The sequence below is a fragment of the Scyliorhinus canicula genome, chromosome 12, assembly GCF_902713615.1.
Source record: "Scyliorhinus canicula chromosome 12, sScyCan1.1, whole genome shotgun sequence".
NCBI lineage: Eukaryota > Metazoa > Chordata > Chondrichthyes > Carcharhiniformes > Scyliorhinidae > Scyliorhinus > Scyliorhinus canicula.
Window position 1 is genome coordinate 6,874,446 of NC_052157.1, and position 72,089 is coordinate 6,946,534.

Here is a 72,089-nt window from a genome sequence, read left to right on the forward strand (position 1 = left end):
CAAACCTGCCACGTGAGATCAAGATAAAGGCCTTATCCACTTGCACAGTGCCAGTCTCCTGAAGTTAAGTATAGGTTATTGTAGCTGATAGGTGTAGTTTAACTTGTAGTACATTGTGCTTGCATGTCGAAGTAACCCTTGTGTGTAAATAAACTATCTTTGAACTTGAACTGACTAACTGGTTGTGTGGACATTTGACCGATATACGGGAAAGCCTTGTGGGTCAGTGAGAGAAATAGAAACACCCACAGTATTGGCGATGCTGTTGGGACATAACATCATATCACAAAAATAGCCTCAGTAACATATTGACGACTCTAAAGAGCAACATTATTATAGTATTCCATTAAATTGGCAACAGTATCAGAAAGAGAGGCAAAGGAACTTGTGGAGCGATAACCTGCAGGACTATCCATCGTTAGGAGTAGAGCCCTGGGTCCAGGACTCACGGAGGACATCCGGATCCACCAAGAGGGAGTCCGATCACCTCGCCTCTTAACGGGTGGTATTTAGGTGCAGGCCATGAGTTTTGATACCTTTTGTCGAACAGAGTTTTGATACTGTGTGTTACAAAGCTTCTGATTCCTTTGTAGTGATGTTCTGATACTTTTGTGGTAACTTGGTATGGTCAAATAAAGGAAATTGTTGTATGGTAATTTGAGAGTTTAATGGCTGGATTCTCCGTTTTTGAGGCTATACCCGGATGATTCGTCTAGTCTTCCAATGAGAAAGTCGACCCGCACCCGATGCTCCTCCTGGTAGGGGGAGGGGGGGGGGGGGGGGGGGGGGGGGGGAGTATCCGCGCCACATAAAACCCACGGCGTTCCTGACAGAAACGGCCGGAGAATTGCTGGGCCCATGACCGCGCATGCGCACGGCGATGAACAGCAGTGGTCGCGCCGTGTACAGCATGGCACTGGCCACACGTGGTCATGGCCTGCTAGATAGTGCCCCCTGCAACCCTTCTCGCCACCCCCAGACCATCACCACCATTCCCCCCAGCCCCCACCGAAATCCCCCCGGCCAGCAAAATGCCCGCCCCCAGCCCCCAGCCCCCCGACTGTGGCAGTGCTGAACACAGTCCGCAGCCGCCACATGAGGTTGACGGAAACAGAGCACAAGCGATCCACGCCATCGCGAATCGGCCCATCGGGGGCGGAGCATCGGGAGAGGGCCTTCAGATGACGTCCTGAGGCCGTCCCAATGGCGTGCGGTGTATTCGCCGATGATGCTGTTTTGGAGGGGGCGGAGCATCTGCAAACAGGCGGCCCCCCCTATTCGGTGTCAAAAAGGATTCTCCGCCCATTCGCCAAATGCGATTTCGGTGTCGGCAAGCGGAGAATCCCACTCAAAGTGTTTTGTCCATAAAGCTAGTTGACCCACGTTTAAGGCACGGAATTTTATGTTCAGTATGACTTGGGTTTCGGCGATCTTGCCCCATCCCAGAACTGGCCACCTGCCCAGATCAAATTAGACATCATGGTAACCTCCTGCTGCATGCCCCCAGTCGGGAACCTTCAAAGAAGACCCAAAGCATAAGTTGATTCTTCTGGGAAGAATCAAACTAAAGGCAAGGGGAACAATTTAAAAGCTTCTGAATATAACGTTTGGAATGGTTTGCAAAGAAATTGAACATTGGATTGTAATGTAACCAGCAAAGGATTCTGTCTGGTTTTAAAAAATGTCATTCCCAGTCATTTAAAATCGGATAATACACAGATGGTGGATTCTCTCGGTGATTTAAAATTCTTATTTTTGTGATATGTCTATTCTTGGCTGTGAAAATCTAACTGCGTAACCTTACCACTTAATTATAGAACATAGAACAGTACAGCACAGAACAGGCCCTTTGGCCCTCAATGTTGTGCCGAGCCATGATCACCCTACTCAAACCCACGTATCCACCCTATACCCGTAACCCAACAACCCCCCCTTAACCTTACTTTTATTAGGACACTACGGGCAATTTAGCATGGCCAATCCACCTAACCCGCACATCTTTGGACTGTGGGAGGAAACCAGAGCACCCGGAGGAAATCCACGCACACAGGGGGAGGACGTGCAGACTCCACACAGACAGTGACCCAGCCGGGAATCGAACTTGGGACCCTGGAGCTGTGAAGCATTTATGCTAAACCACCATGCTACCCTGCTGCCCCCAAAGCATTTATGCTAACCACCATGCAAGGAATATTTTTAAAGTAGCGTTTTAAAGCAATTCTGTTCTAAAACACTGCTCTGTTGTCCTGACACATGGCAGATCCAGTGCTCAACAACATGCAAATGAGTTTGAGCGGAAACTTGAGGAAAGAAAAACACTTTGCAGATATCGGCGCAATTTGTGCTCAGCTTGCTGATGGCATCCGGAACAGGAACTCTGCCTCATTCATTTTATTAAATTATCACAAATGCTAAGATACCTGCCGTGTTTAATCATTAAGACATGGCAGAGTGACAAAAGCTCATTGACCAAAAGCTAAATGAGATCTGGGCCGGAATTCTTCAGCCGTTGGGATTCCCTATTCCCGCTGGCAGCCCACCCCCGCATGGCGTGGCTTTAATGGGGGATCCCCTTGACAAGCAACAGGAAGAGAGAATCCCGCCACCAGCGAATGGCACGGCACCAAAACACACAGCTGGGAGACCAGCAAATCCAGCTCTTGATGTCAGGAAACTCTTAATGCAAAGAACAGTCAACCTAGAAACATAGTAAAAATAGGAGCAAGAGGAGGCCATTCAGCCTTTCGAGCCTGCTCCGCCATTCATTATGATCATGACTGATCATCCAACTCAATAGCCTAATCCTGCTTTCCCCCATATCATTTAATCCTCTTTACCCTAAGTGTTATATCTAACTGCTTCTTGAGACCATACAATGTTTTGGACTCAACTACTTCCTGTGGTAGTGAATTCCACAGGCCGACCACTCTCTGGGTGAAGAAATTTCTCCTCATCTCTGTTCGAAATGGTTTACCCCGCATCCTCAGACTGTGCCCCCTGGTTCTGGACACACCCATCATCGAGAACATCCTCCCTCCATCTACCCGGTCCAGTCCTGTCAGAATTTTATAGGTTTCTATGATATCCCCCCTCATTCTTCTGAACTCTAGCGAACACAATCCCAACCAACTCAATCTCTCCTCGTACGTCAGTACTGCCATCCCAGGAATCAGTCTGTGTGGAAGGGTAAAAGGGTGATGGAAACCAATAAAACTCAGTTAAGAGATAGGCCACCCCTCCAAACACCCCCCTCCCCCCGGCCAGGGGCTGGTCTAGCTCACTGGGCTAAATCGCTGGCTTTTAAAGCAGACCAAGCAGGCCAGCAGCACGGTTCGATTCCCGTACCAGCCTCCCCGGACAGGCGCCGGAATGTGGCGACTAGGGGCTTTTCACAGTAACTTCATTGAAGCCTACTCGTGACAATAAGCGATTTGCATTTCATTTTTTATTTCATTTCACTGCCCCCAACACTAAATGATCGGGCCACCTCGCCGCAACGCCACGCATCCTTGCTGGCATTGGGTATCTCCCCTTCCTAAGTCTTCATCCCCATCCATAGCCATGCAGGCACAACCCCTCACCCCCGAAACATAATGGAAAGCCCCCTCTCCAATGGGGTTCCCTAGAGGCCCCGACGTTGGCAGTGCCAGCCTCGAAGTGTCAACCCACCAGGTTGGCATTGCCAGTGGGCAATGGCAGGTTGCTGGGGGGTTGTTACAAGGCACTGTTCAGCCATATCCTTCACCACCTTCACCACCTGGGGGCTATACTCACCTCCGAACCTCCGGCATGGTCATCACGACCGGTTTCAATTTTTGGAAGGCAGGCGTGACGCTGTGTCGGCGGACGGGCGTGGGGAGGGGGGGGTACCTGCGGCGAACCTGCGGGTGGATGCTGAGTGGCTGCTAGCCCCTGGCTGGAGGGTCTAGAACTAAGGGTCACAGCCTCAGGATAAGGGGCCGAATGGCCTACTCGCTACTTCTATTTCTCCTATGGTTCTTAATGGCCTTGGTGGTACCAGACACCAGGAAGAGAGAAAATCATCCACGGTAATTTTTCTATGAAGTAAATGTATGGACAAGGCTAGTGGACAGGTACAAACGTGTCTCTGTCTCTGGGGCAGATGTTGCAAACTGGGGTGTGGGTGGGGGGGGCGGGGGCAGAGGCGGGGGAATGAAAATGAATTACAATTGGAAGATCTTGCATAGGATCAGACCCCTTGGCCACAGCAGGATCTGTGCTCCACACCAGACTTCTCTCCCAGCCTATTCCCATTTCCCCGATCAACGTATTCCTTCTGTTCTTCTCTTTGCCGTCTGTTTCACCAACGCCCTCTGAAATTCATCTGTTGCATTTGCCGCAATGTTCGCCCAAGTTCGCATTTTGCCCCCTCACCGGGTTCAGAACTTTATCTTGAATTTCTTATTGGGCTTGTTGCCGGCTATTTATACAGCGATAGCCCCTAATTTTGGACCAAAGAGAGGATGAAAGTATGTGGCAACAGGGCAGGTACGGTGGCACAGTGGTTAGCACTGTTGCTTTACAGCGCCAGGGACCCAGGTTCAATTCCTGCTTGGGTCACTGTCTGTGCGGAGTCTGCACGTTCTCCCCGTGTCTGCGTGGGTTTCCTCCGGGTGCTCCAGTTTCCTCCCACAAATCCTGAAAGACGTGCTTGTTGGGTGAATTGGACATTCAGAATTCTCCCTTGGTGTACCCGAACAGGCGCCGGAATGTGGCGACTAGGGGTTTTTCACAGTAACTTCATTGCAATGTTAATGTCAGCCTACTTGTGACAATAATAAAGATGATTATTAAGTCCTGTTTTAGTCCTCTCGCGAGAGTTAATGGCCATAATAGAATTTGTACCGAAAGGGGCCGGAAGATCGCCCCCTGTAGGTTTTCTGTTGTTATTTCCTGCAGGTGGCGACTATCAATGGTTTTGAATGTGGTCTTGAGGACACTGGTTGCTTTTGCTTCATATCTCGCTGGCATCTGACCAAGGCGCCAACCTGTCAAACACCAAAATCACCAATTTCTGAGCCTGTCTAAATAATTCACTGGTATTGCTGTGACAGAGAATTCTGCTTTTCGAATGAAATGAAAATCGCTTGTTGTCACGAGTAGGCTTCAAATGAAGTCACTGTGAAAAGCCCCTAGTCGCCACATTCCAGCACCTGTTCAGGGAGGCTGTTATGGGAATCGAACCGTGCTACTGGCTTGCCTTGGTCTGCTTTACAAAGCCAGCGATTAGCCCTGTGAGCTAAACAGACTCTGTGCAGTCTGCTGGTTATACAGACCCAATGGAGAAATGAGTTTGGGCATCCCTCCTCCACCTTTCAGTGAACCTGCACTGGCCTTCAAAACAAAACCCTCTGTCCCTCTCCTCCCCCTACCCTGCCTCCCTCCCCTCACTCTCCCTCATTTGTTTTTCCCACCATCTTCCCTTTTCCATTTCTCTCTCGTCCGTCCCCCCCCACTTTCTCAACAACAGCTCGCATTTATATTGCACATAGTTAACCATCGCAAGGACTTTAGTGGAGCGTATTCGGAAAGAAAATTGATACCAAGTCGCTGAGGGAGATATGAAGGCAATTGCGTCAAGGATGTTTTTTTTTCACAGAGCATCTAAAAAACAATGAGAGAGAGGTGGAAATGCTGAGATATTGAAGGAAGGAATTTGAGGGCTTTCGGCCCAGGTCGCTGAACACACAACCACCAATGGACGAGCGATTAAAATTGAAGATGAACGAGAAGACAGAATTAGAGAAGTGTGCAGAGATCTCAGGGGGGCTGCCAAAGGTTGCCGAGATAGGGAGGGGTGAGGGCCACAGAGGACGTTGAACTTAGAACCCAATGACAAATGAAGTTTAATCCGGACAACCGTGAGGTAATGCATTTTGGCAGGTCTAACATAGAGGGGAAATATACCGTAAATGGTAAAACACTTAGGAATATAGAAAGTCAGAGATCTGGGCGTGCTGACCTTTGAAAGTGGCAATACAAGTGGACAAGGTGGTCAAGAAAGCATACGGAATGCTTGCCTTCATCGGACGGGGCATCGAGTATAAAAACTGGCAAGTCATGCTACAGTTGCATGAAACTTTGGTAAGGCTGTACTTGGAATATTGCGCACAATTCTGGTTGCCACACTACCAGAAGGAAATGGAGGCTTTGGAGAGGGTGCAGAGGAGGTTTACCAGGATGTTGCCTGATCTGGAGGGCGTTATTTATGTGGAGAGGCTGAATAAACTCGGACTGTTTTCATTAGAACGACGGAGGTTGAGGGACGACCTCATAGTGGTCTACAAAATTATGAGGGGCATGGATAGAGTGGATGGGCAGACACTCTTTCCCAGGGTGGAGTGGGCTGTCACCAGGGGGCATAGGTTTAAGGTCCGTGGGGCAAAGTTTAGAGACGATGTGGGAGGCAGTTTGTTTACTGCCTCCCTCATCGGCACAAGAAAGTGCTGAGGGTTTTGGCAAAGGTTGATGACCGGTACAGGCTTGGAGGGTTGAAGGGCCTGTTCCTGTGCTGTATTTGTTCTTTGTCCTTTGAACAGTAAGATTCTCCTTTTCTCCGCTGTTGACTATTCAGTCTTGCCAAAGCCACCAGGGAACCTTGAAGTGTTGTTCGAGTCTCACCTGCCAGGGCCTAAGCACAGCGAGGTGTAACGAACAAGTATCTTTGCACCAGAGCTGCTTGGGGTTGAATATTTCCTGAGAGTAGGCTGCACACAAGCTGAAGAAAAAAAACCCACACAAACCAAACCACACCAAGCGAATGCAATACACCTGATGGCCCAATTTCTGAAAACCCTTCCTTCTGAAGGCTGAGCAGAAGAAAATAAATTTTTAAAACTTCATTTCAGCCACTAAGTTCTTTCCCTTGGTTTCTGTTCCTGTTGAGGCTGGACATGAAATTCGACATGACAACATAATGTGAGCAACCTCATTTGGAAACAGTGTGGTAATACTCCTTACACTGCGGTTTCCATCGGTCTTTTGACGAGAATAGATTACCAAGTTATTTTTAATAGGCTGACAATGTAAGTCTGAAGTCAGCTGATTACCCGGAAACTAAAAAAAAAATACTTAAATTTCAGCTGTGTTAGAACAAAGAACAAGGAAAAGTACAGCACAGGAACAGGCCCTTCGGCCCTCCAAGCCTGTGCCGACCATGCTGCCCGTCTAAACTAAAATCTTCTACACTTCCTGGGGTCTGTATCCCTCTATTCGCATCCCTTTCTCGGTAGCACTGCAGCACAGTGGTTAGCACTGTTGCTTCACATCTCCAGGGTCCCAGGTTCGATTCCCGGCTTGGGTCACTGTCTGTGCGGAGTCTGCACGCTCTCCCCGTGCCTGCGTGGGTTTCCTCCGGGTGCTCCGGTTTCCTCCCACTGTCCAAAGATGTGCAGTTTAGGCGGATTGGCCATGCTAATTTGCTCTTAGTGACAAAAGAGGTTAGGTGGGGGTTACGGGGATAGGGTGGAGGCGTGGGCTTAAGTGGAGCAAACTTTCCAAGGGCCGGTGCAGACTCAATGGGCCGAATGGCCTCCTTCTGCACTGTAAATTCTATGATTCTCCGGTTGGGAATCTCACTTCTAGAAAAAAAACTTTTCAAAGTCGTGCCTGCCCCGTGTAGGTTCCGGTGAAGGAACCCTGGGTTGGATCGTTCCCGAGTACTTACCTTTTTCCTGCAACACCGTCCAGCTATTTCTTCAACCGTCTCGAACGCCCCTCTTCAGTAACTCAGCCTCATCGCTGCAATCATAGATTCATAGAATTTAGAGTGCAGAAGGAGGCCATTTGGCCCATCGAGTCTGCACCTGCCCTTGGGAAGAGCACCCCACACTTCCACCATTCTATTCGAGGTGTCTGCCCTAAGCTAGTCCTTTACAACCCCCTTAGGTTTACTTAGAGATCGGGGGAACCCTTTCAAAATGGCGGCCGAGTCTCCGCGACCTGGTCCCCAAAACTCCCCAAGGTCCAAAAAAATCACTAAGGGCGTGACCTAACCGCCGTGCCGCGCCTGACCCGTTATGCCATGCAAGATATAACCAGATCTCGCCATTACCCCACACATCCCCAAGTGAGGGCACGCCGCTATGGGGGTCGCTGAGATCCAGATACAGACGTCTTTTTTCATAGAATTTACAGTGCAGAAGGAGGCCATTCGGCCCACCGAGTCTGCACCGGCTCTTGGAAAGAGCACCCTACCCAAGGTCAACACCTCAACCCTATCCCCATAACCCAGTAACCCCACCCAACACTAAGGGCAATTTTGGACACTAAGGGCAATTTATCATGGCCAATCCACCTACCCTGCACATCTTTGGACTGTGGGAGGAAACCCACGCACACACGGGGAGGATGTGCAGACTCCGCACAGACAGTAACCCAAGCCGGAATCGAACCTGGGACCCTGGAGCTGTGAAGCAATTGTGCTATCCACAATGCTACCGTGCTTCCCTTGTGAGGTTTGATTGAATCTCGTGAGACATCTTGAACGTCACAAATCTCGCAAGTGGCCTCTTATCAAGTCAGAAGCGATGAGGCCGGTGAATCGCGCCCATTGCTTGCCCTGTGAACAGGAAAGATCTCAAGGAATTATTTTGAACGCAAATGGTCTTATTCTGTTTCAGTGTGTGCAGTTAACTCCAAGCCAGGCGATGGCTTCTGCAGTGGCTAAATGGAGCTCTCCGGGGCCTCCGCTGAATTGTATCAGGGAGCGGTCTTCAATGATGTGGGTCACTGATTTAGGGGGGGTCACCCCCGCTGGGGTCCAGGTTCCCCACAAGGCCCCACTTGTCCCAATTTGCTGCACAAAGGCTTTGACCTGTGTGGAAATGGTTGAGGAGTGTCCAATGTTGACGTTGCCAGTTGAAGCCAGGAGAGCGAGCTGTGGGATCTGTGATGAGGAAGTGTTTTTGATGGTAGCGTCTTGTTTCCCTTCCTCTGCTGTTACTCCCTCGGCACGGTGGTTTTAGCTGGGCAGGCTGACGCGAGATGAGGCGAGCAGCAGATGGGTGGGTAAGATCCTGGTGTAGTTTCAGGCTTGGGTTGATGTAAACCTTCTCCAGTAACTTTACAGTTGCAATCTCCCTCCTTATTTGAGGGGGTGAGATGTTGATCAGGGCTTGGAGCCAGAGGAGTTCTCATTGAAACATCTAAGATCCTGAGGGACTTGAGCAACCATCGCGTCCCACTGAGATTCCAGCAAAACAGCCCAAGGCACAAACTCATCCGCAACCAACACATTTGGCTCCTCCAAGAGCTGAAGAAGAATTTGGTCCTGGTAGGATCTCAGGCTCCCCCTAGTGGGGCAGATATGAATTCCACTGGCATTTCTGTGTGGCTTTCCTCACTCCAAGTTGTGTCCAATTAACACTTTTGTCCTTTTATATGTCCTCCAACACAACATGAGAGACACCACAGGAACTCCGCCGGTGTATCCCAATAACCCTGGTGGTTTCGACAATGGACAGAGTGAGGATTTTAAACATTATGGGCAGGGATTACCGGCTGTTCACGCCGGCGGGAAATTCTAGTCCCACGCTGGCGATGAGGGCAGCTGTCACCGGGAAATCCCGTTGACAATGCCGGGACCGAGAGACCCCGCTGCCCCCCCCCCCCCCCCCCCCCCCCCCCCCTCCCCCCCCACCCGCCAAATAACATGCAGCGGGCTGGTGGGGAAACCCCACTCTAGATGTGTTGTAAAATCATTATTTTGTAAATAATGGGTTTGAGTTTCTTGAACAATCAAAGAATTGTGACGTAGGTAACACAGAGATGGCCAGTCATGGACGGTGACATTTTATGGTCTTGAATATAAATTGCAGGACGGAAGGAGGCTGTTCGACCCCAGGGTAACCCATGGTTACGCTGCATGTGAGCAACCATTCTCACGCCATATATGATGTCTAGCACGAGGGGACATAGCTTTAAATTGAGGGGAGATAGATATAGGACAGATGTCAGAGGTAGGTTCTTTACTCAGAGAGTAGTAAGGGTGTGGAATGCCCTGCCTGCAACAGTAGTGGACTCGCCAACATTAAGGGCATTTAAATGGTCATTGGATAAACATATGGATGATAAGGGAATAGTGTAGATGGGCTTTAGAGTGGTATCACAGGTCGGCGCAACATCGAGGGCCGAAGGGCCTGTACTGCGCTGTAATGTTCTATGTTCTATATATACTAATAATCTTTATTATTGTCACAAGTAGGCTTATATTAACACTGAAATGAAGTTACTGTGAAAAGCCCCTAGTCGCCAGACTCCGGCGCCTGTTCGGGTACACTGAGGGAGAATTCAGAATGTCCAATTCACCTAACAAGCACGTCTTTCGGGACTTGTGGGAGGAAACTGGAGCGTCCGGAGCAAACCCACGCAGACATGGGGAGAACGTGCAGACTCCACACAGGCAGTGACCCAAGCAGGAATTGAACCTGGGTCCCTGGCGCTGTAAAGCAACAGTGCTAACCACTGTGCCACCGCACCTGCCCTGTTGCCACATACTTTCATCCTCTCTTTGGTCCAAAACTAGGGGCTATCACTGTATAAATAGCCGGCAACAAGCCCAATAAGAAATTCAAGATAAAGTTCTGAACCCGGTGAGGGGGCAAAATGCGAACTTGGGCGAACATTGCGGCAAATGCAACAGATGAATTTCAGAGGGCGTTGGTGAAACAGACGGCAAAGAGAAGAACAGAAGGAATACGTTGATCGGGGAAATGGGAATAGGCTGGGAGAAGTCTGGTGTGGAGCACAGATCCTGCTGTGGCCAAGGGGTCTGACCCTATGCAAGATCTTCCAATTGTAATTAATTTTCATTCCCCCGCCTCTGCCCCCGCCCCCCCACCCACACCCCAGTTTGCAACATCTGCCCCAGAGACAGAGACGCGTTTGTACCTGTCCACTACCCTTGTCCATACATTTACTTCATAGAAAAATTACTGTGGATGATTTTCTCTCTTCCTGGTGTCTGGTACCACCAAGGCCATTAAGAACCATAGGAGAAATAGAAGTAGCGAGTAGGCCATTCGGCCCCTTATCCTGAGGCTGTGACCCTTAGTTCTAGACTCTCCAGCCAGGGGGTAGCAGCCTCTCAGCATCCACCCCGGTCAGATCTCATATAGACTACCCTGGCTCTGATGGACCAATCAACCTAACCCAGGGGCTGCTCCCAGCCTAGTGCACCATGGGATTGTCCGCCAGAGACTCACTAATCAATTCTATTAGCGTTTGAGGCCTGGTTGACAGGCATTAAGATGCGAAGCAGGATTTCGGATGAGGAAGTGCGATAAATTATGATTAACAATTAAAATTACTGCAGGCTACTAAAACCAATAAGGGAGGCGGACTGTAATAAAGTCACAGCTTACATTAAATAATGTGTCAGTTAGTGACTTTATTTAGCATCTTAAAACAAGAAACTGTCAGCCTGCATTAAGAGTGTGTTGCACACATTGAATTTCTATGAAGGAAACTGGTGAGAAACTGTAATCCAAACGGACAAATCACGTCTGCAGATTCAGGGTGGAAGATCCTGTCAGAATCCTCTACCCTATCTCTGTAGCGTTGTGTTATGTTGCTTAAACAAAGGACACCACAACCTCAACTAATTCATAGCAACAACAACCTTTCACTTGGAAAAAACATCCCAAGGTGCTTTGAAGGAGAATTAGCGAATACATTTTGACACCAAGTCACATAAAGAACAAAGAACAAAGAAAAGTACAGCACAGGAACAGGACCTTCGGCTCTCCAAGCCTGTGCTGACCATGCTGCCCGTCTAAACTAAAATCTTCTACACTTCCGGGGTCCATTTCCCTCTATTCCCATCCTATTCATGTATTTGTCAAGATGCCCCTTAAACATCACTATTGTCCCTGCTTCCACCACCTCCTCCGGCAGCGAGTTCCAGGCACCCACTACCCTCTGTGTAAAAAACTTGCCTCGTACATCTCCTCTAAACCTTGCCCCTCGCACCTTAAACCTATGCCCCCTTGTAATTGACCCCTCTACCCTGGGGAAAACACTCTGATGAACCACCCTGCCTATGACCCTCATAAGTTTGTAGACCAATTTTGAAGACCAAAAGGAGATGTCGGATGAGCCCTGCAATGTTGTTTCAGGGCAGCACAGTAGCACAGTAATTAGCACAGTTGCTTCACAGCTCCAGGGTCCCAGGTTCGATTCCCGGCTTAGGTCACTGTCTGTGCAGAGTCTGCACGTGCTCCCCATGTCTGCCTGAGTTTCCTCGGGTGCTCCGGTTTCCTCCCACAGTCCAAAGATATGCAGGTTAGGTGGATTGGCCATGCTAAATTGCCCCGTAGTGTCCAAAAAGATTACTGGGTTACGAGGGTAGGGTGGAGATATGGGCATAGGTCGGTTGATCTTTCCATGGGCCAGTGCAGACTCGATGGGCCGAATGGCCTCTTTCAGCATTGTAAATTCTATGATTCTATGAGGACAGAGGTCAAGAAAAGGTTAGAACAAATCTTTCAGGATAGCAGTGGCTCAGCCAGAATACACACCCGCCCACTGCAGCAGGCCCAATGTATGGGCGGGTTGGGAAGGCCTGGGGGGTTAGCGGGAGGGGAGGTCGGGGTCCTGGCCAATAGGGTGAAGAAGGGATTGGGAGGGAGGTCACTGGACCCAAAGGGGAGAATGACCCCAGTCGGAAGGGGGTTTCTGATGGAGGCGTCACGCTTCCCCTTCCCGCCCGAGATCAAAATCGTTTCAATTTTGCATTCCCCCCTAAACTACCATCCACCTGCCAGCCAAACAGTTGAGCGGAGTGGGAAAAGGCCTTTAAATGGCCATTAAGTGGGGGCAAATGCAGCCTTCATTGAGGCAAGGGCAGGGAGGGGGTATAGTTCGCCCCAAGGCCTTGCCGCTCTGGAGTAAAATCACAACTAGGTGGGCCGGCTGGGGGCCCAAAGGGAATCTCATCAATGCTATTTCATGCCCGCCCCCAACCTCGGAACCTACTGGTGGGAGTGGGGGGGGGGGGGGGGGGGGGGATGAAATTCTGGATTGATGAAAGATGTAGGCTTTGTGGAGCGTTTTAGAGGAGGGTAGAGAGATTTAGGGAGAGAATCCCAGAACTTAGGAACTTGGCAACTGAAGACATGGCCGCCAATGGCTGGGTGATGAAAATTAGAGGTGCCGCAAGAGGGTGGAGGTTTGGAAAAGGTCACAGAGATAGGGAGAGGTAACCCCGTAGACCAGTGTTTTTCAAAATGTTTTTCCGGGAACCCATTTTTACCAACCGACCAACCATCAGGACCAAGCCCGGCCGACCTTCGCGACCCACGCCGGCCGACCTTCGCGACCCACGCCGGCCGACCTTCGCGACCCACGCCGGCTGACCTTCGCGACCCACGCTGGCCGACCTTCGCAGCCCACGCTGGCCGACCTTCGCGACCCATGCCTGCTGACCTTTGAGACACACGCTGGCCGAACTTTGCTGCCCACGCCGGCCGACCTTTGCGACCCACACTGGCCGACCTTCGTGACCCACACTGGCCGACCTTCGTGACCCACGCCGGCTGACCTTCGCGACCCACGCCGGCTGACCTTCGTGACCCACACTGGCCGACCTTCGTGGCCCACGCCGGCCGACCTTCGTGACCCACGCCGGCTGACCTTCGTGACCCACGCCGGCTGACCTTCGCGACCCACACCGGCTGACCTTCGCGACCCACACCGGCTGACCTTTGCAGCCCACGCTGGCCGACCTGCACAACCCACCATTTTCTCCTACCTTGTTTGTTGCTGACAAAAATGGAGAAAATGGTTTTGGGCCCCTTTGCCCGCAATGGTCCCTTTGGACCCCCGAACTTGAAAAAAAGGCTGCGACCATATTAAGAAAAAGCGGCCACACTGCGCATGCGTGCCCGATCTTCAGTGCGCATGCGCATAACCGATGGTCGGGCACGTTTGCGCACTGCGGCCACATTTTTTAAAATCTGTTCCTGCCCATTTTGAAGGCCGCTCGCAGCCGGCATTAATAACAGCCGGTGGATTTGTGCGATCGGGAGCGCCACGACGGGCGGCTCCGCGACCCTCCCGACATCCGCCCACGACCCACCCGCGGGTCGCGTCCCCGAGTTTGACAATGCCTGCCGTAGGGGACCTGTCCACCCAAACCAACAGATTCCGATGTAGTACATTCACTGAGATTCCTCGATCTGTGTAAATGAGGTTTTAAATGTGGGATGTTCTTGCCTAAACTGTGACACCAAACACAGTCTGTCCGCAGTAACTCACTGGAGGAAGTTGACTCAAAGCAGATATTGAAATTTTCCATATTTCTCTGTTCAAAATAAACTATCTTGCAAATCTTTCAAAATTTTAACATCCTAGAATCTTCATACAGCATTTACAACACAGAAACAGGCAATTAGATCCAACTACTGCGTGCCAATATTTATAATAATATAATAATAATCTTTATTGTCACAAGTAGGCTTACATAGGGCTGGTTTAGCACAGGGCTAAATAGCTGGATTTTAAAGCAGGCCGGCAGCACGGTTCAATTCCCGTACCAGCCTCCCCGAACAGGCGCCGGACTGTGGTGACTAGGGGCTTTTCGCAGTAACTTCAGTTGAAGCCTACTTGTGGCAATTAGCGATTTTCATTTTCATTTTTTCATTTCATTTCACTTTAACACTGCAATGAGGTTACTGTGAAAAGCCCCTACAAGCTCTCCCGGTAGTGGTGGGATATCTCAAGTACCTAATGTAGGGGCAGCATGGTGGCGCGGTGGATTAGCCCTGCTGCCTCATGGCGCCGAGATCCCAGGTTCGATTCCGGCTCTGGGTCACTGTCTGTGTGGAGTTTGCACTTTCTCCACGTGTTTGCGTGCGTCTCGCCCCCACAACCCAAAGATGTGCAGGATAGATGGATTGGCCATGCTAAATTGCCCCTTAATTGGAAAAAATGAATTGGGTACGCTAAATTTATAAAATAAAAAGTACCTAATGTATATCAGGTCGGCCAGTAAGGCACCAACCAGAGAGGAACCTGGTTGGATTCTCCCAGAGAGTGTACATATCATTTGTGTAAAGAAAACTTTGTTCTTATTTTACTCGGTGAGGACTCCCTGTTTCCTTATTAAACTGGCGACGAGGAGTAAACTGGTTTGCTGTTGATACTGCGACCTACTTAGCTGAGCAATCTCGCCAGTTTTCTGGACCCGGGTTTGGATTTCTTTGATTCGCCATCCCACTGTTTGGGTGGTTAGACACATTTGATGCTGGTGTTGAAGACTGAAACCAATACGCTGAATCAACGCGTTATTCTTTTTTTTTTGAATTTAGAGTACCAAATTCTTTTCTTTTCCAATTTAGCGTAGCTGATCCACCTACTCTGCACATCTTTTTGGGTTGTGGGGGGGCGAGACCCAGGCAGACACGGGGAGAATGTGCAAACTCTGCACGGATAGTGACCCGGGGCCGGGATCGAACCCGGGTCCTCGGCGCCGTGAGGCAGCAGTGCTAACCACTGCACCACCGTGTCGCCCCGAATGCGTTACTTCTTCCGGGCCAACAATACCATGGAAAACAAGTGGCAGACGGTCATACTGTTGATGGTCTGTGGACCGCAGACGTTCGGGGTGATCTGGAGTCTCACGTACCTGGCGACGCCGGAACATGAATATTAGACCAGCTCGTGACACTTGTGGTGCAACCCAACCCCATCGATAATCGTTCAAAGGCAGACGCTTCACGAATTTGCGTGTCATCCTTGTGCTGGCCCAGGCTAATCTTCTCTGAATCATTCCAATTTTAGTATATGTGCTGCTGAAGCGAGCATGATAATCGTTCAAAGATATCAGGTTAATTTGGCGGAAAGGTCCACCGGTGAGTCCATCACCGAGTTTGGATCTCGCTTACGGAGGATAACCGTGTTTTGTAATGATGGAACTGTTTTGTCCGATATGTTCTGCGATCGCTTGGCCTGCGGTATCAATAATGTGTAAACTCAGAAAAGAACTTTTGGCCAAAGTCGCCCTGACTTTCCAGCAGTTGCTCCAGATCCCCCTGACCCAAGAAAGCGTGGAATGCGGTACCCAGGAGATACAAGGGATGGAGGTGAACCTTTTGGGGCATCACCTCTCACATGGCATCCCTGTGGCTTGTACTGTACACGGCTGCGACTCCGGCCTCTGGGTCACATGGTGTCTGGCGGTTTGTGTACAGCACTGAGCATATGCCCGGAGGTTTTCCAGCCTGGTTTCGGTGCCATTAAAGGGGCCGTGACTAAAATCCAGGTGGAGCCGGAAGCCCAGCCCCGATATTTTCATGCCAGCCCGGTTCTCTATACTATGGTGGAGAAGGTTGAGACCTAACTGTGGTATTTGGAAGTGTGGGCACCATTAGACCTGTGCACATCGCTGACTGGGCTACACCAGTGGTGAATGAAGCCGGGTAAGACAGTCCGCTTCTGCGGAGACTATAATTTGACGGTGAACGCGGCTTCGAGATTGGACCGTGACCCTTTACCTCGCATCGAGGATTCTTTAGGCCTGTGGCAGCACGTTTGCGAATTTGGACACGCGCAGCGCTTATTTACAGCTGCATCTCGATGAATCCTCAGGCCGTATGTCACGATTCATACGCACAAGGGGCACAATGAGTTCACGCAGCTTCCATTCGGAGAATTCTCAGTGAGCGCAGTCTTTCAGTGCGTCGAGACGAACATCCTGCGTGGATTGCCACGCATTGCAGTTTACTTAAACGACGTGTTAATCACAGGGCCTGCGGAACAAGAACATTTGCAAAACCGATGCGGTCTTAAAGAGGTTTACCGGATATGGGGTCACAATGTGTGTTTCCCGCGAAAGAAGAGGAGCGGGATTCTGCGGTCCACCAGCTGCATTTTCCAGCGCGGTGCGCCCCCACCGGCAACGGGATTCTCCATTCCCACAGCCGGCCAATGGGGCTTCCCATTGTGGCCACCCCATGTTGTCGAGAAACCCACGGACCTTCACAACAGACATCCCGGAGTGTCCAAGGTGAAGATGCTGGGAAGGAGCTGTGTCTGGTGCCTGGGTTTGGACATAGATATCGAGATGTTGGCCCACTAGTGCTCCATATGTCTGGAGCAACAGAAACTCCCCATAGTGGGACCCCTGCACCCTTGGGAGTGGCCGGGGTGTCCTTGGGCTCGTGTGCACGCCGATTCGCCGGTCCATTCTTGGGTTCGATGTCTCTTATCCCGGTGGAAGCCAACTCAAAGTGGCTGGAGGTCGACAAGATGGTGGCGATCATTTCCCAGGTGACCATCGAGCGATTCCGCACTCCTTTTTCCACCCACGGAATCCCGGAGGTACTCGTGACTGATAATGAGGCCTCTTTCACGAGTGTAGAGTTCGCTGCTTTTGTGAAGAACAACGGGGTTCACCACACCCGCACTGCCCATAACATCCGGCATTGAATGGTTTGGCAGAAGGGGCTGTCCAGACGGTTAAACAGAGGCTCAGGAAACAGACGTCGACTTGATGGGCAGAAGACTGGTCAGATTTTCATTCTCGTACAGCCTCAGGCAGTAACTGGGGTAGCCCCAGCTGAGATGTCAACGGGTCGCAGACTGTACACAACTGAGTTTGATTCTACCGAACAGGGCATTGCCCAATTCGATGTCGAACTTATCGACACTTTGCACCAGATGACACGTTATTTGTTTGTAACTTCAACGACACCGCTTGTTAATTCTCTGCGATTGTTATCTGTCAAACGGGACCAGTCTCTTATCAAGTCCGGGACAGCTAATGAAACGACACCTGGATCACATTCGCTTGGAGGTTGCTCCCTTGTGAAGTGGCTCGAAAGAAGCCTGTCCTTGAACGTCTGGCTCCATTGCCCAATCAGCCTGCCGTGACGCCTCCAATCTCTCTCTCGACGCCGACGTGCCCAACGTTGTGGCCTCCGAGTCGGAGACGCAGACCTCGGGGGTCTCAGACACCCACTCTGTAGTTTGCCATGTTGCTCCTGCCGTAGCCGGCGCTCACCAGCGAGGCACACGCTGACAAATACGGCACATCAGCTCCATGAAGACTTACCGAACCTACACATCCTCCGGCATCCTCAATCAGCTCCTCCTTCTCCACCTCATTGCTTGGAAGGGGGGTCTTCAGACCTTGGGGTGAGGGGGGGGGGGGGCATGTAATATCCCACACGGGACCCACGGAGTGGGAATGCTTGTCTTCCCGTGCTCCTTAAGGAGCACAGGCACTCCCGCTAGGGGTGGGGTATTTCAATTAAGCAGTCGGGTGGTCAGTAAAGTGCCCACCAGAGAGAAACCTGGGTGGGGTCTCCGGGTGGTGTATGTATTGCTTGTGCAAAGAAAACTTTGTTCTTATTTTACCCGCTGTGGACTCCCCATGTCCTTTTAAAAGAACCTTATATTCCTCTCTCCCCCGAGATTTGGTCTCCCTATACGTGGAAATATCTTCTCCATGTCTACCTAATGGAAAACCATCTGAATTGTGAAGGCCTCTATCAGGCCTGCCCTCGGTCTCCTCTCTCCAGGAGAAAAGAATTCCAAACCTTTCTATTTGTATTTGTTCACAGGATGTGGGTGTCGCTGGTTAGACCAACATGTATTACCCATTCCGAGTTGCCCTTCAGAAGGTGGTGCTGAGCTGCCTTCTTGAACCGCTGCAGTCCTTGAGGTGTAGGTACACCCACTGTGCTGTTAGGGAGGGAGTTCCTGGATTTTGCCCCAGCCACAGTGAAGGAACGGCCGATATATTTCCAAGTCAGGGTGGTGAACGACTTGCAGGGGAACCTCCAGGTGGTGGTTCAACCTTTCCTGATAACTAGAACCTCCCAGTTCAGCCTTCTCCAGTGCCTCTAGGTTCCTTTTGTGACATGCGGAGCAGAACAGTGCCCAGGATGTTTAAATTTGGCCCAACCAAGATTTTGTACAAAAAGTTTAACATAACTTCCCTGCTTTTAAATCCTATCCTTTTAGGAATGAGCCCGGGAGCATGGAACTCAAAGTGTGACTTTGTACATCCTGTGGCATTTTAACACCACATTAGCTCACATGCATTATCCGTGCATTAACACACTGCATTATTCAAATTCAAACTAATAATATTCTGTAAACTCTCACTGAAGAGCATTGTAATCCTGATTTTGTTATTCTGAACGTTCTGTTGAATTAACTGGATAATTGCAGTTTAGTAGTCTGCATAATGTTTTATTTAAAGTTTTGCTTACTAAATTAGGCATGTAAAAAGTGCTACATTATTGCTAATGTGATTAATAATATATCTCAATGTTTCTTGACAATGCACAGAGTGTAACAATTTGAGAAAAACGTAACAAGTTTGTACATAATAAATATTTCATTCGTTAAAACTACTTGCACAATTTCCCCTCCAGGTTCATAACTGTTAAAAATTATTTTAGGAGTCAGGTTTTGAGCCTGCCAGATCTGGGTGGATTTTGGTAACAGGGATTTACTGTCCTGCAATCTGAATGCAGAGAATTACAGGTCCCACTCCAGAGGACTGTATGCATAATCCAGCTGCTGCTCCCCGTGCAATACTGAGGGAGTGCTGCCCTGTTGTCGTTGTCGGGTTGGGTTCCTCATTGCCCCATGCTGCGATCGGGATTCCTGATTGGGCGGAGAATGGAGCGTCCCCCAAAAAACTGGTTTGGCGCCCAAGCTGTTGTGATGCTTCAATCTCCCGCCGGCGTGCTTCCTGCTGTGAATAAGAGGAAGTGAAAGCACTTAGCTGCTTTTGATGTGGTGAGGAGCTGTTAATTATAGCAAAAGTGTTAATAAACGTTGTGGTTAGCATCAAAGCAGGGTATTTGAGATGCATTCAAATGCAAAGGGAAAGCTAGGTAAATCCACCAAGCACCTGTCTCTGGACTAATAAAACTGTCAATCACTGGCTTGTGAAATGTAGTTGCTGTATGAAATTGAATGTGTTTTGAATTTCAAAGGCTGTCAATGGATTTGAAGCCCTTTCAAGTGCACTTAGCTTTCAGGAAGCCTCTGACATTTGTACCTGCTGCTGCTTTAAACACTTTTGTCTGAGGCAGCAGATGTTAGGGAAGGGTAAGTGAAAATGGAGCAATTTTTCACTCTACTGCCTGGACTGGTCTTTATCTTTCAGGCAAGTGTGACTGATGGTGGTCTCTGATGGTGGTCTCTGATGGGGGTCTCTGATGGGGGTCTCTGATGGAAGTCTCTGATGGAGGACTCTGATGGGGGTCTCTGATGAGCGTCTGATGGTGGTCTCTGATGGGGGTCTCTGATGGGGGTCGCTGATCGGGGTCTCTAATGGGGGTCTCTGATGGAAGTCTCTGATGGGGATCTCTGATCGGGGTCTCTGATGAGGGTCTCTGATGGGGGTCTCTGATGGGGGTCTCCGATGGGGGTCTCTGATGGGGGTCTCTGATGGGGTCTCTGATGGGTGTCTCTGATGGGGATCTGATGGGGGTCTCTGATTGGGGTCTCTGATGGGGGTCTCTGATGGGGGTCTCTGATGGGGGTCTGATGGGGGTCTCTGATGGGGGTCTCTGATGGGGGTCTCTGATGGGAGTCTCTGATGGGGGTCTCTGATGGGGGTCTCTGATCGGGGTCTCTGATGGGGGTCTCTGATCGGGGTCTCTGATGGGGGTCTGATGGTGGTCTCTGATGGGGGTCTCTGATGGGGGTCTCTGATGGAAGTCTCTGATGGGGGTCTCTGATGGGGGTCTCTGATTGGGGTCACTGATGGGCGTCTGATGGTGGTCTCTGATGGGGATCTGATGGGGTCTCTGATCGGGGTCTCTGATGAGGGTCTCTGATGGGGGTCTCTGATGGGGGTCTCTGATGGGGGTCTCTGATGGGGGTCTCTGATGGGGTCTCTGATGGGTGTCTCTGATGGGGATCTGATGGGGGTCTCTGATGGGGTCTCTGATGGGGGTCTCTGATGGGGGTCTCTGATGGGGGTCTCTGATGGGGTCTGATGGGGGTCGCTGATGGGGGTCTCTGATGGGGGTCTCTGATGGGAGTCTCTGATCGTGGTCTCTGATGGGGGTCTCTGATGGGGGTCTCTGATGGGAGTCTCTGATGGGGGTCTCTGATGGGGGTCTGATGGGGGTCTCTGATGGGGGTCTCTGATGGGGTCTCTGATGGGGGTCTCTGATGGGTGTCTGATGGGGGTCTCTGATGGGGGTCTGATGGGAGTCTCTGATGGGGTCTCTGATCGGGGTCTCTGATCGGGGTCTCTGATGGGGGTCTGATGGTGGTCTCTGATGGGGGTCTCTGATGGGGTCTCTGATGGGAGTCTCTGATGGGGGTCTCTGATGGGGGTCTCTGATGGGGGTCTCTGATGGGGTCTCTGATGGGTGTCTCTGATGGGGATCTGATGGGGGTCTCTGATGGGGTCTCTGATGGGGGTCTCTGATGGGGGTCTCTGATGGGGTCTGATGGGGGTCACTGATGGGGGTCTCTGATGGGGGTCTCTGATGGGGGTCTCTGATGGGGGTCTCTGATGGGAGTCTCTGATGGGGGTCTCTGATGGGGGTCTGATGGGGGTCTCTGATGGGGGTCTCTGATGGGGTCTCTGATGGGGGTCTCTGATGGGTGTCTGATGGGGGTCTCTGATGGGGGTCTGATGGGAGTCTCTGATGGGGTCTCTGATCGGGGTCTCTGATGGGGGTCTCTGATGGGGGTCTGATGGTGGTCTCTGATGGGGGTCTCTGATGGGGGTCTCTGATGGGAGTCTCTGATGGGGGTCTCTGATGGGGGTCTCTGATCGGGGTCTCTGATGGGGGTCTCTGATCGGGGTCTCTGATGGGGGTCTGATGGTGGTCTCTGATGGGGTCTCTGATGGGGGTCTCTGATGGAAGTCTCTGATGGGGGTCTCTGATGGGGGTCTCTGATGGGGGTCTCTGATGGGGGTTTGATGGGGGTCTCTGATGGGGGTCTCTGATTGGGGTCTCTGATGGGCGTCTGATGGTGGTCTCTGATGGGGGTCTCTGATGGGGGTCTCTGATCGGGGTCTCTGATGGGGGTCTCTGATGGAAGTCTCTGATGGGGATCTCTGATCGGGGTCTCTGATGAGGGTCTCTGATGGGGGTCTCTGATGGGGGTCTCTGATGGGGGTCTCTGATGGGGGTCTCTGATGGGGATCTGATGGGGGTCTCTGATGGGGGTCTCTGATGGGGGTCTCTGATGGGGGTCTCTGATGGTGGTGTGATGCGGATCTCTGATGGGGGTCTCTGATGGGGTCTCTGATGGGGGTCTCTGATGGGGGTCTCTGATGGGGATCTCTGATGGGGGTCTCTGATGGGGGTCTCTGATGGGGATTCTGAGGGATGATTCTTTGGGGGGGCTGCTGATAGGAGTGACTGATGGTTGAGTCTGATGGGGGTAACTAATGAGAGGGCATGGGGATTGGTGAGGAGGGGATCAGGTCACCCACAGGTGTGCGTACTGCAGTGGGGGGGGGGAGGGGTGACCCATTAATCCCAGGGTGAGAGAGAGGATGTCCCTCCTTGTCAGCGGCAGCAGGATTAGCTTTGTTGAGGGTGAGGGAGGTCTGCTGTTGGACCTTGAGAGGAGGAGACCACATTGGGAGCAGCGAGTGTGCGGTCCATCTCCCGCGTCACTACCCTCGCCCTCCGGTCCCTCCCAGAAAAAGGATAGAGTCCCCTGGTTCTCACATTTCATCCCACCAGCCTCCGTATGCAAAGCATAATCCTCCGCCATTTTGCCAACTCCAGCGTGATGCCACCACCAAACACATCTTCCCTTCACTCCCTCTGTCAGCATTCCAGCAGAGACCGTTCCCTCTGAGACAATCTAGTCCACACCTCCACCATACCCAGTACCTCTCCCATCACCCATGTCGCCTTCCCATGCAACTGCAGAAGGTATAACACCTGCCCCTTTACCTCTTCCATGCTGAACATTCCAGGCCCAAAACACTCATTCCAGGTTAAGCAGCATTTCACTTGCACCTCTTTCAATCTGGTCTACTGCATTCGCTGCTCCCAATGTGGTCTCCTCTATATCGGAGAGACCAAACGCAGACTGGGTGATCGCTTTGCTGAGCATATTCGGTCTGTGCGCATTCAGGACCCTGACCTTCCTGTTGCTTGCCATTTTAACAAAAGACCCTGCTCCCATGCCCACATGTCTGTTCTTGGCCTGCTGCAATGTTCCAGTGAAGTGCAACGCAAACTGGAGGAACAACATCTCATCTTCCGGTTAGGCACGCTACAGCCTTCCGGCCTGAACATCGAATTCAACAACTTCAGATGATCAGCCCCACCTCGACCCATTTGTTTTCATTTCATTTTAACTGTCTTTTACCATTTCTTTCTTTCCTGCACCTTTCCTGCACCTTTCTCCTCTTTGCTTCCCCCTTCCCCTCCCCCCACACCTACAGTTCAGCCTCTGATGTTTGACTTTTCACATCTTTTGTCCTCTCTGGGGACTGCCATTAACACTCTTTCCCCTTGGTATCTGTGGCCATTAGCACCCAGTTTCCCTGGGTTTCTGTAGCTATGGCTCATCTTTCATTCCTACTCCACAGTATAAATATTTCCAACTCTCTCTGTCTGTTAGCTTTGACAAAGAGTCATCGGGCTCGAAACGTTAGCTCTTTTCTCTCCCTACAGATGCTGCAGGACTTGCTGAGATTTTCCAGCATTTTCCCTTTCGTTTCTGGTCACCTCATTATAGGAGGAATGTGGGAGCATTGGAAAGGGTGCAAAGGAGATTTACCAGCATGCTGCCCGGTTTGGAGGGTAGGTCTTATGAGGAAAGGTTGAGGGAGCTAGGACTTTTCGCATTGAAGTGAAGGAGGATGAGAGGAGACTTAATAGACGTTTATAAGATGATGAGGGGGATAGATAGAGTGGACGTTCAGAAACTATTTCCTCGGGTGCTGTTACAAGGGGGCATAACTATAAGGTTCAGGGTGGGAGATATAGGAAGGATGTCTGAGGTAGGTTCTTTACTCAGAGAGTGGTTAGGGTGTGGAATGGACTGCCTGCTGTGATAGGGGAGTTGGACACTTTAGGAACTTTCAAGCGATTATTGGATAGGCACATGGAGCACACCACAATGACAAGGAGTGGGATAGCTTGATCTTGGTTTTGGACAAAGCTCGGCACAACATCGAGGGCCAAAGGGCCTGTTCTGTGCTGTTCTATGTTCTATGTTCTAACACTTTTAGTCTGCACTGAAGGGAGGGGGGATGTGGTAGAACTGTAAGAGATTGCAATAAAAAGTAGCAACTTTAAGAAAACAGGTTATCTGTTGTTACCACATTGGTATTTGTGTGCAAGGTTGGTTGTGATGTAACGAAAACTGCTTTACAAACGCTTATATTTTTACTTTTTTCGCAATGGGCTTAGTTCTAGGCAAAACAAAGGTCATAAATCTTGCATCCTTCAGCCTAAAGATTCTGAATTCTGACGAAAGACCCAAATGTTGGGTTTGGATTTTCAAAGGGCTCAATGTGGACCAGGATTAAGGATCCCCGGATTTCGGAGAGAGTCTCAGGGTCCCAGTGGCCTCTGGGAAAGGCGGTCGCTGTCAATTGATAACAATCTAAGCTCATTAAGGAGCTTGATAGGGGGCTTGCCTGTTCAAGATTGGAGTTTTGAAATATTTTTCTTTGTTTTTAAATTTACTCTAAGGGTTCAACGAGCTCCAGCCTGAGGGCAGGTCCTGTTCTTTTTGTCCGTGGCCACCTTTCCCCTGTGTTACATCTCGAGGAGCTGGCTGCCCGAATCAGCAAGGTAGCAACAGTCCCCAACATGGCCACCACCTGCCTTTTTCCCCCTGGTGCCAGGCAGACAGCTCCTGCCTCCTGGAAGTGGTCACTGTCTCTCAGTGGGCACTTAGCCCGCCTCCTGCCCAATTGGGTCACTTATATTTCGCAATAGCTGCGCGAGAGCAATTCAGCCCTGGCATTGGATCGCAACCTGGGAGGAATTCATCTGTGTGGCAGATTCCTGACCCCCATATTGAAAATGTGGCCAGTTAGCTCCACGGATGCTGCTGGACCTTCCGAATATTGCCTGCTGACCAGTCAGGGCTGCAGCATTGGAATTATCCAGAATCCCCAGGCCGGATGGTCAGTCTCTACGGATAAGTGGGGAAAATGGATAAGAACTGGACGACGGAGAGCTTCAAAGCTCCATGCCAGTCTAATAACCTGCCTGCACTCTGGTGGTGGGTGGAGAGGTGCCATTTCCACCCAGACCACTTCCCCAGGGTCATCGTTCAGACCAGATGCCTGCTTTCATAGAATTATAGAATTCACAGTGCAGAAGGAGGCCATTCGGCCCATCAAGTCTGCACCGGCTCTTGGAAAGAGCACCCTACCCAAGTTCCACACCTCCACCCTGTCTCCATAACCCAGTAACCCCACCCAACACTAAGGGCAATTTTGGACACTAAGGGCAATTTATCATGGCCAATCCACCTAACCTGCACATCTTTGGACTGTGGGAGGAAACCGGAGCACCCGGAGGAAACCCACGCACACACGGGGAGAACGTGCAGACTCCGCACAGACAGTGACCCAAGCCGGAATCGATACCTGGGACCCTGGAGTTGTGAAGCAATTGTGCTATCCACAATGCTACCGTGCCGCCCACTTTTTACCCCACCTAAATCTGATGCCCCTAATGGGCATCAATGCAGGGTAAAATCAGTTTCCTGTCCCCCTCAGCCCCTCATTTTGCTTAGCTGTAATGGTACAGAGGGATGACCAGGGTTGGAGGCAACCGATGCTCTCTCTAAAATATGTGGCATCCCAATTTCCAATCCCCTGGGTTTCTGCCTTGGCACCGATGGGCCGTGTCCTACCCTGAGCCAACCCACCTTCAGAAGTGAGGAGAGAATATTATCTGGGCAAATCCAGCAATGTCCGACGGCAATAACATCACGTTGGCCGAGGGGAGAGTGTTGACCGGGATATTGGTGGAACATTCTGCTGTTCTTTAAAGTGGACGCTAAAGATCCCCAAACACAATTCAAAAAGGAACTTTGGGGGCCATTAGCCTCAATCTGCAGCTCTTTTGGGTTCTATTTTTGTGTGAAGAGATGCTGACTGACATCGCCCACGAACAGCCCAGCTTTAATTTTAAGGTTTGTGCCTCCTCACTCCAGACCCAAACGTTGCCTCACCTCAGCGGAAACCATTTCTCTCCATCTACCTAATGTGGTCCTTTAGTCATCACCAACACCTCAATTAGATTATCCTTTAATCTTTCAGAGTGAATTGAGACACAAGCTTTGAATACTCAGCCCTTTGTGCACATGTGAAAGCGTTACCTGGCGTGTCCTCTTAACAGAGGGAAATTACTGTCACACAAACTATTACAGTGTAGTCCTAAGGTCATTGACTTGAAACGTTGACTCAGTTTCTCTCTCCACAGATTCTGACAGACCCCTGTGGGGCTTTTACGCATTTTCGCGGCGTTATACCGCCGACACGCGTCTCTGAATCTCTGCTCTTTCTCTCTGCCCTCCTTTTTTTTTAAATAAATTTAGATTAGCCAATTATTTTTTCCAATTAAGGGGCAATTTAACGTAGCCAATCCACCTACTCTGCACATCTTTGGGTTGTGGGGGGGCGAAACCCACGCAGACACGGGGAGAACGTGCAAACTCCACACGGACAGTGACCCAGAGCCGGGATCGAACCTGGGACCTCAGCGCCGTGAGGCGGTTGTGCTAGCCACTAGGCCACCGTGCTGCCCTCTCTCTGCCCTCCTCTCCCCTTTTGCACCCATTGCAAACACTCCACCCGGTGCCAGCTATCGAAGCTTGATTCTGCTGAGTTGCAGATACGTTTAGAGATTCTGATAAACAGGAAGCAAGGCTCACTCGCTGTGTCCTAGATCTTGCCATCAAGGCCCATAGACAGGTGTTATTTTTAGCAAGCGCTGTTTCTTTGTAACTTGGCAGAACCACAGTTACAATGAAAACTTGCCGCGAAGAGAAAACTTTAAGCACGCACCATCTTGCTAAATAGTTCTCCCGCAGTGGGTTCAACAATTTTGAAGATTTCCATTTTCTTATTTTATTCTCTCTCGTCGCTCCGTTCTGGTTAGGTGCTGTCAACCACTTGTGTGTCACGTGACCACAAACAATCAGAGATCTCTCAGTTGAACTATGGTTCTCTTCTAGAGTGACTTGTGTGCCTTCTTCGAGTCGACCGCACTGGCGCACGTGGGGTAGATGGTGGAAACCACACATTGCTGAGGTTTCTGTTCACACGCAACTGGAGAGGCTTTTGTTCCTCTTGCCTTCGGAGCCTGTAACAAGAGCAAGAGAGGTCAGGCAGAGGCTGCAAATAAACCATGCGTGTTGACACGTCATGGAAACACTGGCTCTAAGGCGAGAAATGACATCCGGTTTTCTGCCTGCCTCTCTGGTCTGTTTCGGAAAGGCCGGAGCCATCTTTAGTTTTCGTGCGGCGCCGGTCTCTTTGTGTGGGAGAAGGGTGGGTGGGGGGGAGGGGTTGCGAGGCGTTGGTGGTTGGAGCCACCCCAATTTTAGGAAATTATTAAAGAAAGACCTAGCGAGGAAGGAGGCGGAGGTTGAGTTGAAAGTAAAGTGAAAGGCCGAAGAGTGAACTCAGGGGAGGCGGTGGTGGGGTGGGTTTGTCACTGGACTAGCCATCCAGAGACCCAGGGTAATGCTCTGGGGATCCCAGTTCGAATCTCATCACGGCAGATGATGAATTTGAATTCAATCGAAATCTGGAATTAGGGGCGTGATTCTCCCATCCCGCAGCAGAGTGTCCACGCCGTCGTAAAAGCCGTCGCGTTTTACGCCGACGTGAACGGGCCGCTCCCAGGATTAACTCTGGCCCCTACAGGGGACCAGCACGGCACTGGAGCGGTTCGCGCGAACTGGGCGCCGCGGGATCCGCCCATGCGCAGTGGCTCCAGCGCCAACGTGCGCATGCGCAGTGGCTTCCTGCAATGTGCCTGCCCCGACGCAACATGGCGCAGGACTACAGGGACTGGCGCATAGGAAATGAGCCCCCCCAGCCAGAGAGGCCGGCCCACTGGTCAGTGGGCCCCGATCGGGAGTCAGGCCGCATTGGAGGCACACCCCCCCGAGGTCGAGCCCCCCCCCCCCCCCCCCCCCCCCCCCACAGGCCGCCACCCGATCCTTCCACGCTGAGTTCCCGCCGGCTGAGAGCAGGTGAGGACGGCGCCGGCGGGACTCAGCGTTTCCACGATGGCCATTCGGCCCACCCCGGCCTGAGAATCGGCGGGCCGGCGAAGTAGAGCGGCCCGCGACAGGCGCCGCGCCAACCACTCTGCGGAGAATCGCGTGCCGGCGTCGAGGTGGCGTGGCCCGGTCGTGGGGATTCTCCGGCCCGGCCCAGGGCTGAGAGAATCCGCCCTAAATGTCTAATGGTGACCATTAAACCGTTGTCGATCGTTGTAAAAACCTATCTGATTCACTAATTGATGCACTATCAATTACGCAAAGACGAGAGTAGGATGTAATCGAGGCTTTGTTACACTGAGATGTGTGGCCTCCTGCAGCAGCTGACGAAATGGCTGCTGTACGGGGAGCACACACATTTATACTCCGCCTACTGGGCGGAGCCAGTAGGCAGGGATCTACTCCCATACCTGTAGTATAGGGGCCTTCCCGTAAAGCAACTATATCAACATCCTATATATACAATATATACATCAGTGGTGATTACCACACTAACCTCCTTTATAGAAGAAAATCTGCCGTCCTAGTCTGGCCTACATGTGCCTCCAGATCCACAGTGATGTGGTTGACTCTTAACTGCCCGTTCTAGGGTAATTAGGGATGGACAACCAATGCTGGCACAGCCCACATCCCATAAACGATTGATTTAAAAAAAAAACTGCTTTCAATCAGACCCTGATTGGGTTGAGTTCATAAGTTCCTCTTCACTGAGTCAGCGGCAGAGAAAATCTTCTTGGGCCATGATCCCACCTTAGGCCTCGGTCAGCCCTGGGCCCTGTTGGACTTTACAGGGTCAGACTGCAGAATAGGCCTTTGACAGCATACCACAGCACCCAGCACCCCCAGCACCCAATACCCACAGCACCCCCAACAACCCAGCACCCCCAGCATCCACAGCACCCAGCACCCCCCGCACCCAGCACCCCAGCACCCACAGCACCCCCAGTAGCCCCAGGACCCACAGCACCCCAGCACTCCCAGCACCCCAACACCTCCAGCACCACCAACACCTCCAGCACCCCATGCACCCAAAGCACCCCACCAACCCAGCACCCCGTGCACCCACAGCACCCCTGCATCCCCACCACATCCAGCACCTCTAGCACCCCCTGTAGCCCCAGCACCCCGAGTACCCGAGCACCCCCAGCACCCCCAACAACCCCAGCACCCCACCACACCCAGCACCCCCTGCACCACAGCACCCACAGCACCCCAGCACCCACAGCACCCACAGCACCCACTGCACCCCCTGCACCCCCAGCACTCGCAGCACCACAGCACTCACAGCACCCACAGTACCTCTGCACCCCAGCACCCACAGCACCCACAGCATCCACTGCACCCCCTGCACCCCCAGCACTCGCAGCACCACAGCACTCACAGCACCCACAGTACCCCTGCACCCCAGCACCCACAGCACCCACAGCACCCACTGCACCCCCTGCACCCCAGCACTCGCAGCACCACAGCACTCACAGCACCCACAGTACCCCTGCACCCCAGCACCCCCATCACCCACAGCACCCACTGCACCCCCAGCACTCACAGCACTCACAGCACCCACAGTACCCCTGCACCCACTGCACCCCCTGCACCCCAGCACTCCCAGCACCACAGCACCCACAGTACCCCTGCACCCACAGCACCCACTGCACCCCCTGCAATCCCAGCACCACAGCACTCACAGCACCCACAGCACCCCCTGCACCCCAGCACTCCCAGCACCCACAGCACCCCCAGCACTCCCAGCACCCACTGCACCCCTGCACCCCCAGCACCCCACCACCCCCTGCACCTCCCAGCACCCACAGCACCCCCTGCACCCCCAGCACTCCACCACCCCCTGCACCTCCCAGCACCCACAGCACCCCCTGCACCCACAGCACCCCCTGCACCCCAGCACTCCCAGCACCCACAGCACCCCCAGCACTCCCAGCACCCACTGCACCCCTGCACCCCCAGCACCCACCACCCCCTGCACCTCCCAGCACCCACAGCACCCCCTGCACCCCCAGCACCCCACCACCCCCTGCACCTCCCAGCACCCACAGCACCCCCTGCAGCCCCAGCACTCCCAGCACCCACAGCACCCACTGCACCCCACTGCACCCCACAGCACCCCCAGCACCACAGCACTCACGGCACCACAGCACCCCCTGCATCCCCAGCAAATATCCTGGGGGAAGCCAACAGAAGATGTTCAGCTTGAAGAGTTGTTGAGTATCCTCCATTCACTTTCCATCCCTTTCCACCCCACATCTCTCCACCTCAAAAGATTCTCATCACCAATGTTTGAGATAGATAGGCTCTTGATTAATAAGGGGATCAGGGGTTATGGGGAGAAGACAGAATGGGGATGAGAAATATATCAGCCATGATTGAATGGGCGAGCAGATGCGATGGACCGAGTGGCCTAACTCTGCTCCATGTCTTGTGGTCTTGTGGCTCCAGGCCCAGCTAGACCAGTACGACAAAGAATTAAAATCATTTATTTCTTATCTTCTTTCTTTCTTTGTCAGGAAGCAGTTGTAAGAGAACAGAAAGTGTCCAGTCAAATTGTCAGAGACTGAGCCTGTACACAGGTTTGACCTCCTATCTGACCTTGTGACTGTCCATTGGCATAATATTGAGGAAACTCTGCAAAAGCGATACCAGTTGTCTGCTTCACTTCCTCTGTAGACAACAGAACAAGATTGCCTCTGGTTTGACTTAAAACTATAGAATAAGAGAATGGTGTAGGAGAGAAGGGGGCCACGTCTACCCACAGTGCTGAGGGACAATTCCCCAGGCCCAATCCCAGTGAGGAACAATGTGTGGGATGAGAGGCAGCACAGTGACGCAGTGGTTAGCACTTTTTCCTCACAGCGGCAGGGCCCCGGGATCAATTCTGGCCTTGTGTGACTGTCCGTGAGGAGCTTGCACATCCTCCCAGTGTCTGCGTGAGGCTCCTCCGGATGCTCCGGTTTCCTCCCACAGTCCAAAGATATGCAGGTGATGGGGTCCGGATATGCTAAAGTTGCCCCTTAGTGTCCAAAGATATGGGATTACATGGATAGGGTTGGGGATTGGGCTTAGGTGGGGTGCACTTTCTGAGGGCCGGTGATGCCTTCATGGGCCAAATAGCCTCCTTCTGCACTGTACAGATTCTTTGGATTCTTTGGTGATTATTCTATAGATAACTGTTCATCAATGTAGATATTCTCACTGAACTCCGCCAACAGCTAAAACCACAGCTGTAACTCTTGAGCAAGATTCCATTGCCAAACTGGAAAGGTTTGCACCCCCCCCCCCCCCCCTCCACACCCCCCCCCCCCCCCCCCCCCCCCCCCCCCCCCCCCAGGCCCAGCGCAAAACTCTGTGCCGGGTTGCTGCTTTACCCTGTCTATTTGCGACCGGCGGCAAAATGAGGGAATGGGGTCATCGACAATGCTATCAAGCAGCACTTACTCAGCAATAACATGCTCACGGACGCTCAGTTTTGATTTCTGCCAGGGTCACTCAGCTCCTGACCTCGTTACAGCTTTGGTTCAAACATGACTGAGTTACGGGGATAAGGTGGAGGTGTGGGCGTAAGTAGGTGCTCTTTCCAAGGGCCGGTGCCGAGGCAATGGGCCGAATGTGGCATCAAGGAGTCCTAGAAAATCTGGAGTCAGTAAGAATCAGGAGGAAAATCTGCCTCTGATTGGAGTTATACCTGGCACATAGGAAGATTGTTGTGGTGGTTGGAGGTCAATGACCTCAGTCCCGAATCATCACTGCAGCAGTTCCTGAGGCCCAACCATCTTCATCTGCTTCATCAATGACCTTCCTTCCGTTTTTATAAATTTAGTGTACCCATTTGTCTGAGGATTCACAAATGGTGCTGAACATTGTGCAGTCATTAGCGAACATCCCCATTTCTGACCTTATGTTAGGAAGGTCATTGAAGGGCAGCACGGTGGCACAGTGGGTTAGCCCTGCTGCCTCACGGCGCTGAGGTCCCAGGTTCGATCCCAGCTCTGGGTCACTGTCCGTGTGGAGTTTGCACATTCTCCCCATGTCTGCGTGGGTTTCGCCCCCCCAACCCAAAGATGTGCAGGCTAGGTTTATTCGCCACACTAAATCGCTAATGACTGCACAATGTTCAGCACCATTTGTGGATCCTCAGACACTGAAGCAGTCCACGTTCATTCAAACTTAGGCAGATAAGTGGCAAGTAAATTTTGTGCCACAATACCGCAGGCTATGACCACCTCCAACCAGAGAGGATTCCAACCAAATCCCCTTAACATTCAGCAGCATTACCATCACTGAATCTCCCACAACATCCTGGGCATTACCATTGACCGGATTATCGATCCAATGTGCCACTTTGCCTTGGATCCCATGGGCCATTACTGTCTTGACCAGACTGCCATGAGGGACTTGATCAAAAGCCTTGCTAAAGTCCATCCAGTATAATGAATGTAGAAATTGATACTTAGCATGGGCTAACCAAATTGAACACTTTAACCAGATGTTTCCCGGCACTTGCAGCACTGAGAAATGCCATTCTATCCACTGGGACTTAGATGCAATCCCGGACCTCAACGGGCAATGCCCCATCAAGGCTGCACTAGTTAAAAGCAAATTACTGCGGATGCTGGAACCTGAAACCAAAATCGAAAATTATGGAAAACCTCAGCAGGTCTGGCAGCATCTGTAGGGAGAGTAAAGAGCTAAGGTTTCGAGTCCAGATGACCCTTTGTCAAAGCTAAAAGATATAGAAAGTGGAAGATATTTATACTGTAGAAGGGGGAATGAAAGATGAGTCATAGCCACAGAAACACCTCTCCCATCACCAATCGCACCTTCCCATGCAACCGCAGAAGGTGTAACACCTGCCCCTTTACCTCTTCCATGCTTAACAGCCCAGGCCCAAAACACTCATTCTAAGTTTTTTTTTATAAATGTTTTTATTCAGTTTTCATATTTTATATTGAACAAATTACAAATTGTTAGGAGAGAAAAAGAACAAAAAAAAACAAACAAACACGCAAAAATTAACATACATATTTACAGGTAAGCATCTTCGTAGTAGTAACTGCGCCCCCCCCCCCCCCCCCCCCCCCCAACATGTTTATTTAGTTTGGTTTTGGGCCTTAGCTAGCCATCGAACCCCCGTACCGAACCTGTAGCCCCCCCCCCCCCCCCCCTCCCGCTACCTTCCCCCGACTATTCTTCCTCTTGTACATTGGCCACAAATAGGTCCCGGAACAGTTGCATGAATGGCTCCCACGTTCTGTGGAAGCCGTCGTCCGACCCTCGGATGGCAAATTTGATTTTCTCCATTTGGAGAGATTCCGAGAGGTCGGACAGCCAGTCCGCAGCTCTGGGCGGTGCTGCTGACCGCCAGCCAAACAGGATTCTACGGCGGGCGATCAGGGAGGCAAAGGCAAGGGCGTCCGCCCTCCTCCCCAGGAATAGATCTGGCTGTTCTGAAACCCCGAAGACCGCCACTATCGGGCATGGCTCCACCCTCACTCCCACCACTTTGGACATAACCTCGAAGAAGGCTGTCCAGTACTCCACGAGTCTGGGGCAAGACCAGAACATGTGGGCGTGGTTGGCCGGGCCTCTTTGGCACCGTTCACATCTGTCTTCCACCTCCGGGAAGAACCTACTCATACGGGTTCTTGTTAAGTGGGCTCTATGTACCACTTTTAGTTGCGTCAGGCTGAGCCTTGCGCACGTGGAGGTGGAGTTGACCCTATGCAGTGCTTCGCTCCAGAGTCCCCACCCTATCTCCTCACTCATTCTAAGTTTAGCAGCATTTCACTTGCAACTCTGTCAATCTGGTCTATTGCATTCACTGCTCCCAATGTGGTCTCCTCTATATCGGAGAGACCAAACACAGACTGGATGATCGCTTTGCTGAGCACCTTCGGTCTGTGCAGATTCAGGACCCTGACCTTCCTGTTGCTTGCCATTTTAACACAAGACCCTGCCCCCATGCCCACATGTCTGTCCTTGGCCTGCTGTAATGTTCCAGTAAAGCTCAACACAAACTGGAGGAACGACATCTCATCTTCCGGTTAGGCACGCCTTCTGGTCTCAAAACATTGAATTCAACAACTTCAGATGATCAGCTCTACCCCACCTCGACCCATTTGTTTTCATCCCATTTCATTTTCACTTTCTTTAACCATTTATTTCTATTTTGTCTTTCTTTATATATATTTTCGCTGCCTAACTTATCCCCCCTTCCCTTACCTTTTCTCCCCTTCCCCTCTCTCCCACCCATGTCCGCTCTACCCCCATATCTACATCTGTCACTGTTTACCCTCTGATCTTAGTGTCTCTGCTGTTTGGCATTTCACACCTTTTGTTCTTTCATAGAATTTACAGTGCAGAAGGAGGCCATTCGGCCCATCGAGTCTGCACCGGCTCCTGGAAAGAGCACCCTACCCAAGGTCAACACCTCCACCCTATCCCCATAAACCAGTAACCCCACCCAACACTAAGGGCAATTTTGGACACTAAGGGCAATTTATCATGGCCAATCCACCTAACCTGCACATCTTTGGACTGTGGGAGGAAACCGGAGCACCCGGAGGAAACCCACGCACACACGGGGAGGATGTGCAGACTCCGCACAGACAGTGACCCAAGCTGGAATCGAACCTGGGACCCTGGAGCTGTGAAGCAATTGTGCTATCCACAATGCTACCATGCTGCCTGGGGACTGGGGACTGTCATTAACACCCTGTTCCCTTGGTTTCTGTGGGTATGACTCATCATTCGTTCCCCACCCTACAGTATAAATATCTCCCACTTTCTATATCTTTTAGTTTTGACAAAGGTCATCTGGACTCAAGACGTTAGCTCTTTTCAATCCCTACAGACGCTGCCAGACCTCTTATTTGTATTGTGCTTTGCCTTCATTTCAACGCTGAGGTTATTATTGTATCATATGAGGAAAACCGTAACATGGGGATTCATGATTTGCTCATTCTCATTGATCCCCACGGGCAGCTGGATTCGGGATTATACACCGTGCCCCTCACCCTGAGTGACAGAAAGCTGTGGTTTGTATATTGTAAATAGAGAGCCGATAAAGCAGGGGTGGGCAAACTACAGCCCGCGGGCCGCATGCGGCCCGCCAAAGGTCTTTATGCGGCCCACCAAGATCAAGTCATTAAAAAAAAAAATTTTTTATTTTTTTTTTTTTATTTTTTTTTAATGTTAAGGTTAATATGGGGGGGCTGTTGGGTTACTGGTATAGGGTGGATACGTTGACTTGAGTAGGGTGATCATTGCTCAGCACAACATGTGTTTCATGTGAAGTTTCTACTTTAAAATATTAATTAATAAAAATTAATTGCTTTTTTTCTTTAAAAACCTTTTATTTTGGCTATTTTAAATATTAATTATTTTACTTAATATACTATGCGGCCCTTTAAAATTGTGAATTTCTGAATGTGGCCCTTGCACGGAAAAGTTTGCCCACCCCTCCGATAAAGTAACCTTAAACCTACCGACTGTTCCTCCGAGGTACGTTGCTCACTGGGTTTTGCACATGCTTCTCTGAGGAAGGATGTTCTTGCTCTCGAGGGAGTGCAGCAAAGGTTTACCAGACTGATTCCAGGGAAGGCGGGACTGTCATATGAGCAGAGATTGACTAGGTTGGGATTGTTCTCGCTGGAGTTCAGAAGAATGAGGGGTGATCTCATACAGACTTACAAAATTCTAACAGGACTAGACAGGGTAGATGAAAAATGAAATGAAATGAAAATCACTGATTGTCACAAGTAGGCTTCAAATGAAGTTACTGTGAAAAGCCCCTAGTCGCCGCATTCCGGCGCCTGTTCGGGGAGGCTGTTACGGCTTGATGTGATGCAGGGAAGATGTTACCAATGATGGGTGTGTCCAGAACCAGGGGTCACAGTCTGAGGATTCAGGGTAAATCATTTCTGACAGGGATAAGGAGACATTTCTTGACACAGAGTGGTGAGCCTGTGGAATTCATTAACACAGGAAGTAGTTGATGCTAAATCATTGAATATATTCAAGAGGCAGCTGGATATAGCACTTGGGGAGAATGGGATCAAAGGCTTTGGGGAGAAAGCAGGATTAGGCTATTGAGTTGGATGATCAGCCATGATGGTGATGAATGGCGGAGCAGGCTCGAAGGGCCAAAAGGCCTCCTCCTGCTCCTATCTTCTATGTATCATCAGCTCAGTCCTGGTTCCCGTGAATCTGAGGATACAGCCTGGCATGGTACTGAACCATCCAAATCATACAAGCAGGAGAAGACCATTCAGGCCCTTGAGCGTGTTCGGCATTTCATTAGATCTGTATTTTATCGACCTGTTCTGGTTCCATAATCCCTTGTCAACCCTGACCAATCTCAGTTTTGACATTTTCAACTGACTCCCCAGCCTCAGCAACTTTCTGCGCGAGTTTCAGATTTTCACAACCCTTTGTTGGAGAAATGCTTCCAGAGATCATCCCAGGCTGCCCGAGCTCTCATATTAAGGTTCTACCCCCTCGTTCTGAACTTCCCCCACTCCCCCCCCCCACCCCCACCCCACATCTTAGAAAGTAGTTTCTCACTATCTATCCTATCAAATTCTTTAATAATTGAAATCACCTTGATGTGATCAGCCCTGAATCTTCCAGACTCAAGGAAAGACGACCCTAAGCTCTGCAACCTGGCGTTACAATGAAGTGGTTTGTGAAGCGTTTGCAGTAATATGGGGAACAGAAATGGGCACGAGACTTTGTGGGCAATCCAACCAATGCATTTCACATTACCTCTCTGCTTTTGTGTCTGAGCCCCAGCACTTTGCAATGTTTATTATCCAGGAGCTTTGGTTTGCCATGACCTTCCATCGCTGGCCCGAGATGGATAACGACACAGAAAAAAACACAACAGTCACAAACCTGAATTGAAAGGCCAATATCGAGGCAGCTCCAGTTAATGGTGAAGTGCTCCTGTTTCGCACGTGAAGCAGGTTTCATTAGAACACACTCATCTTGTCAGATCCTAGGTTGCTAGGGGCAACACCATGTTTTCTGAAGTAGCGGTTGATGCGACATGATCACAGGAAGTGAGAGGTGACGGTGGTTTGCTTTGTATTACAGCTAAAGCACTAACACTTTGTGCTGTCTCCGGATACAAAGTTAAAATTAATCTTCCACAGAACCAGTACTCACTTTGTTAACCCTTCGAGGCGATCAATCAATGGCTGATAATAGTGATTGATAGATTTTCACAGGCCTCGCTCGCAAACCTGTGCTTCAGTTAGGACCATTCAACAGACCCTGCGGGGTTCAAATGAATCCTCACCCCCATCTCAATCACAAAAGGTGAGAAGAACATCTCAAAGAGAACAAGGGACACTTATGGAGCAGGTGGGAGAGGTGGGCCCATGGAGGTTCATGTACCTGGGGGAGAAGGAGTTCTCATTTTTTTCGCAAGTGCACAAGGCCTATACCCGCATCGACTTCTTTGTAGTGGGGAAATCGGTGCTTCCAGGGATAGAAACGGCGGAACACTTCCCGATTGTAATCTCTGACCACGCTCCACACTGGATGGATGTCAGGTTGGAGGCGGGCCATGCCCTATGACCTCCATGGTGGTTGGACACAGCCCTCCTGGCCACCAAGGTCTCCTCCCAGAAAATATCACAAGCCATAGATGAGTACGTTACTAACAACTGGAATGAGGAGGTCTCACTCTCCACATTCTGGGAGGCGCTGAAGGCTGCGATCAGAGGAGAGATTATCGCCTGCAAGGCAAGCAGGGACAGGGAAGAGAGAGCGGCTCGGCAACAACCGATCGACTCCATTCTGGAGGTAGACAGAAGATATTCCGAGACCCCAACCATAGAGCTTCTGGCGGAGTGGAAGAAGCTACAAATGGACTTTAACCTGCTATCCACCAGGAAAGCAGTTACCCACTCCGCCAGACATGGGGGAGGATCTTCTACGATCACGAAGACAAAACCAGCCGCCTACTGGCTCGCTAGCTGAGAAAGCAGGTAGCCACAAGGGAGATAGAGGAGGTGAAGAATAGCAATGGCGGACTGGTAGCCGAACTAAAAAAGGTCAATAAAGAGTTTGAGGCCTTCCATCAGGGTCTGTATACCTTGGAGCCCCCCGACGGTGACTCCGGGATGAAACAATTCCTCGATGGATTGGACATGCCAGTCATTGGGGACAATAGGAGGAGGGGGCTGGAAGCACCACTAGATCTGGGAGAGGTCATGGAGCGCATCAGCTCCATACAGGTGGGGAAGGCGCGGGTCTCGACAGTCACCCGGTGAACATCTGTAAAACATTCTCGGCAGCACGATCGGGAACATTCTTTCCGAATCCACCCTGTCTAATCCTGTTTGTAAATTTCAATGAGATCCTCTCTCACTCTTCTGAACTCCAATGAATTTAATCCTATGAATGCACTTATTGGGTAAGGTTGCCAACGGTGACTAAATGTAATCCAGGAGGTCTCATCACATGACCTGCCCCCACACTCCAGCCATTACTGGGCCAACACATCCATCCTTGTGACGCACAGCCTTCCCACTCCAGTTGGAAAGCAGGGAGAATCATTACCCAATTGAATGATGCTTGACTGTCCACCCATTTTCAATATTTCTATTTCTGGTACAGAGAAATGTTCAAAGGAAATTACAAAAAAAATCTACTTTAATACCCCGCTCATTTTTCTCCAGGGTTACGTACAAGAGATGTCCTAGAGATTGGTCTTCGAGTCCTGGAGATCCAGGCCAGTCCTGGAGGCTTGGCAGCCCTCTTATTATTGGGAAAGCGGATGGATGAGAGGAGAAGCAAGAATTTGATTAATCTGGGAATGTTAGTACTGACAGATAAGAGGATTCATCTTTCCGTCAGTCAGAAGCAGCCATGGACAAGTTCCAATTTCAAAGCAGTGATATTAGGATTCTGTCCCAGTTTACTCCAATTTCAGAAGGCAATCTCGGTGGCAGCAATGTAAATTTCTGTTTCACACACCATCCTGCCACCTCTCTGAGTATCATTATCTGGGTGGCACCCAACCTAGGGCAGCTTTGGGTGGTGGGTCCTTGTATGGCAGGAACGGGCCCAAAATTGTCAACACTCAATTTGTCTAAGGAACCTACGTCATCCCTCAGGATGACGATTAAAACCGACACCAACACGGGAAACATTCACCATCCCAACAACAACAACGGGCATTTAGACAGCACCTTAAATGTAGAAAACTCTTCCAAAAACTTCACAGAGGCCAAGCTAAGGAAGGAGATGTCAGAACGTTGAAGGTTGGATGGAGGTTTAATGAATGCTTCATCGAAGGGATGATTTTAGGGAGTGGCAGAGGAATTTGGGAATGGAATTCCAGAGTCTGGGACTCACAAGGGTGAAGCCTCGTTCCCTCTGCCCTCCCATCGCCTCTCCACCCACCCACTCCCCTCTCATCCAACCGTCCCCTTTCCACTCTCCATGTTCTCCTTCCCACTCCTGCCAATCCCCATCCCCGCCACACCCCCACTCCCCTCCCACCCCTTCCTCACTCCCACTTCCACTTCCCTCCCACACCCCCTCCCCACTTCTCGTGCACCCCTCTTCATTCCACCTACCCTATGCCACTTTCCCTCTCCCCCCCACTCCATTCCCCCTGCCCCATCCCTCACCCACCCCTTCTCATCCCACCCCTCCCCATCTCCCCTCCCCCCCACTCCCCTTCCCCTCTCCCAGGCACTCCTCTCCCAATCCCCCTCCCCTCCCCAACCCTCCCCCACCTCTCCTCATTCCAAACCTCCCAATCCCCTTCCCCTCCCCCTCCCACTCCCCATCCCACTCCCTCCTCCCCACCCCTCCTCACCCCCCTCCCTCCCACTACCCCCCCCCCCACTCCCCTTCCCCTCTCACAGGCACTCCTTTCCCACTCTCCCCCCCCCCTCCCCTCCCCAACCCTCCCCCACCTTTCCTCATCCCAATCCTCCCCAACCCCTTCCCCTCTCCCCCCCCACTCCCCCCTCCCCACCTCTCCTCACTCCCCTCACCCTCCTACTCCCCCACCCATTCCCCACCCACTCCCATCCCACTCTATCCTCCCCACCCCTCCTCACCCCCCTCCCTCCCACACCCCCTCCCCTCTCTCTCGAACTCCCCCTCCTCAGAAAATAAAATTTTTCAGCAGTAGGGAAAATACACAGCTACTTCCTTTGTTAAAACACACCACCTAAAACAGGATCAGCTAATTCAGCACAGATTGCGAATTGAATATAAGACCTCCGACATCGTCTACCCCTCTGCTACTGCCTGTCTTATCCAACCAAACCATCAGGGGAGCCTTAATGTGGTGGATGAATTACTGCTGCTGTCATGTTGAAGCAGCTGATTTATAACACGGGAGATGGTTCTCCTGTGCTGATGAAGCCGAGAACTGAAACTCGGACTGTTTTGAAAGTTATCTTGAATGCTCAGTGTAAAGTGAGCCTTCCACATTATTCTAAGGGCATGCCATAAAGCTTGCTGGAGGTTTCCTGGATATTTTCCTATATTATAACCATGACTAAAGTATCTCATTGGCTATAAAGCGTCTAATAGTAGCAAAATGTACTATATAAATGCAAATCTTTCTTTATATTCTCATGAAACTGCCTAGCAACACTAATAAACAAATTTCACAAAAGATAATGGGATGTGAGATGTCCAACAACAGGTAGAAATCTGCCTAGGGACAGCAATAGGCAGTATTCAAGAAGCCCCATTGTTGTGCGCCTCTCCCAATAATGAGATTAGTACGTAGTTTGGATAAGAATCTGGTGTGAATATCTTATGAGGAGAAACAGCTTATGGGCAATTGAGAAGGTCAATGATGTATACATATGTTGTTGTATAATCAAGGCAGTTGATAGGAGCAGACAGCCAAATGCACAGAAGACATAATCAAAGAGAAACAAAGGTATAATTGGCCTGACAATGAGAAGCCAGAGAGGCAGTTAACATCTCGCCGTCTCAGCAAGCAGACAAGCAAGCTTCCGGCCACCAAGCCGGAGAACGAGAGTTCCAGCTAGTAGCCTAGAGTTCAAGTTTACATGAAACAAACCATTCAGCTGTAGAGCCAAGGCAGTGCAGAAAACCTTTGTAACAACAGTTTAAAAAATGTGCGCTGAACCAGGGAGTTTCCAAGATGTCAGTATCATCTTGTATTTTGCAGTAACTATCAGCCGGTTATTTAATTTGGGAGTTGTTTGGGGAAATAGTATTGCAGATATATTTTGTTACAAGGCGTACATTCTATATAAACTGCGTGTGTTTAATAACTCATAGACCTTAACTGTATGAGAGTAGAGTAGTCTGGTTGTGTGTATTTGTCTTTTCCTTACTTTAATAAATACTTGTTAATAATTGTGAGCCGACAACTGTGCTGTTTATTCTCACTGGGGTTCACTTGTCTCCTGACCCCAAAGCAAAATGATACACCTCCAGAACCAGTGTTGCAAGTTGGGATAACCTTACAGATAATATCGGCGTGCTCCATGACAATTTAACTATCAGGTTTTCTGAATTGAGTCCATTCTGTTGTCACAGCAGTGACAGTGCGTATGTGAGCAATTAATGTCACAGGTCACTCGTTGTAAAACTGATACGTTTCAGGTTTAATGCCGGCCTTCCTTGCTGGGTCCAGTGCTGGTTCTTTTTCCCACCCCCCCTGACTCCGCAGGGTCAAAGGGCACCCATCTTCGGTCTAATTGCCTCTTTGCTCAGCGTCGTTCCCTGCTGAGAAACTGGGCCCTACGCAGGAAGCGATCACGGGGATTGATGGGGCGGGGTGAACGCTGAGCTCTCCTGGGTTGCGTCTGCCTGTGTCTGATGTCCCCGGCTCTCCTCAGTCCATCATTCTATTATGCCGCAGACAGGCAGACAGGGCCCACAGAGGAGAAACAAATTACTTAATAAATCAGGGCCGCAGGGCACGGAATGGACTGTGTTATTTCCTTGATGTGGAGAATGATAGTGGCAGAATCCACAAAAACATTTACCACAGAGAAGCATCTGTCTTATTTTCCCTACCAAGTAGCTAAATAAAATACATAATATGAAATGATATGCGTTAGGGCTGGATAACACCACCGTTTTTATATTGATTAATTTTTGTATCAGTGTTGACAATGTAATATTTTATATTTTTTAATACATCACATTTGATCACACCTTAACCAGCTGTCAACATGTGCTAATCCTCGATGCCCGTGTTCATCCAGAAAGCACATTAACTCTTGGACTTTAGGTGGATTCAGTCAGTCCCCTTGTCTCCAATTGTGTGTGTTTTCATCACAGACGTCACGATGTTTCAATAAATATTAATATTACAGTAATAAAGCTCCTCATATATCAGGAACAGCTTTATTACTTTTGCATTAAACAAGCTTGGGTTGGCTGGTGGTAAAGTCACCTCGAGGTCACCTCAAATGTGTGTGTGTTTGAGCTCCTCATCCTGGCTGAATCTCTGCAGACTGTTGCATTATCACTGTTGCTGTTCCCCAGGTAAGATATCAAATCCTGTCCGTCCGTTTAGATGGATGTCAAAGATTCCAAAATGATATTGGAGATACAGGAGAGTTCTCTTGGTGTCCAGGCCTGTGTTCTTCACCCATCACCGGATTCAATATAACACATATGCTCCCGAATTGAAGGGATGCAGATATCTGCTCGACGGCGCAGTGGTTAGCACTGCTACCTCACAGCGCCAGGGTCCCAGGTTCAAATCCAGCCTTGGGTGCAGTCTGTGTGGAGTTTGCACGTTCTCCCTGTGTCTGCGTGGGTTTCGTCCGGGTGCTCCGGTTTCCTCCCACAGTCCAAAGATGCGCAGGTTAGGATTGGCCATGCTAAATTGCCCCTCAGTGTCCAAAGGATTAGGTGGGGTTACTAGGTTTCTGGGATCAGGGAGGGGGAGTGGGCCTGGGTAGGATGCTCTTCCAGAGGGTAGATGCCGACCCGATGGGCCAAATGGCCTCCTTCTGCACTTTAGGGGTTCTATCTCGGTGGAGGATGTTAGGCATGGAGGTCGTTACTGAGATAGGGACAGGTGAAATGGGGAGATTTGAAATTGGACAATCGAATAAACATTCATATTGTAAGTTTGATTTTGAAAACAAATAAGGAAGAGGAACTGTATGTTTATATAACACTTACACAACATCCCAAAACACATCACAGCTTGGGCTGGCAAGTGGCGAGTAACATTCATGCCACACACGTGCCAGACAAAGACCGTCTCCAACAGGAGACGATCTAACCATTGCCCCTGGGCATTCAATGGCCTTTCCATCGCTGAATTTCCCCCTCGGGGTTACCATTGATCAGAAACTGAACAGCACTAATCTTGTAAATACTGTGGCTGCCAGGGCAGGTCAAAGGCAGGAATCCTGTGGTGACTAACTCACCTCCTGACTCCCTAAAACTTGTCCATCATCAACAAGTCAGGAGTGTGATGGAATACCCTTCACTTGCCGGGATGAGCGCAGCTCCAACAACACTCAAGAAGCTTGTCATCATCTCGAACAAAGCAGCCCCGCTCGATTGCTCCCCCTTCCACAAACATTCAAACCCTCCACCACCGACGAACAGTGGCAGCCGTGTGTACCATCTACAAGATTCACTGCAGTAACTCACCAAGGCTCCTCAGGCTGCACCTTCTAAACTCATGACCACTACCATCTAGAACAGGGGTGGGCAAACTTTTCCGTGCAAGGGCCACATTCAGAAATTCACAATTTTAAAGGGCCGCATAGTATATGAAGTAAAATAATTAATATTTTAAATAGCCAAAATAAAAGGTCTTTAAAGAAAAAAAAAGCACATTTATTTGAAAAACAAAGTAACTCAGTAAGTAACAGAACAATAGGGGCTGGTTTAGCTCACCAGGCTAAATCACTGGCTTTTTAAAGCAGACCAAGCAGGCCAGCAGCACGGTTCAATTCCTGTACCAGCCTCCCCGGACAGGCGCCGGAATGTGGCGACTAGGGGCTTTTCACAGTAACTTCATTGAAGCCTACTCGTGACAATAAGCGATTTTCTTTTTTTTTTTCATTTTTCAATGCCAATGAGAATGATGCATCTGACTGCAGTCATTTACCAGTTTGTTGAAATCAGGTGTCAAGTTGCTTGTGCTGATCCTTAACACTGACAGAAGCACAGCCTAGCCGAGTCAACGATAAAAACGCGCGTAGTGGGGTGGATGAGTGGGGCTGCCTTATTGGTCGGTTTAGTTGGGTGTGCGACCAATAGGAGTCCAGGTTACAAACAACAATAAGGCTTATTGTTTGTAACCTGGACTCCTATTGGTCGCACACCCAACTAAACCGACCAATGAGACAGCCCCACTCATCCACCACACTACGCGCGTTTTTATGCGGCCCGCCAATGAGGTGTCCGGAATCATAACCGCCATTTTTGAAAAGCCGCCAGGGAAAAGCCGCTGAAGTAAATGCGCTTATTCAATAAGCGCATTTACTTCAGCGGCTTTTCCCCGGCGGCTTTTCAAAAATGTCGGTTATGATTCCGGGCACCTCATTGGCGGGCCGCATAAAAACCTTTGTCGGGCCGCATGCGGCCCGTGGGCCGTAGTTTGCCCACCCCGATCTAGAAGGACAAGAGCAGCAGGTATCTGAAACACCACCACTTGGAGGTTCCCCGCATTTATATAGCGCCTTTTGTGATTCCAGGATGTCCCAAAGTGCTTTGCAGCCAATGAAGTTCTTTTGAGGTGTAGTTACTGTTGTCATGTAGGCAATGCAGCAATCAATTTCCACACGGCAAGCTCCCACAAACAGCAATGTGACCGTGGCCAGATCATCTGTTTTTGTGATGTTGATTGAGGGGCAAATATTGACCAGGACGCTGGGGAGAACTCCCCTACTATTGTTTGGGATCATGCCGTGGGATCTTGCACATCCACCTCTTCAAGTAGACATTGCCTCGGTTTAACACCACACTCCAAAGATGGCATTTTGGACAGTGCGGTGCTCCCTCCGTACTCCCCTGGGCGTCTCAGTCTAGGTTTTGTGCACAAGTCTCTCGAATGAATCTCAAACCCATGACTTTCCGATTCAGGGGTGAAAGTGTTCCTCATTGAGCCACAGATAGGAAATCAGCAGTTCGAGATTTGTGACACATTACAAAAAAAAACGTTACTATTTCCAAACTGCTCCTTTAAGGAAGCTTGATGAATGTGGAAATCAATGATAATCAGTGTGGATTTGGTGTTCTAAGCGTTCCATTTGGAAATCATTATTTGAAGAAGGTTTTGAATTCAATACCATTAATCCCATTGAGGAAGAAAGAAGCCTATTAAGTTACTGGAATTTTGAAGATTGCAAGCCATTTTAATGTCTGTCATTAGAGGGATGTATTATCAACATCAATTAACAAGCTTGATAGCTTGTACAGTACATGATAGTTAATGAGCAGTCTGTTAACTAGCCTGGTCATTAAGAAGGAACCCCCCGCTTTGATGTGAATTATAAGGTTTTTACGCTGCAGAGAAATAAACTCAATATACAGAACGCTTCCTCACAAGGGCAGATGCACACCGCACAAACGCACATCCTGAAGTGCAAAAACAAATGTACAATCTCACTGAGAGAGCTCAACATACAGCAGATCTGGATGCTGGAAGAATGTCTTATCAATGGAGCATGAAGTGATCTTCTGAGATTTGTGATGCAGCCTGTGTTTGGATTCTCAAGAAGCCCAACACCATCCAGGACAAAGCAGCCCGCTAGATTGGCACCCCATTTACCACCTTAATCACTCACTTATTCCACCACTACTGCACAGTAGTTTCAGTGTGTACTATTTACTTGGCCACAAAATCTAATCTGAGTCTCCCCAACGTCATTGCAGCAACTCACCGAGGCATCTTCGGCAGCACCTTTCAAATCAGTGACGTCTACCACCTAGGATGGCAAGGGCAGGAGATACCTGGGAATGCCATTACTTGGAGGTTCCCCTGTAAGCCAAACACTATCCTGACATGGAAATATATGGCCGTTCCTTCACTGTGGCTGGATCAAAATCCTGGAACTCCCTCCCTAACAGCACTGTGGGTGTATGTACACCTCAGGCACTGCAGCGGTTCAAGAAAGCAGCTCACCACCACCCTCTCAAGGGCAATTAGGAATGGGCAATAGATGCTGGCCTGGCCAGCGATGTGTGTCCCCACATCCATGAGCAAAAAAACACAGCAGAGGGATCCTTATTCTATGCGTCTTCACACAGGGCGCGATCTTCACAAAACGGAACAAAGTCCCCTAGCGAGCGTGTTTAGCCACGTGTTCCCCATCACTCGCAGTGCCGAGAAACACATGGCTATTCAACGCTACTCGTGTGGAATAAGGGGGCTGAACGGGGAACACACAGCCGAGGCCGCATATAGCCCCAATTTTTACAATGGGGAGCTCTGCTCGCCGGAACTGCCCCTTGTAGCGAGAGGTCCCGATACCCAAAACCCACAAATAAAAGCCCAACCTCTCCCCAGCCCAAACACAAGCCAGATTTGTGTTGAAACCTGTGTTTGGATTCTCAAGATGCCCAACGCCATCCAAGACAAAGCACAATAAACAAATCTGACCCGAGGGCGAGGGAATCTTGTTTTATTTTTTGCATGACCACCGGGTATATTCCCGGACCGATTGTCCGAGCAAAAATGTTGCTGGATTTACATCCTTCCTTAAATAAGAAGACTAGTGTTTTACACAGTGATGGGGTCTCATTAGTGCCCGGTACAACTGAAGCAGAATTCCCCCTGTAGACTCATGGAGATTGCATGGTAGATAGTGTTTGTTAGTGCCAGCTGTTTGAAGGAGCTATTCAACTCATTCCCATAACTCTGCAAATTTCTCCTCTTCAAGTATTTGAATTCCCTTGCGGAGGTCACTATTGAATATGTTCCCATCGCCCTTCCATGCAGCGCCTTCCAGATCACAACAACTCGCTGAATGTGCGATGCGCTAACAATTGCACACAAAGACTCGAATCGGTACAAGAGAGGCTTTATTACCGTGAGATGTTTATCCTCCGACTGCAGCTGGTAGAATGGCAGCTCAGGAGAACTCATGAATATTTATACTGCTCCCTGTGGGCGGAGCTAGCCGGCAGGGGCTACCGACCAACCTGTAATACAGGTACTGCTGTACATCCCCTAATACAGGCACACACATATTTACACAGTGGTGGATCATCACATTCACCCCCTGTTAAGAATGAGTCCGGCGGGGGTGACGTGGAACTATATACAGAATCCGTGATTTATTTACGGAGGGGAGGGAAAAAAATAAGTGTCCATCTTGCAACCCGGTGCCCGTCATAGGTTGAGTCTGACCGGTGGTCTGACGGTTCGTTGAGAGCGACGCAGTAGTGGTGGCGACATCTGCACAGGCGGTGTCGGCATCAACGGCATCGGTGGTGGCGGTGTTGGTGCTGGCCAGTGGCTGGACGACTCCGGGAGCATGCCAAAATCTTCCATGTCCTCTAGTGTGGGCAGGGGAACGAGGGATGGACCTGGTGGGGCTGATGCTGGGAGCGCCGGGGGAGGAGAGGGTTGCGCGTGGGTGGGGAGGTGTGTGGGAGTGGGATTGGCACCCGAGGGGGCCAGGTCCCTGAGTGAGACTGTATCCTGGTGGCCGTCGGGGAACTCCACGTAGGCACACTGGGGGTTTGCGTGGAGCAGGCGTACCCTGTCCACCAGAGGGTCCGCCTTGTGGAGCCTGACATGCCTACGCAGTAGGACCGGCCCTGGAGCTGCGAGCCAAGTCGGGAGCGACACCCCGGATGTAGACTTCCTAGAGAAGGTAAAAACACGTTCATGGGGTGTGTTGTTAGTAGCGGTGCACAGCAGTGACCGAATGGAGTGGAGTGCATCCGGGAGGACCTGCTGCCAGCGAGCGGCTGGGAGGTTTCTGGACCGTAGGGCCAGCTGGACGGCCCTCCATACCGTCCCGTTCTCCCTCTCTACCTGCCCGTTTCCCCGGGGGTTGTAGCTGGTCGTCCTGCTGGAGGCGAGTAGCGGGCGATTGTCCGAAGAGTCTGAAGAGTCCGACGAGGAGCGGCAGCGACCCGGGTCCCATAGTCCAGTCCCGAGGGGAGGACAAAATGGCGGCGTCCGAAGTACCTGCGGGGAAGATGATGGCGGCGCCCATGGTGCGCACATTGTGGGGGTGGCACAAGATGGTGGCGCCCACTGGCTGCATGTGGACCTGGGGGGAGAAGATTGCGGCACCCACCGGTCGCACGTGGCCCCGGGAGCAGCGAACGGTGGCGACCATTGCGCGATTGGCTGAGGAAAGGGGGAGAGGTCGGGCGTGATAGCGGCAACTGCGCGGGCCTGACACACCGCTGCAAAGTGGCCTTTCTTGCCACAGGATTTACAGGTCGCAGCGCGGGCCGGGCAGCGTTGGCGGGGCTGCTTCTGTTGGCCGCAGAAGTAGCAGCGGGGACCCCAGGGTGCGCGGTGTGGCGAGCAGCGTAGGCATATTGCGCGGAAGCGGCCCCAGGCGGGGGGGTCGGTTGCGGGGTCCATGAGGGGTAGGATGGGTGGGCCGCACGGCAGGCGGGGTGGGATTGTACGTTATGTGAAGCGACCGTCATGGAGAGCGCTAAAGTCTTTGTCGCCGCTAGATCGAGCACGGCCCCTTCCAGCGGTCATTGCCGGATGGGGTCCGATGCAATCCCCGTCACAAATGCATCTCGCTTGAGGAGATTGGAATGTTCCATGGCCGTGATCGCTTGGCACTCGCAGTCCCGTACTAGAGGGATAAGGGCCCGCCAGAAGTCCTCGATCGACTCACCCGGCAGCTGGGCGCGAGTGGCGAGTACATGCCTCGCAAACAGAGTGTTCATCGACTGGACGTAATTTTCTTGGAGAAGTTCCATGGCGCGTGCGTAGTTCGGCGCATCCTGTATCAGCGGGAACACGCTGGAACTCAACCTTGAATAGAGGAGTTGAATTTTCTGAGCTTCCAACGGTGCAGGGTCCGCTGAGGTGATGTAGGCCTCGAAGCAAGCCAGCCAGTGATTAAAGTCTTTCCTGGCGTTTGGCAATTGCGGATCCAGCTGCAAGCGATCGGGTTTTATTCTGATGTCCATGATGCGGAAAACCGATTCGAGTCTTTGTGTGCAATTGTTAGTGCATCAATTTATTACCGTGAGATGTTTATCCTCCGACTGCAGCTGGTAGAATGGCAGCTCAGGAGAACTCATGAATATTTATACTGCTCCCTGTGGGCGGAGCTAGCTGGCAGGGGCTACCGACCAACCTGTAATACAGGTACTGCTGTACATCCCCTAATACAGGCACACACATATTTACACAGTGGTGGATCACCACAGTGTGGTTACTGACAGCCCCCTCACGAAGAACAGTTTCCCCTTATTGTCTTTATCAAACTCCTCCTTCGTGATATTGACCATCTCTACTAAATCTCCCCGGAACCTTCTCTGCTCTCAGAACAGCTTCTCCGGCATCTCCAGGTAAAGGTTGGGATACCTTTCTCAACCGGTACAGCCAGATTGCCACTAGCAAGATCTACAGCTCAGGTCTTTTCTCATTTCCCTTCCCTGCATAGCATTGTATCATCTGATTGGATTAAAGGAGATCAGGTAATCTCCATGTGACCTCCAAAACAGTAACTTCATTGCAGCGTTAACGTAAGCCTACTTGTGACACTAATAAAGACTATTTTTAAAAATAGGTTGAAATTGGAAACTCTAACTCTATCCCCCATCAGGACTGGGAAAACCTTCCGCCCTCTGAGTTGATATTAGCAGGACCAATAGAAAGGTGCTTTGGGTCACTGGTGGTACCTTGAGGTTTATACAAATCGCAGATGGAATTTTCCAGGAGTTAAATTGACCATTTACATTGAGCCAGGAATGTTCCCAAGGAATTTTCAATGGGAACAAAACAAAACAACAAAGGATGCCAAGTCATGTTGAGAAAAGATAGGGGGGGGTGGATTCTCCGGAAATCGCGTTCGGCAATCGGCCGGAGAATCAGTTACCGACCAAATCTGGGGGAAGAGCCCCTTTCGCGATGCCCCATCACCTCCAAAGCAGCATACTCTGCGAGTATGGTGCGCCACGTATCGACATTGCCTGAGGCCCATCCTCCCAATGCTCCGCCCCGACCAGCCGCGTTCCCGACGGCGTGGGACCCTTGTGGTCTCCTCCAGCGGACTCAGTCCAGCGTCGCCACAGTTTGGGGAGGACCGATCCACGGGTGGGGGACACTTCATCAGAGGCTGGGGGCATTGAGGGGGGTGGTCCGGGACGCGCGAGCCAGCCGAAGGGGGGGACTATTTGGCGGGCCGGGTCCATCAGCGATCAGCACCATGTACCACGGAGCGGCCGCTGCAGGCCGCCACTGTGCGCAGGCGCAGCCACGGACCCGGCAATTCTCCGGGCTGGAGCTGGGTGCTCTACGTTGCCGCCCTGGTAGCCCCCAGTAAAACGGGGAATCGGTGGCCGTTTCACACTATTCTTTCTGCCCTGAAATGCCACCATTCCCACGCCAGCGTGGGAGCATAGCCTCAGAATCGGAGAATCCAGCCCAGGAAGTATGACTGGAAGAATTAGGCTGTGAGAAGATTTGTAATGGACGGCACAGTGGCACAGTGGTTAGCATTGCTGTCTCACAACGGCAAGGACCCGGGTTCGATCCCGGCCCCGTGTCACTGTCCATGTGGAATTTGTACATTCTCCCCTTTTCTGCGTGGGTCTCACCCTCAAAACCCAAAAAGATGAGCAGTGTAGGTGGATTGACCGCGCCATATTGCCCCTTAATTGGGAAAAAGAATTGGGTATTCTAAATTTATTACAAAATTAGAATACTATCAAGCCAATAATTGTCTTCCAAGTCTTAATAATAATAATCTTTATTAGGGTCACTAGTAGGCTTACATTAACACTGCAATGAAGTTACTGTGAAAATCCCCTAGGCGCCACATTCCTGTGCCTGTTCGGGTACACTGAGGAAGAATTCAGAATGTCCAATTCACCCAACAAGCACTTCTTACAGGACTTTGTGGGAGGAAACCGGAGCACCCGGAGGAAACCCACGCAGACATGGGGAGAACGGGCAGAATCCGCACAAACACTGACCCAAGCCGGGAATCGAACCCGGGTCCCAGGAGCTGTGAAGCAACAGTGCTAACCACTGTGCTACCGTGTCGCCCATTAACATTAGAAGCTCCTATCCAGTTATCCATCATTGATGTCCATCAGGCATAGTGGGCGGAATTCTCCGCTCCGGTGGAAAATTGAGAAGGCCTTTGTGAACTCGGCCGAGTTTCACGACGGCCTCGGAGGCCTCTCCTTGCCCCCTATTCTTCCCCCTCCAGGGGGCTAGGAGGGCCGTGCCGTAAATCTCGGCTGCGGGGCCTTGTCGCTGGCGTCAAGTTGCCGTCTTCCCCCCCGCTGCCCCGCAAGACATGGCGGCTTGACCTTGCGGGGCGGCGGAGGGGAAAGAGTGCGTCCCTTTGAGACGCCGGCCCGACGATCGGTGGGCACCGATCGCGGGCCAGTCCCCTCCCGAGCACGGCCGTGGTGCTCACTCCCCTCTCCGCCCCCCACAAGCGTCAAACCAGCGTTTGCCGCCATGTTCACGACGGCAGCGACCAGGTGTGGTTGCCGCCGTCGTGAACCGGTCGCGGACGGCAGGCCGCTCGGCCCATCCGGGTCGGAGAATAGCGGGGGTGCTGGAGAGTCGCCATTTTGCCTCCGTCGGGCGACTCTCCGTGGTTTTCCGCGAGTATCCCGACCACGGACATTTGGCCGGTGGGGAGAATAGTGGGAATAGTGGGAATAGTCAGACCGGCGTCGAGGGAACAAACGGCGCGGCCCGCTATTCTCCGAACCGGCATGGGAGCAGAGAATTTCGCCCAGTGAGTTTAGAAGTAGTACGAGCTTTCCAACTTTTAATATGACTGATGTGGATCCCTTCAAAGAACGAAAAAATACAGACTAGGGGCGGGATTCTCCTCCATCTGGCGGGGCGGGCCGTTCAACTACCCTGGTGTCTGGGGTACAAACACTAACGACCCTCTGAGGGGGAAATACCACAGGGTATTGTGCCTTCTTCTTGGGAGAGCTAGTCCTTTGCTCGTGGCTGGTTGCCAGGTTACACAGTCTCCTGATGGCAGGAGAGCCGGAGAGGGCGATCTGAGAGTGCTGGATTGGCAACTAAATATGGGGCCTGACCTTCGAACTGGACAGCTGATGGCGGGCGGATGAATCATAATTAATGATGCGCATAATTAATGAGGCTCCAAGTGTGGAATCAGCCCACATTATCCTGGCCAGAGGGAACAGCATCACCAAGAACCACTCACCACTGCACTTGGATAACACGACGGAGTATGAACATGAACAGGAGGCTCCATTCTACAGCCGCAGTGCCCACACATGCAGAGATTCAGCGCCCCGACCAGAAGTCCATTGACTTTCGGTGTGACCAGCCGATCCCGGTGGCAGGAAAATCCTGCCCAGGGAGGGAGAGATGGGAATGCTCCATCGTAGGGGCTGCTCTCTCTCTCTCTCTCTCTGAGATTAACTGTATGGATCCAATGCTTGGGTGAGGAGATTTCCAAGCCTAGTGAAGCAGATTGATTGCTATCAGCAGGGATGTGCAAGATTACCAACAAGGAACAGTGGGGTACAGAAATGAATTCACAGAGTGATGTTGGAAAGTGTGGCCACTGAGACTTTGGGCTCATAAATTCCGCGCTTCCTAGCGTTGTAAGTTAAATTATTTTCTGATGTCCCACTGTTCCAGTGTTGGTGATTTTGTTTATACTACCGGGGGAGGCGGGGAGTGCGGGGGGGGGGGGGGGGGGGGGGGGGGGGTTTGCTGGACCTCACAACACAGGAAGCTGAATTCACATCAGCAAAGATGTCATTCACCCAATGTTCCTGATATTTACACAAGATATGTAAAATTAACATCCCCAATCAATAGAACTTGGTCATTCCTGCCATTCATCTCCACAATGTCTGAACATAGAGTATGAATAAAACACAGTAATATGTAGAAACTAGGGAACTAACTTTAGCCACGGTCAGATTGAATGGCAGGGCAGGTTTAGAATTTCCTAAGTCAAACTGGGAGCATAGGCGGGCTACATGTTAACATCACCCAACAGTACCTCCAACAGTGCAGCACCCCCTCAGTATTGGCATTGAGATAATCAGTCTAGGTATTTATGGTCAGGTCTATGCAGGGTTCTGCATCCACCCATGACGATCTGGTTCAGAAGGTAGAGTGCTACCAACCGCACCATGGCTGACACCACATTCATCTCAATATTTCTGGTCACAAATAAAGCATCTTGGGAGCTCCTGAGGCTGAAAGGCACTATATAAATGCAACTCCTTTCTTCGCAGCCAATGAAGTATTTATCGTTGTAATGTCATCACTATGGGTGGTAAATGCTGTATTATCGTAAATGTAAGAACTGCAAGGGTTAATGAAATGTATAACTCAACCACTAGAGGGAGCTGGATGTACAAGTATATAAGACATTGATGCTAAGCCTTAGGGGTGAGAGGTTGAAAAGAAGGCTGGAGAGCAGACTGAAGGGGAGATAGTGTGAGTGAGAGCAGATCATAGGTAATGTTATAGTGTAGAGATTAGTAGTAGATGAATGTAGATTATATGTTTATTATCAACTGTATATTATTTAGGAGTACGTATCAAATCCAAATGAGTAGTGTTAATAAATTTATAGCTTGTTTAAGTTCCAGCTATTTTGTGGTCTTTGTGAATACAACGCCAACCATCCTGAGTTTAGCAACACAAAGAACACCACACCTCCCAGGCCCTTGGTACCTTGATTCGAGGAGTCTGGGCATATCCTCTACGCAGCCCCAGGAAGCACCCGAGTGTCACCCCTCCAGCCTGAGTTGTCGCCACCCAGGAGGTCAAAGTGTCTGACAACCACACCGGAAGTGTAACGCAGTGCAGGAAGCAGATGAATAATCTCATCCACTCCACCAGAGTAAGTTATCCTTCAACTCTCTCCAATATTAAACTCTCATCATGGTGTCCTGCTGATAGCAAACAATCTGCTCCAATAGCTTTGGAAATGACCTCACCCAAGCACTGGATCCAAACAGTTACCTTTAAGATAGCAGCGCTGAGATGAAGCATTCTGTATATTTAAGAAATGGGTGTTTTGCAAATAGCTGTAGTGGATGTACCTTTAAGGAATGGGCATTTACCAAATATCTGTAGTGAATGTACCTTTAAGAACTGGGTGTTTATCAAATAGCTGCAGTGATGTCAGAGTGTGGGCTGTCTGTCTGCTTTTACTTTCGTTTTTGAGCTGGCAGTTACAGTGTGTGTTTGGTTTCGTTTTCAGAGTTGGAGCTGCATCCAGCCAAACAAGGTGTAATTTTGATCTCTCTCTGCATGAAAAGAATGTCTTCAGATCACTTGCTAATTTAAAAGTGATAACTGCTCTCAGTAGAGAATTTAAACTTGATGTCTTTGTTAAAGAGGGCATTTGTCTTATAGATGTTGCAAGGAAATATTATGGGTTACTTATAGAGTACTGTATTATTTGGGGGAAGTATTTGAGTTAATAGTTGCGAAGATGTCTCCTGTGTGTTTATAAAATGCTAACTGGATTCATATAATAAACATTGTTTGTTTTAAAAATACTTTAGATCTCTGTTGCATCACGCCTGCAAAGTGGGCCCTTGTGCCCCCCATAACCACAATCTATTAAAAGTTGTGGGTCAGGTGAACTCCATGATACAGTTTGGGGTTCTCTAAACCCTGGCCCATAATAATTTCGATCTCCCCTCTCTAGGCAGGATTTTCCAGCCCTGTCTGCCACGGTTGATGTCACACATCCATTAGCGGGGGACTCATGCGAAAACGCCTCCCTCGGACACTTTCACAGCATCACCATCCCAAGTATCTTCTTGCTCACACTCCATCCTCTGGCCCTTCTGGGTCGGGCTCACCACACACAGGGGAGACCCTATCCCTGCTCCACCCCTCTGGTCACATGCCTTCCTTCAGTCTTTGTACCAGCCAGGGTGGCACACAACAAGCCTGGGTGAGCCCTGACCCAGGGAGGAACGGCAGCGATCGTCGGCCTCACAGAATTTGAGGAGACCGGTGGGGAGGACAGGGGTTCCCCCTGTGGCGAGGCGGAGATTGGTCTCGCCCAACAACCTAATACAGATCACAACTCCGTTGAAAACACAACAAGGACTGCAGTGGTTCCAGCAGGCTACAATCTAAGGAGGTTTTGTCCCCCTCAGCCTTTCCTTCCTAACAATATAGAGGCATTTAAATCATAGCTTGTCATCGCCAAACCTCTCCTATTATAGAATCCATAGAATCCCCACAGTGCAGAAGGAGGCCATTCAGCCCATCGGGTCTGCACCGACCCTCGGAAAGAGCACCCGAACTAGGCTCACTCCCCCACCCTATCCCTGTAACCCCATAACCCCATCTAACTTTTGAACACTACGGGAAATTTAGCATGGCCAATCCACCTAACGAGCAAACCTTTGGACTTTATTAGATTTAATATTATTAGATTAATTAGTTTATTTGGCTTCTTGTCAGCTGTAGCTCAGGGCGTAGCATTCTTGCCTCCGAACAAGAAGGTCATGAGTTCACGCCCCACCCAGGAGGTCTAAGGGTCATTGACTCCACAGGCCATTGAGCCTATGCCAGTTATAGGAAGACATTTGAGAACACTTGAACACAGAATCTAGGCAGCCACTGTCCCAGTTCAGTATTGTTAGTGCTACAGTGCTAGAGCTGCCGGTGTTTGGATGTGACACGTCTCCGAGGCACCCCCTCGGTTGAATGTGGTAGATCCCACAATCATTATTTCTGTCACAAAGGTGCGGGTACGACCCGTTGAGCCTGACTGGCACCAATGTCACTGAAGCTTATTGGATACGTTCTACAGATACAAAGAAGGATCCCAGCAGCTTTGAGACTTAGCCCCGCTCCCCACAAGCCATAGCATTGACCTTTACGTGTGTGTGTGTGTGTGTGATGTAACGGGTTGTCACCTCCAATTGGACATATTCTTAAAGGTTTCAGCACATTCCTGTCTTCAACCAACCAGACCCCATCCCCGCCCATGATTTTGCAAGCGGTCACCTCGCCCATCCACTCACTTGGCGCCCCGTCTTCTCAAACCAAGCAGAGAGCAAGCAGACTCCCCCTTGTAGTGATATGTATAATTCCAGTACAGTAAAGGGTTAATATCTGAATCTATGTGTAAATCAAACACTAGAGTGCGTTACTAATGCACTGTATATAAGACAGCACCTCAAGGAATTCTGGGAGAAGCTGAAGAGAACATGAAGAGATCAGAGTGAAAGTTGAATAGAGAAATATAGCACGAGGTCAAGTCATAGTGTAGTTTAATAGTCGGATAGAATATTGGTTGCTGTACTACAGATCCAGTATCATTAGTTTATTATTTGTAACTCAGTAGAGTGTGTGAACTACATTTTAGTAATGTAAAATTAATTAGTTTTGATTCAATCTTCTTGTTTGTATGCTCTTTGTCAACACGACATATCTGGCCAACTTGGAGGCAAAGGCAAGGAATATAACACCGCTCACTGAATTGGATGATTCTTACCCATCAGTCAAACAGCCTTTCTCTCCACATCCAATATTTTTATAAGTAACAAACAAAAAGAGTTCAGAGAGCTTTTTATAAGACAAGGGCATGTTATTGTTCGTGCCCCTGTGCAGAGCAATGTCCAGGTGATGAATTTTTAATTTCTGGAATCCCAGCGCAGCCCCTACTCGACACCAATCATCTCAATGCTAAAGCGAAGAAGTAAAGTCGTTGAATCAAAGTGTTAACTTATCTCCTCCTTCCTGAGAGTTGCCGCTGCGAAGCACTATGGGGTGTTTTGGTATATCGAAGGCACAATATGAATGGGAGTTGTTACTGACGTTGTTGAAATGAAAAAATGAAATGAAAATCGTTTATTGTCACAAGTAGGCTTCTAATGAAGTTACTGTGAAAAGCCCCGAGTCGCCACATTCCGGCACCTGTTCGGGGAGGCTGTTATGGGAATCGAACCGTGCTGCTGGCCTGCTTGGTCTGCTTTCAAAGACAGCGATTTATCCATCTGCTAAACAGCCCCTATGTGTCTGCATTCACACGCCGATCTTGTAGATCAGGAGTTAATACATTCAATTCATATTATCATCTCTACAGGAATTAATTTCATGTCACACTGCGCATTGGTTAAAGAATTACATCTAAATGAATGATAAGAATAAAATAAAGAAAATTGCCATGACACAGAGATCTAACTTTAATTAAAACATGTCATAAAAACGATTCCGATACATTAAAATAATCAGTCTGCGTGCTTACTCTCACCCAAACATCAAACTAAATTTCTTATAAGAGCACAAATGAGTTCAGGAATCGATTGGCGGGATTTTAGCCTCTTCACAAACACAGCCAGCAGTAATGTTGAGACAAGAGGCGATGGAGAGGGGTGAGAAAATCCAACACTTGGGGACCAGCAATGAAGTGCCAAGAAGGTTGAAGTTCGTTTAAATCCTTGTTCCAAATTTGCCCTTTCTCATGGGGTTGGCCCTCAGGTGGTTCCTGACTGCCTAATACTGTACATCCACTGAGTAACGAGGGTTTACAAAGAGCAAAGGATTGTCAAAGCATCCAATTCGAAATAGAAGATTTGATAAGTGCTGATGGAGGTGACGTGGTGGGATGCAATGGCTGGGGGACAGCCAATCTGGTCGTCTTTTAAACTTTTATGAACACTGCACAGTATGAACTTAGAATTCACATTATAGTCAAGTGGCTCTACGTACTTGGTTCAAGTTAGAAGTGGTGGAGCGTAGGACTTGTTTCATATGATGGCTACTGTGAGGCCTGTTTTCACTCAAAGCTTCAGGAATTTTGGCACAGGCATAGTGGGTCAAAGGACATCTTTCTGTGCTATAAAGCTCCATGACTCTAAATTCTCCCTCGAATACACAATGCCAACTTCTTCAAACACTCTGTTGGGAAGCACAGTGACTATGCTGGAGTCCAAATGTCTTCTCATAAGAATCTAACTAGTAAAAGGGTGGTAAAAGAAAAAGTGGTGCTGGGTAAGGGCCAAAAAAGGGATTTATGCATGGAGACAGGGAACAGGTTTGAAATGAATACTTTGCATCGTCATCACTGAGCAAGAGGTGCTTCTACAGGTCATGGTGAAATAGGAGGTAATTTAAGGGTTTCAAGAGTTATTTGATAGGATGTGTGTGCTTGTGTCATCAGAGCTGGATGGAGTGTATCCAAGGAGACAGAGGGAAGTGAGAGTGGAAAATGAGGATGCACTGGTCAGAGAATCCACCAAATCCCCAGAGCAGAAGGAGGCCCATTGAGTTTTCACAGACCCTCCAAAAGAGATGCTACTTAAACCCACTCCCCTGCCCTATTCCCGTAAACAAGTGCATTGATCATGGCCAATCCTGCACATCTTTGGACTGTGGGAGAAAACTGGAGCACCTGGAGGAAACCAACGCAGACATGGGGAGAACGTGCAAACTCCACACAGACGGTTACTCAAGGACGACACGGTAGCGCAGTGGTTAGCACTGTTGCTTCACTGCACCAGGGTCCCTTTTCGATTCCCAGCTTGGGTCACTGTCTGTATGGAGTCTGCACGTTCTCCCCATGTCTGCGTGGGTTTCCTCCAGGTGCTCCAGTTCCCTCCCCCACGTCCCGAAAGATGTGCGGTTAGGTGAATTGGACATTCTAAATTCTCCCCCAGTGTACCTGAACAGCGTGGCGACTCGGGGATTTTTGCAGTAACTTCATTGCAGTATTAATGTAAGCCTACTTGTGACAATAATAAAGATTATTATTAGAAGGCCAGAATCGAACCTGGGTCCCTGGTGCTGTGAGGCAGCAGTGCTAACCACTGTGCCACCGTGCCATCATAATCTTCCTTGTCCTTGTACTTCCAGGGTAGAAGTCACAGGTTTGTCAAGTTCCTGCAGTGAATCTAAAAGATGGCACACACTGCTGCCACTATGCGCTGGTGGTGGAGTGGGTGAATGTTTAAGGGAGCGGTGGATGATGAGTTGATAAAGTTACTTCTACACCCTGGATGGTGTCAAACGATGGTAATGCCATTGATTGTAAAGGGGAGGTGGCTGGACTCTTGTTGACGTGATTTTGACACAATAAATAACCTGCTTATCAAAAGTGGGCGCAAGCATTAAAATTGTCTGGTCAATCAATAGGCAATCGCATGCATTACCAATTCAAATTACGTGCAGTCTGGCCTGTGTGGCAGTTTTAGGATTAATTCAGCAATCATTGAAAACTCCACCCTGCCCAGGCTCCAATTATGTAAAAATCCTTTAACTCTCAATGATCGCATTGTACAGTTGACATGAAAGATATAATTTACTTTTGAAAAAGTATTAAGCAAACAAACGATCACCTCATTATAGTATCATATTTCGAAGGCTTATAACTACTCATTTACCATGAATAAATGGGATCAGACTTGTTTTGAGGAATGATAGATGTTTTCTCGAGAAATCACGGAGGGTAGGAGCCGGGCAACAATAACGACTGGATCTGGCAGCTTTAGCATAGCAGCATGTCCCAAGATGGTCACAGGCACGATAATGGACGGTAAGCCCAAGGAGACATTAGGGCTGGTTTTCAATGGTTGGGTCAAAGAGGTATCTTAAAGCGAGCATTTTTTTAAAAGGAGCGAGATATGGGGATGGTTAGGGAGGAAATTCCAGTACCTGGGATCGAGATATCAGAAGTCAAGGCCGCCATTGCTTGATCAAAGGAAACTCTGGGGCAGGTTTGGATCGGTGGACTGCCTGTACTGAACACTGATGTGGTACATACTCTGGGATAACACAGGCTGCAACTCGATGCAGCTTTGACCAAAAGATACTCCAGCATTTGAAGTAAGTTCAATGTGATTTATTGAACCATTAGCACAGTTCTCAATGAGTTTGACTCTCCTGCTAATATTGCTATAGTAACTCAGTCTAACTAACCAGTCTGCTCTAAGCCACGTGGTGGGTGTGATGCTTCTGATCTGCCCCTGTCCTACTCTCTAAGTGTCGCCTGTGGAAAGAGACAGAGCATGTGTGCCCTGTCCTTATATATGGGTTGTGTAATGCCCCCTTGTGGTCGTGTCACCTCTGGGTGTCTTGACTGCCCATTGGTTGTGTCCTATTCTATGTGTTCATTAGCTGTATGTCTGCATGTCATGACATTTCTGGTGCTCCCTCTAGTGTTTGCTTAGTTGTAGTGTATTTACATTAACCTCTTGTGTATTTACAGTGACGTACATCACCACAAACACAAAGGCCCAGGTTTCTTTCTCTTACCTATAAAACTTTCCCGGCTGCAGTGAGTTGGCTGCTTCTTAACTTCTGGATCTAATTGCCAGCTGATAAACGGGTGTAACAAGATTTAATTTCATCACCGAAAAGTTGACCTTCTTGTTGCTAATTTCCGTGTAACAGCAACCTTCTGTTATATCGTGCCTTTAGCATCGTAGAACATCTCAAAATGTTACGCGGAAACGATTATCAACCAAAATGTGGCACAGAGCCACTTATGGAGTTATTGTTGGACGGCAGACAATCAAACCCTGTTCAAAGTGGTCGGTTCCAAAAGGAGAAGCGAGAGAAAATGTGGGATTCAGTTGAGAATTCCGGAGCTTAGGGGCGACTTAGCCGCTGATGGTGGAGTGACGGAAGCCAAGAAAGCGGGAAAGGTTCGCACTGGAGGCCTGCAGAGATTGCAGAGGGTCGAGAGTTGGACAAAGTTTCAAGGCAAACATTTGACCAGTCATTCATTGTCACAGGTTATTCTTAATCGTCAACCATACAGATCCGAATTGATCGGGAATGTCCCCTTCCAACACATTTTATGTCAGCGTCCCAATCCAAATAACTTCCCATTGCATCATCAAGCTATTGATATGAGTCTAATTAAGGGAGATTGAAGAATGCATTGGATTATTTCCAATATAGCAGGGTGTAGGCGATGGTTCTGAAAAGGCTTGGTTAATGGCCAAGTCAAATCGATACAAATAGTTGTGACTGACCTTGAGTAACTTTTCACTGTCAGAATGTTTTCAGTGTATCTTGAAACTATTAATGGAGACTGTGGCCGGGAGGAGTTACAGAATGATGGACTAATAAGCGCCTTCAGACATCTTATTATTCTGAAGCTGCTGGGTAACTTCAAGATACTGCTGATGTGAACCGGATTTTAACCCAATGAAATAATGCACAAAGCTGTTGTTTTTTTTTCTGATAAGAATCTTTATTGTCACAAGTAGGCTTGCATTAACACTGCAATGAAGTTACTGTGAAAAGCCCCTAGTCGCCACATTCCGGCGCCTGTTCGGGTACACAGAGGGAGGATTCAGAATGTCCAATTCACCTAACAGCACGTCTTTCGGGACTTGTGGGAGGAAACCGGAGCTCCCGGAGGGAACCCACGCAGACACGGGGAGAACATGCAGACTCTGCACAGACAGTGACCCAAGCCGGGAATCGAACCCGGGACCCTGGCACTGTGAAGCAACAGTGCTAACCACTGTGCCGCCCTGATGATGGGGAGGCCTGCCATCAAGCCAGCTCCATCCTACAACCCAATCATAGAATTTACTGCAAAGAAACAGGCCATTCAATCCAAATGAGCCCATGCTGATGCTTCTCCTTCACATGATCCCCCTGGCCTTTCTACTGCCATCAACACTTTATTTATTCCCTTTGCCTTTGTGTGGTGAAGCCTCCCTTTGTTGGCCAGAGGTATTCTGTCTTATTCGACACACCGTTTTCCATCGATGACCTCAGGAGAGATTAATCCTTGCCCTCCTTGGCGCCTTGTTACTCTGACAACAACTATATTGTTGCAAGGTCCTTCGCCGGAGGATTAGCAAGCAATACCTGGCACTGAGCCAAATGTGCAGACTGATGACCTTAAGCTTGGAGAAGACTGAGGTTTTAAAAGCATTTTATGGGATAGGGCAGTTTGAGGAGAGTATTTAGGAGATGGCCACCAGTGGCAGAGCAGTAAAAATGGAGGATGTGCAGAAGAGGAAAGGAGAAGGGGGCAACTCAAGATGTCCGTCTAAAGCAGATCCCTCACTGCGGTTTAATATCGCCGTGTAGTTTGCCGCCATGCCTTGCTCTCCCTCCCCACCCCTCGTCCCTCTCTGCCCTCCTCAGTGAGGTTGACCAGCTTTCCATTGTTCGCTAACCCCTGTGGTGAGTCAGCCTTGAGCACTCTGCAGTCAACAAAGGCAGTCATTGCCCGGAATGGTTTCCTCACTGAAATGTCGAGAGAAGCTTCAACCATCTGTGAGCAAACATGATTTATCCCTCACATAACACGATTAAGGGAGCGAGGAAACCTCTAGGAACTTCGAAAGTGTAAAAGTTATTTTACTGCATGTGGAGAACATTGCTCACAATAATGACTCCACTTCAATCCACACTGAGCACGTCAGATAACACATTCCTTTTTCTTGGAACTGGGGCTGAATTCATTGCAGCTGGGCTGAGCAAGGTTTCCATGCGACCAGTAAAGAAATGAACTTTCATTTATGTAGCGTCTTTCATGGCTTCACGACATCCCAAGTGCTCAAGGCCAATGAGCTGCCTTTTCTTGAATGCAGTCAGTCTCGTAATGTGGATGGGAGTGGCGGATTTGAGTCCGATATGTCACTGGTGAATTACTGAGTGGTCAATATCTGCTCACAGGACTGCCTTTTTAAAAATTTGTTCATGGGACCTGGGCGTCGCTGGTCGGGTCAGGGAGCCGAAGGGATGTTGCCCATCCCTAATTGCCCTTGAACTAAGTGGCTTGCTGGGCCATTTCAGAGGTGGTGGGGGGGGGACGAGTTAAGAGTGAACCGCATTGCTGTGTGGGTCTGGGGTCGCATGTAGGCCAGACTGGGTAAGGACGGCAGATTTATAACAATAATAATAATCTTTATTGCCACAGGTAGGCTTACATTAACACCGCAGTGAAGCCATCATCAAAAGCCTCCAGTCGCCTCATTCCGGCGCCTGGTCGGGTACACGGAATGTGGGAGGAAACCAGAGCACCCGGAGGAAACTCACGCCGACACGGGGAGAACGTGCAGACTCCGCACAGACAGTGACCCAAGCCGGGAATCGAACCTGGGGCCCTGGAGCTGTGAAGCAGCAGTGCTAACCACTGTGCTACCGTGCCGCCCATGAAGAGATTTCCTTCCCTGAAGGACATTAGTGAACCAGGTGGCTTTTTTAAGACAATCGGCAATGGTTTCATGGTCATCGTTGCACTTGCAATTCCAGATTATTTTATTGAATTCAAATTTCACCACCTGCCCTGGCGGGTCCCCAGAACATTACTCTGGGCCTCTGAATTGCTAGTCCAGTGACAGTATCACTACGCCACCGCCTTCCTGCTATGAACCCGGCTGGACGTCAATTTACTGAGTGACGGTTTGAATTAATTCAGGGCACTGTGTGAGCTTTTTGTAATGTGTTCGTTCAGAGGATGTGGGTTCCAGCTGAGAAAGAGAACATTTATTGCTCAACCCCAGTGGCTACTGAGAAGGAGGTGAGGAGCCGCCTTCTTGAGCTGCTGCAGTCCACGTGTTGGAGGTTCTTCCATTTGTTAAAGAGGGAGTCGCACCCTATTGTGGAAGACTGACTGTTCTGGGGCTGGGATGAGGAGTGATGATGGGGAACAATGTTCTTCTCAATCCATCCATCCTCTATCATGTTTTTTGCTTGGTGTTCACTGGGGAAAACCCAGAATTGGAAAGTCTCCCTCTTCTTCCAGCATCGTTGAGACTCTTTAAAAAATTAGATTAAGGATAATGAATGCTGATGAATAAAGCTGGCATGGATCTCACAGAGATCTCTAAACCCAAGAATGTGAGGGATGCCAATTAAGATGCCACATTTAAAATGAACTTTGATGATGCCTAAGGTTAATGACTATTATTAATTAAACCACAAATCCCTCCCAGTCACCTCATAATGTTTGGACAGAAACAGGTTTGTTAAAAATGACAAATACAGCACGGTAGCATTGTGGATAGCACAATTGCTTCACAGCTCCAGGGTCCCAGGTTCGATTCCGGCTTGGGTCACTGTCTGTGCGAAGTCTGCACATCCTTACCGTGTTTGTGTGGGTTTCCCCCGGGTGCTCCGGTTTCCTCTCACAGTCCAAAGATGTGCAGGTTAGGTGGATTGGCCATGCTAAATTGCCCTTAGTGTCCAAAATTGCCCTTAGTGTTGGGTGGGGTTACTGGGTTATGGGGATAGGGTGGAGGTGTTGACCTTGGGCAGGGTGCTCTTTCCAGGAGCCGGTGCAGACTCGATGGGCCGAATGGCCTCCTTCTGCACTGTGAATTCTATGATAATTATAGATGCATTTAGGGGACGTGTGGTGATATTGTCACTTGGCTCGTCATCCGAGACCCAAGGTAATGCTCTGGGGTCCTGGGTTCGAATCCCGCCAGGGCAGATGGTGAAATTTGAATTCAATAAAAATCCAGAATTAAGTCTAATGATGACCATGAAACCATTGCCGATTGTCAGAAAAGCTTATCTGCTTCGCGAATGTCCTTCAGGGAATGAAATCTGCCATCCTTACCTGGTCTGGCCTATATGTGACTCCAGGCCCACCCAGTGATGTGGTTGAATCTGAACTGCCCCCCTCTGAAATGGCCGAGCGACCACTCAGTTCAAGGGCAATTAGGGATGGGCAACAAATACTGGCCCATTGACACCCACATCCCAAGAACAAATTTTTAAAAAGCTCTAATTCTTTGTAAGCTTGTTTTATCAGAGGCCACTGATCCCTTTAATCATCGCACTGATGATGGGATGGAAGCGAGGAGAGCTGCCTGTTTTGCTATGTGGCTGGTTATTAGTGCAATATGCGTTGCTTATTCTGAAAAGTATTTCTGCAGAGTAATCAATTCATACTTCTCTCAGAAAACACATAGTACGCGTGGATGGTCACAACTAGGGACCAGGGTCTTTGGAAAAGAAAATAAGAAAATTGTCAGCAAATGGGGTAGGATTCTCTGTCGGCGGTGGCCATTCCTGCTGCTGGCCAATTGGGTTTCTCACTGTGGCCAACGCAAGCCGCCGCTATACCTGCAGCGTAGCTGGGCCGTCGGTGAAGCGGAGGATCCCTACAGATGGTCTTCCTTCCTATCTGTGCACACGGTGGTATGTGTGCACAAACATCATGACCAGCGAGCTCACAATGATCTTCATCTCCAGTCACGTGTTTGTCACCCCTCTCACCCACACATCAAGATCGGATTGGCTGGGGGCAGCACGGTGGCGCAGTGGGTTAGCACTGCTGCCTCACGGCGTCGAGGACCCGGATTCGATCCCGGCGATGGGTCACTGTCCGTGTGGAGTTCGCACATTATCCCCGTTTTGCATGGGTTTCGCCTCCACCACCCAAAGCTGTGCAGGGTAGGTGGATTGGCCATGCTAAATTGCCCCTTAATTGGAAATAATTGGGTACTCTAAATTTATTTTTTTTTAAAGCTTGGATTGGCTGGATTTTTAGAATGATACAGCACTGGAAGAGGTCATTTGATCTATTCCACCACTTTTAAAAACGAAGCTACCTGAGCAAACCCAGTTTTTGCCCTACACTCAGAGCTGTGCAAGTTTTATTCTTTGAACTACTTCTGCCTTTCCTTCTGGAATCAGTTTCCACTGCCCTTCCGATCAGCACATCTCAGATAACAACAATTTGAGCATCACCATCATCTATTGTCCATCCAAGAGTTGCCCTAAGAAGGTGGTATTGGGCTGTCTTCTTGATCCATTGCAGTATGGTGCTTTGATGCAAATGAATGAAATGCGAGGGTCACTTCAGCGGGCAGCTAAGAGTCAACGCCCTCAGTGAGGGATAAGGTGACCAGTGCCTGAGGCTAAAGCTGGACACCTTCGCATTCAAACAAACCTGACCTTGGCATCCTTGAGACTGCTCAATAGCCATCCGGGTTGGGCAATAAATGTTGCCTTCCCCAGCCATACCCACATCCCACGAATGAATACATTTTTAAGAATCCCACACAATGGCTCTGATTTGCATCCAACCGTGACTCAGTAAATAGAGGTCGACTTGGGTTTGCTCAGTCCTGTGAGCGGAGATTAACCAATTAGTATCTTACCAGGGGCATTGGGTTCAAATGCACCAATTGGCAGAATGCTACATTAAAAGAGTGATTGAACTTCAGGAAAAGGTCCTTCATTGGCCAAGAGGGAGCTGGTTCTTTACTGAAATAAGTGGCCTCAGGGTCAAAATACGACCCTGTGAAACCAGATGGGAAACCATTCTGTACCAGAGAGCAGCCAGACCAGCTCAAACTAAAGTGTGCAGTAAAACCCCAGACGCCAGGTAACCCTAGTGAGGGGCTGGAATCACGTCTAGGCCCAAGCAGAGAAGGACATGTTTCCACCCCGGAAGGGCAGGCATGAAGTAGATTAGGTTTTTACGGAAATTTCACAGCTTCACAATGGCTTTTACTGATGCTAGCTTTTTATTTACACATACTCAGTTTATCATATCCAAACTCTTATAGTGGGGTTTGAACAGACAGGGCTGGATTATTCCGCTCCGTCCGCCCGCCGCAAGACTGCCACGGGTGGGACGCGGGACCATGTAAAGGTCCATTTACGTCGGGGTGGGGGTGGGGGGGCATGGCCAGAGAATCCCATCCATATTCTTTGAATTACCAGTCCAGTAACGTGACCACTACATTACTGTATCCATATCGATGACACTACCACCATGCACCACACCATATCTTCAAACCTACGTCATGTGGTTTCAATATTTTGGCACTCAATATTCAATCAGATGCCTGTTTGGAGCTTATCTGAAGAGTGTTTTGAAGCCAGGGGAGGTACGTGTTGATTATGACTGTGGTTTACCGAGTGTTATGAAATCTTTGCATGAGTCAGACTATCTTTCACGATTACAGGCCAATGGCATGCTGCGAGTGTTTTGCCTGTCTTAATCTCAATAACTAGGGAAATGGCTGGTATCATTCCTGTGGTCTATGATGTACTAAGATACTGCAGCATTTGGGATGGAGAGCAATACACTTGTTTACACCTTCTGAGCAAGTTGAGTCTTGAACACAGAGACTGGCATTAACCCCACACTTGGCCGTGAATTCCTGTGGCATCCATGAGCTGAGCGATCGCACGAAAGGTGGCTCTTACCTGGGATCTTCTCGCCAACCTTTTTAACCTGTCGAACAGGTACCAAGGGTACAGAGAAGTTCCCCAACTGAACCGCCACTTAATACCCAACCGATTGAGATGACGATGAACCAACAGCCAGACCGCAAGGCCAGCAAGAGCAAGGAGAGGAAAACCCCAACCGCAGAACAGGGAGGACCCACCAACGCTGACCCAGTCGTCAATGGAGAAGTTGTTAAGTGTTCATCTCCGCAGACCTTCAAACACACAGAGAGGCGGTAAAAACGGGCCTCGTGGCAGCAGGTAAGTTGAGAATAGAGGCCGCACTGACCCCCATAAAGGGAGTAGTGGGCAGGGTGGAGCGGAGACTGGAGGTCCAAGAGGCGACGGTGCGGGACCTGCAAAAAGCAACCACTGCACAGGCGAGCGGATCGCCTCGCTCTAGGCCGAGCTGGCAAGGTTAGTGACGGCCCAGAAGGCGCTAAAGGGGGAGGGAGACCACCAAGAAAACCAAACCCCCAGAGGTGGACTGGGCCCATAGCTCGCTCCAACAAAAACCTACCTCGGGGGAACCACACGGGCAATAATAGCGAGACTCCACAAATTTCAGGACAAGGAGCGGGTTCTGACGTGGGTGAGGAGCACGAGGTCATGTAAGTGGGAAGGATGCACCATCCGCATTTATCAGGACATTGGCTCCGACCTGGCCAAGCGCAAGCAGAGATTAACCGGGCCAAAACCGCACTGTTCCAAAACAATGTACGATTCGGCATGTTGTACTGGGCAAGAGTATGGGTCACGTATAATGACAGAGAACACTATTTCAACATGCCAGAGGAAGCAAACGGGTTGGTACAGAAAAATGGACTAGGAAATAAATAGTGCGGAGAGACAAGGAACAATATGGACCGACACGAACTAGGGGGAGTGAGATAACTGTATTTGAGGATATGGAAGGTTGGGGGTGGGGGGGGGGGGGGGGTGAAGGAAGGGAACCAGAAGGGTAGGGAACAATTGGATCCATTTTCCAGAGGAGAGCCACCACATTAGTGAGCGAGCTGGTGCAAGGGACTAAAATGGGGGGGAGCACAGGCACATCCATGAGATAAGTATGGCTGACCACACGGGTAGTGAGGGGGGGGCAGAATCCCCCACATCAGGGTGATCACCTGGATCATGAGGGGACTCATATTCACAAAATCAGGAGCCAGCCTAAACGAGTACGCCACCATCATCACAGAAGTGCGTAGAAGATTGCGTGCCAATGAACGTTCCCCAAATGGAATCTATGGTCTAATCGAGAGATTCACTCTCTACTGAAGGCGAGGTCTGAGGCATTCAAGACAGGCAACCCTGACCTATACAAGAAATCTAAGTATGACCTCCGCAAAGCCATCATGGATGCCAAGAGACTATACCAGACTAAGCTAGAGTCACAGACTAACGACGGGGACTCTCATCGGCTGTGGCAATGCTTAAACAACATTACGGGCTACAAAGCGAAGCTGAGTAGAATCTCCAGCAACAGCACCCCACGCACCCCCCCCCCCCCCCCCCCCCCCCACCCCATCACCCCCACCCCCGCCCGATGAACCCAATGCATTCTACACTCATTTCGAGCAGGAAATCAACAAACCGTTGTCAACTGCCCCAGCAGCCACGGACACACCCCTACCCACCGTCACAGCTTCCGAATTCAGATCGGCCTTCTGGAAAGCAACAGGTAATAATAATAATCTTTATTGTCACAAGCAGGCTTACATTAACACTGGAATGAAGTTACTGTGAAAAGCTCCGAGTCGCCACATTCGGGTACACAGAGGGGAGAATTCAGAATGTCCAATTCACCTAACAGCGCGTCTTTCGGGACTTGCGGGAGGAAACCGGAGCACCCGGAGGAAACCCACGCAGACACGGGGAGAACGTGCAGACTCCGCACAGACAGTGACCCAAGCCGGGAATCGAACCCGGGACCCTGGCGCTGTGAAGCAACAGTGTTAACCACTGTGTTACTGTGCCGCCCAGATGCATACGCTCCCTGTCGGGGAATTGAACCCCAGTTTCCTGCATGACAGGCGGGGATCATAACATCTGTATTAACGAGGAAGTGACCCTGACAGAGTCCCGATGCGTATACTCAGTCCCTGCGCAGACCAACTGGCAGGTGTGTTTGCGGACATCTTCAACCTCTCCATAGCCTGTTCTGAGGTCCCCACCTGCTTCAAGAAAACCACCATCATACTGGTGCCAAAGAAGAACCAGCAACATGCCTCAACGACTACCATCCGGTGGCCTTGACATCGATCATTATGAAGTGCTTTGAGAGGTTGGTCATGAGGCACATCAACTCCATGCTCCCAGAATGCCTTGATCCACTGTAATTTGCACATTGCCACAACCGAACCACAGCAGACGCTACCTCCCTGGCCCAAAGCTCAACACTGGAGCATCTCAACAACAAGGACTCCAACATGAGACTCCCAATCATTGACTACAGCTCCGCCTTCAACACCATAATCCCAGCCATCATGGCTTTCGTGTGGGCTGGAAAGTACCCCAGGACCCAGAAAATCATTCTACAAAGAGGGCGGCACACGGGACGCTTGGCACTACCGAACGTCCTACTTTACCACTGGGCAGCAAACACAGGAAGGGTGCGAGGGTGGCTGGAAGAGCCGGAGGCGGAATGGGGGCAGTTGGAGGAGACCCTCCTGCGTTAGAACGCCCCTTCGGGCGCCGCACCACTCTCATTCCCCCCAGCAAAGTACTCAAGGAGCCCGGTGGTAGTTGCTACACTAAGGACCTGAAAACAGCTCAGACACCATACAAACCTGATGAAATACCTGTTGCGGCTTCCATCAGCAGAAACCATTGATTCATCCAGCGAAAATCCACTGGCCAACCGTGGAGAAAGGACAAAGTAAGGGGCCTGTACATGGACGGTGGAATGATGACCCTGGGGGCACGAACAGAGAATCTCCAGCTCCCGAAAGGGAACGAGCTCCGCTACTGGCAGCTACAAGACTTCCTCTGCGAGGAGGCCGCAGCATACCCTGAGCTACCCAGACACATCTTACTGGACAGACTGTTAGCGCGGGACGAATTAGGGGACGGTAAATGTGCCGACCTATATGGTCGACTGTTAGGAGAGGCAAGGACACCAGTGGGCGAGACACGAGAAAGATGGAAGAACTAGGCGTAGAGATAGGGGGACCTGACCAGGACACGCATGAGCGGGTTCATCCCGGTGGCGAGCGGTGTTGGTGGGGGGGGGTCCGCCCAACCGCGCCCCCATGTTCTGGTCCTGCCCAAAGCTGACCACCTTCTTCGAGACCATTCCAAGGTCATGAGGGTGGAGCCAGGCTCTTTATTGGCGACCTTCGGGGTGCCAGATTATCCAGAACTCCTTATGGGGAGAAGGGCTGGGGACCTGGCCTTCACCTCCCTGATTTCCCACCTGAGACTCCCGCTCGGATGGAGGTCGGCAGCGCCACCCAAGGCCGCAGACTAGCGGAATTCCTGAAACTGGAAAAAGTAAAATTTACCATCTGGAGGTCCATAGAATTCCGATAATGTTGAAGGAGGCCATTCAACCCTTCGAGTCTGCACTGACCCTCTGAAGGAGCACCCGACCCGGGCCCATTCCCCAGTCCCATCCCTGTAACCCCACCTAACCTTTGGACGATAAGGGACAATTTAGCATGTCCAATTCACCTAACCTGCGCGTCTTTGGACTGTGCGAGGAAACCGGAGCACCCGGAGGAAACCCACGCAGACACGGGGAGAACGTACAAACTCCACACAGACGGCCACCCAAGGTCGGAATCGAATCCGGGTCCCTGGCAGTGTGAGGCAGCAGTGCTAACCACTGTGCCACCGCTGCTCCGGGTTAGAGGAAGGGTTCCACTGGCTGTGGAAACATTTCACCAACATCTTCGAAGACCTATTTGTGACCAGCAACTAGGAAGGGGGAGTGGGAGGGAGGGGAGACGATGGCACCCGTAACACAGATAAAGGGACAACAGTATAACAGGAACACGGGGGCCCATGAGCAACGCGACTGCAATGTGCCCCAAGAGAAGGTCAGAGTCCCCAGACAAGGCCCCACCACCTTCGGTGGGCCTCGCCCTGAGGTGCTAAACGTGGGGACTACCTGCACCCACCCCCCCCACCCCCCCCCCCCCCCCCCCACCCCCACCTCAGGTCACATCTGTTTTTTGTCTTTTTCTCTCTCTTTCTTCTCTTAACCATAAATATACCGTACCTGTCTAAACCTGTAAATATTAACCACCATGACAAGGTGCTTACCACAAGCTCATAGTGAATTCAAACATGTATAATATTTATTTCTCCAACTGTGACAGAAACATCTGTATAGTGAAAAATGAAAATGATGGGCAGCACGGTGGCGCAGTGGTTGGCATTACTGCCTCACGGCGCCGAGGACCCGGGTTCGATCCCGGCTCTGGGTCACTGTCCATGTGGAGTTTGTACATTCTCCCTGTGTTTGTGTAGGTTTCGCCCCCACAACCCAAAGATGTGCAGGGTAGGTGGATTGGCCACGCTAAATTGCCCCTTAATTGGA

At 50.1% G+C, this 72,089-nt stretch overlaps 1 non-coding gene across 1 annotated transcript; it reads right to left on the reverse strand.

The window, feature by feature from the left end:
* Positions 1 to 15,719: 15,719 nt before the first annotated feature.
* Positions 15,720 to 15,825, reverse strand: LOC119975293. Its single transcript, XR_005462711.1, has one exon. It is a non-coding gene; the product is annotated as a U6 spliceosomal RNA (small nuclear RNA).
* Between the last annotated feature and the right edge of the window lie 56,264 nt (positions 15,826 to 72,089).